General features: G+C 40.0%; 5 protein-coding genes and 1 pseudogene across 5 annotated transcripts; 2 read left to right on the top strand and 4 right to left on the bottom strand.

Annotated features, from left to right (window-relative positions):
- Positions 1–9,308: 9,308 nt before the first annotated feature.
- On the bottom strand, positions 9,309–10,940 carry LOC127758496 (probable glutathione S-transferase GSTF1). The gene is made up of 3 exons (XM_052283918.1): positions 10,731–10,940; positions 10,600–10,648; positions 9,309–9,956 (listed from the first exon to the last, which is right to left on the bottom strand). Exons 1-3 carry the CDS (start codon positions 10,878–10,880, stop codon positions 9,493–9,495), a joined length of 663 nt encoding a protein of 220 aa, XP_052139878.1. The 5' UTR covers positions 10,881–10,940; the 3' UTR covers positions 9,309–9,492.
- A 14,370-nt stretch (positions 10,941–25,310) lies between these two features.
- On the bottom strand, positions 25,311–28,853 carry LOC127772387 (uncharacterized). The gene is made up of 6 exons (XM_052298406.1): positions 28,406–28,853; positions 27,758–28,302; positions 26,753–27,603; positions 26,364–26,675; positions 26,169–26,268; positions 25,311–26,093 (listed from the first exon to the last, which is right to left on the bottom strand). Exons 1-6 carry the CDS (start codon positions 28,851–28,853, stop codon positions 25,311–25,313), a joined length of 3,039 nt encoding a protein of 1,012 aa, XP_052154366.1.
- An 11,065-nt stretch (positions 28,854–39,918) lies between these two features.
- On the bottom strand, positions 39,919–40,371 carry LOC127772520 (probable carboxylesterase 2). The gene has a single exon (XM_052298488.1). It carries the CDS (start codon positions 40,369–40,371, stop codon positions 39,919–39,921), a length of 453 nt encoding a protein of 150 aa, XP_052154448.1.
- Positions 40,372–44,823: 4,452 nt separating this feature from the next.
- On the bottom strand, positions 44,824–46,718 carry LOC127758512 (probable glutathione S-transferase GSTF1). Its single transcript, XM_052283919.1, has 3 exons — positions 46,441–46,718; positions 46,289–46,337; positions 44,824–45,459 (listed from the first exon to the last, which is right to left on the bottom strand). Exons 1-3 carry the CDS (start codon positions 46,588–46,590, stop codon positions 44,999–45,001), a joined length of 660 nt encoding a protein of 219 aa, XP_052139879.1. The 5' UTR covers positions 46,591–46,718; the 3' UTR covers positions 44,824–44,998.
- Positions 46,719–52,744: 6,026 nt separating this feature from the next.
- Positions 52,745–54,908, top strand: LOC127760021 (probable glutathione S-transferase GSTF1; annotated as a pseudogene).
- A 366-nt stretch (positions 54,909–55,274) lies between these two features.
- On the top strand, positions 55,275–58,045 carry LOC127768901 (probable glutathione S-transferase GSTF1). Its single transcript, XM_052294571.1, has 3 exons — positions 55,275–55,478; positions 56,299–56,347; positions 57,375–58,045. The coding sequence occupies exons 1-3, from the start codon at positions 55,329–55,331 to the stop codon at positions 57,824–57,826; spliced, it is 651 nt and encodes a 216-aa protein (XP_052150531.1). The 5' UTR covers positions 55,275–55,328; the 3' UTR covers positions 57,827–58,045.
- The last annotated feature ends 13,147 nt before the right edge of the window (positions 58,046–71,192 follow it).

The following is a 71,192-nucleotide window of genomic DNA, read 5'->3' on the forward strand; positions in this document are numbered from 1 at the left end:
AACAAGGGATAAACATAACATTTCATATATTGTTTCATTTGTTAAAGAGACGGAGGCTTACGATTTCTTAAAAATTCAGAGGTTAATGGCAACCTCTGATGTTTAATCTCACTAAATAATATACATCCATGTGTAAAATATTATGGACACTAGGATTAAAATTAAATATAACTCAGAAAAAATTATATCAACTTTTTTATGGACACAATACACAAGCATACGCTCATATAAACCCGTACACACTTACCTAATAAATGCACACACGTACATCCCTATCTTTATTAGCTCCTTTGAAGATTGATGGTACATCTTAAGATTAAAAAATCATAATAGATAATAGATGTCTCACTATCGACGATTATATATGTTATCTGCCCCAGAAATGCACCTGTACCATTTTAATACTTTCTGGTTACTCTGTTTTTTACCTCTAAATTTAATGAGTCGGGAGCTGTCGGTGGCTACTATTGTTCATGATTAATTCATGGTCTTCGGGCCCCTTTGATTTCAAGGAAAATAATAGGAATTTTGGAGGATTTCAATTCAGTAGGAAAATTTCCTATGAAGCCCTTTGAAACAAAGGATTGAATCCAATCCAATCCTTTAAAATTCCTATAGAATGGACAATCCAATAGAGATTTTGGAGGAAATTTAGCAAGAGCTTCAACCTCTTGGTAACTTTCCTTTGAATCTATTTCTCTCATCCAATTCCTACGTTTTTCCTGCGGTACAATCAAACGTTCATTCCTGCGTTTTGCAATCCTCTGTTTTGCACTTGAATTATTCCTATCAAAATCCAACGTTTTTCATATTCCTACGTTTTCTCAATCCTGCAATTCAAAGGGACCGGAAATGTTTCTGTCATCATGATTGCTAACACAGAGCCAACCAAATGACTGGCATATCCAACAGCCAAAAGAGATTTCTTCGGCTCAATCAAAAAATTTTATTACTACTTATATGCATTTCAAGAAAGGAGAGATTCCACCACGAGGCGTGCAAACTATTTTCGTAACTATTTTTACTATAAAATAAACTATCACATTTAAACATGGTTAAAAACAAAGAAATCTCATTGCATCATCTGTTTCAGAGTCCCGCGCAATCGGAAAGTACATCCTCCGCAATTACAAGACGAGCGAGGTCGATCTACTCCGTGAAGGTAACCTCAAGGAGGCAGCCATGGTGGATCTCTGCACCGAGGTGGAGACGCACCAATTTAATCCAGCACTATCGCCAATCATGTTCCAGTGCATCATCAACCCGGCCTTGCATGGCATCCCAACCAACCAGAAGATCGTCGATGAGACTGTGGAGAAGTTGAAGAAGGTGCTGGAGGTGTACGAGGCACATCTATCGGAGAACACATACCTCGCCGGATAATTCGTTAGCTTTGCCAATATTTCTGAGCATGTGCATTTGATACAATAAGATTCATAGAAGTCCAATTGCCTGACTGGAATAATTTGCTTGGCGGTTCAGCATGTTTGGTGTATCCATTTGCTCGTATTACAAATTTCTTCAGAACATATAGCTTGTCCAAATCCTAACTGAAAAATAAAGGACAATTTCCTCTTTTCTTGTGAACCTAAGCAACACCAAAGTGTAGGAATTACAATATATATTTCTCATCAATATTAAAATACTTCATCCGTTTCACAATGCAAGACTTTCTTTCTAGCATTGCCTACATAAATATAGATGTAATGAATCTAAACATATACATATATCAAGATTCATTAACATCTAAATGAATATGGGTAATGCTAGAAAATCTTACATTGTGAAACGGAGGGAATATGTTTTAGCTTGGCATGAGTTTTGTGAAAGCAAGTGTTATATAACCAATCCCAATAGCACATCAATAACCAAACACGAAAAAAACAATGACCCTCGGCCGGATGCCGCTGGTACAAATTATATTTAATGTTATGTTAACACCAAACAAACACACCATTTAATTATATTTAATGTTATATTTAATGGAACTAATTTGATGTTATACCTCCGCTCAAAATACAAAAAGGGTGATACATAGGCAAAATACTTTATATTGAAATGGAGATAGTACACTATTTCTCTATAAACTTGTCTAAATTTATAGAAGTTTGATAGAAATAAAGTCAAAGCGTTTTATAATATAAAATTAAGGGAATAGAAATAGGTCAGCAGTTACATTATATTTTAGCATCTATCCTATTTCTTAAATTTTGTTGCACTTACCGTAGAGTGCATGAAAATAATTTACTCATAGACGGATTAAATTAAGAAATTGTTAGTGTTATAGATAAGGCATACCCAATAGTCTTTGGTTAGGCTCGGGGGGTGGGGGGGCGGCACCATATACTAAGTTTTATGCGGAGTCATGTCTCATATACAGAAGGTATTCCGGATAAGGAAGGAGAGGCAGAGTTTTACATGGAAACTACAAGGACTACTCAGATCATATCCATACTTGTCTCTCTCGTTCTACTTAGACAAAGAGATATCTGTGGATATAAATACAAGACCCCCTAGGAGGAGAGGGGACACAGTCAGTCATAATAGACACCAATACACACTGCCAAACATCGACATCAGAAGATAAGCCTAGACATACCCAATCTGATACTACAGAGGCCGACAAGAGGGATCTAGCACTATCTCTAATCTCGCCAAGTTCATATTCCAGGAGGAAGACTACCCCATCGTCGACTACGCGTGGTGTTCCATACCGCCAAGTCGACGATGACTAGATAGGTTATCCTAAATTGTACTTGTGTGATTCTAATGAATAAGAGGAACACCGGCTTCGGCCAACAGGAGTAGAGCCATTACCTTACAAATAAGGGGCCCGAACCTATATAAAAATCCCTATCTCCCATCTTTTCTACCTCAATCTCGCGCATACCCCGGTACCAACAATCCTCATACTCTGCAAATACCGTAGTCGTCATCTACTTGGTCAACAGAAATACATAAATTTCTTAGAAAGTTTCAAATTGATTTGGTGCTCACCCAAGGAATATTGCATATCTGCAACAAAAAGGGTGAACTTTAGCTGTTTCAAACTTTCAATCACTATATTTTAGCTGTTTATAACTCACCAAAGCAATCACTATATTTTAGTTGATTATAGTGAACAATAATCCCGTATGCTATTTAGGAACTAACCAAGAGATAATTCTCACAAGATAAATCTAAATTACTCAGGAAGAATATTATATTGAAATTAGAGTATAAACAGAATAAAAGAACTGAGAGAAGATTACCGACAACTCCGGAATTCTTTCGACTTCTTCTACTCTACTCTCTTCCTATTCTATTACACAATATAGTATAATAGAGCCTCTTATAATTCAGCTCAAGCTTAGAAGTGTGTGTAGTGAGGGAGTGAGGTCTATTTATAGGGCAGTTATGACGGTTGTGAGAAGGGGAAATGTCCGAACTACCCCGCAACCGTCATCAGGGAGTGATCTGGAGCGTCCATGCCAAAACCTAGGATCAACGACGATCACCAGTGTTCGGCCGAACCCTGGGCTGGGCCCTCCTGGCCTGGCCTTCGGCGGATCTCCTCCCCTGGTCCTCCTCTATCTATTTCTCAGAGTTTTGGGCTGAGTCTTTGATATTTCGATGAAGTTTACAACCCATCCTTATATGGATACATGTTTCTCCTTACTTTAGTCTAGATTTCCTCCCATCTTCGGGGTTTAACACCTGCATACAAATATACACCAACACTTGTGGAAGATGTGAGATTTAATACCTCTCACTATGTTGGATGTTTTATTATCTAGACTTTATGCAGATGTTGGCGGTATAGAGTCGGCATTTAATAACCGCCAACACCCTTCCAAGGAAGCACTTAGATAGTCAGATATATTGCATGATATATTTGTTGTTTAATATGTGTTTATTTTAAGAACTTATTCATGGTAAGGGGTAAAGAATATTCTCGGTAGGTACAAAGTTGTCCAAATTTTATATTTGTCATTAGTTAGACCATATCCTACTCACCCCTTACATATTAATTTAACTTCAATTCATAATTATAAGTTCACCCAACTTGGCTATAAAGAGGACTTCCTTGGGCCCTAATGTTCACACAAGAAAATCTAAATTTAGCCAAATGCTTTTCTTCAATGTAATTATGTTTTCCGCTGCCATGCCTCTAATGGAAATCACTGTCCATCCAATGACCAATGAAGCCATCCATATTCTGGTGGTCCACATATAAGAGGTGCTCTTCTAGGTTGCTGAAAAAGGTGCGAGAGCTGTCTATGCTCTACAATGTCCCAGCCCATGTCATCTTGTACAACATAGATGATGAGGTGGAGACCAACATGTTGTAGCCTACAATTGACACTCCGGAGTCCTACAAGGACAAAAGAATGTTGGACTCTGAGAGACTCCTCCGGCTGAATACCAAAACTATCAGCTTTAGATCAATATGATAATGAATGATGCACCAGAAGAACTTGGATGATCTTGCTCCCAAGATAATTGACAATCTAGAATGGGTGTTGTGTATGTGCCATCGTGGAATTCACAACCGCGCCAATGTGCTTCTCTCAGGGGCTGCTCCGTAGAAGAAGTTATTGCATTGAGGAAGCTTATATATTGTTTGATCATTTCCTGTTTCTCCTAAATAATACCATTTTAATGTTTGTAAGTGCAGATGATATGCAGCCTTGATGGTAAGGATTGTGGTGTTTTTAAGTACAGTACATGTTGTTAGTAAACACTATTCAAAAGATTGTTGTTGTCTTTATGATTTGGCTCGAATTTTGTACCATTAGATCACTTCTTCTACTTGTCTAGTGAGCCAGCGGTAGTGCTACATAAGGGTCGGAGACAATGGGCTTAGTAGAAAGCAAAGGGTGTGAGTGACCCTATCATGGGAGGTGGAGGTGGCAGCATGGCTAGGAAACAATAGTGCCATAGGAATCGTGGGGTCAAAGCTAGGAGGTTAGTAGGAGATGTAGGTGACTGCGGTGAAGAGATTCAACATGTTATGACCTAAAGAAAGGATGGTGGATTCTAGTAGTGGTTGCATATGGTGACGGAGAAGCACACATGGGGTTCTTCTGGCCAAGATGAAGTGATGGAGAGGAAAAAGATGTGACAATCGAAGATCAAGATATTGGCATAGGGTGGTGTGACAGACTTAAAAATGGCCAAAATTTTTATACATTTTTGCTATGTGGATATCAAAAATTATTCTCGTATTTGATTCATGAAGGAAAATTAAAAGAACCAGCATTGATAATGCTTTCATGGAGCCAAAAAGGATAGTCAACAACCAACCTATCTCTTGCTCCCTCCAACCTGGAACCGACTTCCTCGACAGCTCCTTGGGCCCCCAAATGCTCCTCGAGGTGCTGAAGCACCAACCACTCTCGCCATCATGTCATGTTTTGTTGTCATCGCCCATGATCGTTGATCCTGCATATCGCCATTATCTGTGCCAGTGGTTAGAGCGTCAAAATGTGGTGACCTAAAGCTCGCTTGGCCAGATCCAACAACCTTTTGATCGAGATAGCCTGTCATCGTTCATCACAGTTGCCATTCTTGGGAAGGGAGAGGGAGTGACGTCATAGTGGATCCGGTAGCCCCAACCTCCTCATTAGTGGATCCAGTAGTCATGGAGACACCAGCATCATCACCATCGAATGTCCACTCTAGTTCTCAGGCTCATCTACCACTCTGCGCACGCCCGTACCACCATCACTTGTGCCAATTTACCATGCTCGGGGAGGCAGAGGAAGTGATTGTGGATCTAGCAGCCTTGGTAGTTGGTACTACCACCACCATCAGAGTTCCATGTATTCCTGCTCCTCAGCAATCTACCACACCTCTACTGTTTTGCCATAGCATCACTCCTCGACAGTCCCCCGCTCCATCAGATCAATTGAGCCATTAAGGGAGAGTGGTGGGGGAAGGAGGTAGGCTTCGCAGAGTGAGAGGGAGAGGGAGGGCAAGATAGGAAATTGTGAGGTTCAGGTGACAACAAGAAGGGGTAAGAGTTTAATGGAGTTCTTACACCATGATTTGCAAATATTGGCTCAATCTATTTGTTTAGCTGGTTCCGGTGGCATATCACTGTCAGTTTTTATTATAAATTGACAACGATATTTCAACTTCATTGTCTGTTAACGATGAATCATAGCATTGTTCTAAATATCACTTGCAATTCATAATAAATTCAATACGGGTGCTAACACGGATGGTTTTTGTTGTGAACCCGCAGCAGTAATGATACCTTACCCAAGGAACCACACAAATTTTCGGGGAAGCTAGGGTAGCAAAGTCACTAGAGCAAGCCGGACCCACGGCAGCCATCATTAGGGATGCACAATGGTTGTAAATAATGGTCTCTTAATATTGCTAATTAGGAATATTTGCTGATCATATGGAAGAGAGAAAGAGGAGAGATAAAACATCATTGTTATGGGTAACAACGGCTCGACAATGATTCTTAGCCTCCATAATATGGAAACATAGTTGCATGAGAAAGAAACATAGAAAGAATAGTAACAAAAAGAATATTTTTTTAGTTACTGGTTAGAACTTTTATCGTCTCACTGTTGTAAAGACTCGGTTTATATTGTCTAAGTGACCATAATTGTCTTTACTATTGAATGTGCCCTAAACCAAGGAGCAGACACTGCATGGCTGGACATGAGTAACCTTCACAAGATTATAACAGGAGAGACAGTTTTCATTGTAAGAATTGTTCTCAAATTTTTGGAAGACGCGATCTTATCAAGTATTGATCCAATACTTTGAGTTCTTATGATGACACAGATACACTAAACATGGTCAACCGTCAAGCAAATTGCACGGCCAAGCAATTCAGCGCTACCTTATCTATCTATTATCTATCTATCTATCTATTATATACTAAAAGTCCATTAAACTTCCTACAAACACTCTTAAGCTACCATGTGGCATCCTATAATCACTCTCGAGCTGCCATATGCCACTCTAATAAAATAGAAAAAAATCTGACTGTCGATTTTCTTTAAATTGGTGCACCCACTAATTTTGATCGTTAGATTTATCTTTGCATGAAAACATAATCTCCGTCTATCCAACGTACCAACGTGCGTACGATCCCTCTGCAGCTTACATACTGACCCCGTTTCCTTTTTTTTTCTCTTTTTTTTCATCCCCATAAAAATTGAAATAAAAAAAATTATGGGCCTAAAAAGCCCTTCAATCTACTAGATCTAGCTAGCGCTTCCTCTATCCTCTCCTAATAAATATTCCATTAAACATCATATAGAAATTTCTAACCATCCATATAGCACTCTTAAATTAGAGAAAATCTAAAAAGAAATAAAACATTCGACCATCGATTTACTTTATTTTAGGTTATTAGATATATCTTTTTCTTAAGAAAAGCATCCCAAACCTCCCTCCAAGCTCCCATGCATCGTTAAAGCCTATTAACCATCTTCATAAATGTTTCTAAACCACTCTGTGACACTTCTAAATTAGAAAAAAAAATCATAAAAGTTTAAGAACAAACCATCCAATCATTGGTTTCGCCTTAAATCGACGAACATATCATATAGGTTGTTATTAGACTTATATTTTAAGAAAAACTACCAAACCTCCTTTCCTCCCTCCACGCCCATACAATGTTAAAGACTTAAAGTATATTAAACATCCTATAAATATTTCTAAGCCACTACGGGTCTTTCTTAAGTTAAAAAAATCATACAAAATTATAAGAAAAAAAAACATCCGATTGTTGGTTTCGACTTAAACATCCAATACATTATTTTAGATCATTAAATAAATAATTGTTTTAAAGAAAAAAGCATTCCACCCTCCCTGTCCTCATGCGGTGTGTGTCGTTCGTTTTCTCTTCTTTTTCTATTTATGACAAGAGAAAAGATAATTGAAATTAAAATTATATTTATGGGAAAAACCACAAATGGACCTCCACATATCAGGTCTAGCTAGCTGTCCCACTGCCCCTTTTCTTCTCTTTCTCCTCTTGCTAGCACTTATAGGAACAATATAAATAAAATAATAATAACCTTTTAAGTCATACAACTTATGATATGCTTAAACTATTATATTTTTTAGTGAAGTCAATACTTCAATATCTATATTGACTATATTTAAATGCTAACAGAAAAAATAATATTCCGGACCCACATCCATTCTGAGGCCTCCACTAAATAAAAAAAAACTAAAATTCGTTACTAAAAATCAAAATATCCCATCTTAATTTTTAATAAAGCCGGTAGACCCATTACTTATATCCCATTAGACAACTAACAACTTTCTATCAACTTAATTAATTTCTCGGGCTATTTACCAATACAATTTCATTTTGATGCTTTTACCAATAAATGATCTTTTAGGAGACCAAATTATATATATATGATTTATGAAGTCACTAATAAATTAGAGAAAAATCATTGAATGATATCAATTTTTAGGTCATAATGCGTACCCCATCTAGCGTTAATTTGTTATAGACAACATTTTAAAAATTAAAATGTGCTCAGTTGAACATCATAATATTCGTACCAAGCATGTGGGTTGCACCAAGGAATCTTAGCAGTGAAACAACAATAAGGTGTCCTTACCAATATAGGGAGTCAATTCCATATGGAAAATTAAAGACTTGTGGATTTATTTCTTTTTGGTAAAACTTGCTATGCTAAATCGTAAATTCTTAACTTTTAGCGTAGAATAGTCTAGAAATGTGTATTTATTATTGTTAACAGTGGAATTTGAATTATATGACCTCTATTTTAATATTTCTTACTTATTTGAAGAGAGATAATTTAGAACATATGACTTTTACCCATGTTAGGTTGTAGGCTGAACCCACATATATTTTTAACCCAAATTGAAGAGATCAAATCATTTCAAAGATATTTCATAGAGTGGAATTCTCCAAAATTTTAAAAAATGGCTGGAAAAAGAATTCAAAATTTATGTAGTTTTTAAAAAATAATTGTTGGGTTTAAAAACCCATTCTAAATATAAATATTCAAATATTTTAGTAGGACTAATAGAATGACCATATCTAAAATTTCAAATAGAATCTAACAGAAAAATTGGACTTTTTGGTAGGGATAAGATATCCCTGTGGGGAGTCGAAATACTCAAATTTTTCTCATAGAAACTACATCTATTGTTTCGACATAATATTTTCTTATAAATTAAAAACTATACAGTTTCAAATAATTTTACTTTAGAATTTATGTGCTGCAAGGGTAATTAGAAGAAAATCATAACCAATGTTTCTAGCACATTAAATAAGTTCAATTATAATTTAGATATGGTAAAAGAATATTTTAATATAAAGTCACCCATACATGGACATTCGTAATTATATTAAATAAGGTGCACGTGCATGTGCGCGGGCTACCTTCCTAGTTGTATTAAAATGCACATCTTCCTAAACAGTAAGCACCCGACAGCAAGATGGATCATGCTCGACAAGAACAATCCCATCGCTGAACAATTAATTGAAGTTCCTACTTATGCCTTCAGGGGAAGAACCATGGCAGCGGTGACCTTCTTTATGGAGGGCCTCGCCGCGAGCCCATCCCACCATGCCTTCACATGAGGGTACTTGTCGAGTAGTGAAGCGTATGGCGTCGCCATGAAGTAGAAGGTGAAGGGGAAGTGGCTGAGGTCCACAAAGCTGAGGAAATTGCCAGCCAAATACGTATTCTGCGATAGACGGGCCTCATACACCTCCAGCACTTTCTTCAGCTTCTCCAGGCTATCATCGACCACCTTTTGGTTGGTCGGGACACCGTACATGGCCGGGTTGAAGAGGCATTCATACACGATCGACGAGATCACCGGATAGTACTGGTGTATCTCCACCTCGATCCCGATGTCCACCATGGCAGCCTCAGTCAGGTTGCCTTCCCGCAGTAGGTTGGCCTCGCTGGTCTTGTACTTGCGAAGGATGTACCTTCCTACCGCGCGGGACTCTGAAAAGGAAATGCATTTAGCCAGTTTTCTTTGCTTAAATCTGAATATTTTAGATGGTAAATCTGTGAAAAAAATTTATTTGTAATGTAAACATATGAAAATCTATTGTGCCGCAAATGAGCGATGTGATGCTATGTATTTGTAGTATTATATTATCGGTAGAAATGATCTGAATTATTTATTATTAAAGGTAAATTAATAATTTACTCATACAGTGACTAGGGGTAACTTTGAAATTTATATTTTTCTCTGTATAGGTTGGTCGGTGATCATCCATCTCACTATCGCGGATATCGCTCATATTCCATCAAGAAAAACAAAAGGAAAAAGAGCTCTGGATCCCCAGTCCTCCGGCTGGCATTTTTTTAAATATTTTTCCTTCACGTTTCTACTACTGATAGCTTTGATGCTAGTAAAACTTAGATTTGAACACTTCGATCAAATGAAATCAACGATTCAGATTACTTTATACTACCGATAGAGAGCATCGCAGTGGAACTCCCTGCAAAAAGCTCTGTTTAGTTGTAAAATCTCAATTGGCTGCCGAATATGCATGCCAGTCGATTGGTTTAGTTCTGTGTTCTCATGATGTCTTCCAAACTATTCACGACTCCTGACCAAGAGTACAGAAGAACTACAGACCGAAGAGAAGCAGATCCCCGTCCTGGAAAGCTGGCATTTGACCAAACGGCTGCGAGAGGAAAGCACAGAGATCAAGCTGGGAGCACAGGAAAACAAAAGCAGAGTAAGCAGAAGCGTTAGCGTGTGCTTACGTTGCGCTTGAGGTGTTCGGGGCTCTTATGCTCCATGGCCTTGAAGTCGATGTTGACGAGCTCGTACTCGACACCGACCTCCTCCAGGCACACCAGCACCCGCGCCACGTTCGTCGACATGGCCGGACCAAACACCTTCACCGGTGCCATCTTCGTGGAGCCTAGCTGCCCGCGAGCAATCAGAGGAATCTTGTGGAGTAGACTAGTGCGGCTGCGTGTGGTGCAGTGAGCACTACACGACTCCGTTTTTATTTATAACGCGGAAATTCCCTGGCGAAATACTAGCAGCCGGGTTAGCACGTGCTTGACATCGTGCTCGGAAATTTCCTATCAGGTGTTGTACTGGTACTACTGGTATCCGTTCTTGGCACGGTAGAGGAGGACGAGTTCTCATCGAAATCTAACGCTAGCTTAACGCTCAAGGATCGGAGAGCATAGATACAAGAAACGGGAGACTGAGCTCTATATGTCTAGTTCCTATGTTTCATATTATAAATTGTTTAGATTATTTTCTATGTAAATTTATTTTAGTTTGGTCAGGTTTATAGGAATTAGGAAGTTAGTCCGCGCGAATGCGCAGGCATCTTATTTATTATGTTTATATAAATAATGTTAAGAGAATTAAGTCATATCTCACTATACGCATATAAAAAATTGTATATTTTACCTCATAATAACAAAAATCTATGTTGTGAAATATATTGTAGACTTTAATACTTTAATATAAACGAAAAGAATGTTTCTTATATTAAAAAAATCACTTTTGTCCAAATTATGTAAACTCACCTATTGTCACTATTACTTATTATCATTGTCGCTAGATGCCATTTTAATAAATGAAACTGCATCTGTACCACCAAAATAAGCCTAATACATTATTAATACATAAAACATTTGTCTCCACTACATACCTAAATATTTATGTCAACACTTATTTCTAAATCTATAAATAAATATTCTTAAAATGATGCTTCTATTGGTTAATGGGATATCACCGTTAACAATTAGACATGAATGTCCTCTCTAATAGCTGGAGCTACCAACTTTTTATTTTTTTGTTGCCTTTAAACATGGGTTTCGAATCGATATACTCGTGCCTCTCAAGGCCAGCGTATAATGTACTTTTAATGCTTAATTCACTATCAACACCCTCAAAGACGATTGCATCAGTAAGTAGAAAGTTGAGCACTATTGTCAATGGTGGTCTCCACTGGGGCTACCTCAACTAAACCAAATGTATGCCCCTACTATACTTGTAAAAGCTCCTCAGTGCCCTTTAGAGAAAGCAAGAAAAGATAGATGTAATGAAAATAATTCTTCACATAAAAAATAGTTGTTTTTACGTTTTGTGTAGTTATAATTTGTTTATAGTATTAAATCAGTACTGCCCAAATTTTTATGGTATATATACAATATTCTCTTTTGAAATGAGAGAGGTTGATCATTAAAAAATGTATCGCTAAATAGATATATGACCGTAACAATCTTCAGAGTATCATATCATTACATCATTGTTCATATTTTGACAAAGATCTCTATTTTAGCGTCTAGTTTGTTTTCGTCACTTGTCGTTCATAATTGCATCAGACACCTTTACTAATTTTAAAATCTATTTATTTATCAAAATTATCTACAATAACTAATTTGTTGGAGTGCACTTACGGTCACGTCAGTAGGGTGTATATGGCATACATCTATCAACTATCACTTATGCCCGACATATTAGAATTACTTGACAAAAAAATATCATGAGTAGTTTAATGCACATGTTATATGATTGTTCTATTTTTTACCAAACCAATTTGGCAAAGGGAAAAACGTATGGATTAAGGGGTCCTATTATAGCAAAATCATTGCCTAGAAATACCATTGAAATAGTTTTGAAAAATCTGAAACAAAACATTTGAGAATCTTAGTCTCCATAAATTAAAATTAAATCATATATAACTGACAAAATATAATGTTGTTTCGCTTTCACAGATTTCAGTTAGTGTTATATATTTGCCAAGTGATATTTGACACCACAAAATATGATGTGAAATTATTCAAAGATTATGATGAAATTAATTATTATATGTCACCTAAATTATTTGAAAATTATTATAATATTAATTATTATATATTATCTCCATTTGTTGTAATGTATTTAGCATCATAATATAACTATGATAAGTCATCAACATTTGAATACAATGGATTATAATTTAAAATTAATTTAAAAATGGGTGTTTAAATACCTTTGATTTGATATTTATATGGATCTAGTTTAACTTGCATATTTCTAGAGTAATAAATTTGGTTTTATTGTATATAAAATCTTATCTTGAGGACTGTCTATATTTTTTGTCGATGGTTGTACGAACATACATATGTATTTTGTTTGGGTTTTATAGCTTGTTTAATGGTATGTAAGTATGTTACTTTGGTTTTTTTTAATCGAACATCCGGTAAACAGTTTCTCTCGTATAAAAAAAGAAAATAAAAGGAAGCGAGCTCATGTAATGGTATAAAATAATGGGTCCATTAATTTAAATGACCATGTTGTAGAGTAATAAATTTTATTTTTATAGTATATAAGATTCTATTTTAAAAAGGCCTCAATGGTTATATATTGTTGTACATATATTTTCCTTTAGAGTTTTAATCGTGTGCACATGATATATACCCTTTGTTTTTTCCTAGGTTAACAGTATATTAATGTTTGTTTATGTTTTTATAGTTTTTTTATCGTATTACCACGTTCTTTGTTATTTTTGTTTTTATATTTTTTTAATCATATGTACTATGTTCTTTATTTTTTCTCTTTGAATAAACAGTACCTAAATGATCTTTTTTTTGTCTTAAAACATGGTGGTTTAAGAGCGCTTGTAGAAGCACCAAATGACCATGTTTGTAGAGTAATAAATTTTATTTTTATAGTATATAAGATTCTATTTTAAAAAGGCCTCAATGGTTATATACTGTTGTACATATCTTTTTTTTCATTCAATGTACGTACATAAATATTTTTGGTAAACGGATTATCTCGGACATAGAAAGCATAATTTTTTAAAATAGATCTAATCGGATGGTGTAAAATAATGTGTCCACCGATTTAAATAAAAATCGATGGTGGGATTGAAGAATGCCACATAACGGCCTAGGAGCACAAAGATATTGGCGGGTAAAAAAATAGTTGTATGATTTAGATATCGTTGTTACTTAATTTTGTTAATATAAAATTTTACTTTAAAAAGGAATTGGTGGAATACAGGAGGGAATCGAAGGAAGAGAAGGTACGTAACTTATGCATATATAATATCTTAGTACGTAACTATACATATTTAACGTACTTATGACCTAATGCTCGGTGGGGCTGGATCGAGTTAGGAGGTGGATTTTTTGTTAAACATAAATCTAATGATTGTAAATAATGGACCCATCAAATTTAATGAAAATCAACGGCTATTTGTTACATATATATAACCAGTAACCTCACTCTCAGATCCGGTTGTTACAAGTACACCCAACAACAGTGTATGTCTTTTTTTTCATCTTATAGAATTTTCTTTTAAAATACTTAGCTGATTTACGATCTGATTACATTGTTCTATTCATTGCAATAAAGTCTGTATAACAAGATGTCACACGATTATATTTTTATGAAAAATTACAAATTAATTACTTTTATATAATATCTAAATTATTTATAAATTTCTTGTTAGGCATATAAAAGTAAATTCAACGAAGCCTTAAAGTAATTTACATATATTATAGAAGTAACTTAGAAAATAAAGCAACTTGTCACGACATTAAAAGTAAATCTATTGTTGGGGTAAAAACATAAGTCTATCTAGAAATTAAATTTAATCAACATATTATAGAACTAACATTTTTAAAGTAAATAGTTCATTGAATGTCTAAAAAGTAATTTAATTAAATATAAAAGTAATTTATATATATGATAAAAGTAACTTATATATATAATAAAAGTAATTTAGAACATAAATATTTTTTCGTCGTAATATAATCATGTAAGATCTTGTTATAAAGATTTAATTGCAATAAGCACACAGTGGTGTAACCGGATTGTAGATCGGATAAATAATTTAAGAAAAAATTTAATAAGGAAAAAAATACACGCACTGTTGGATGTGATAGTAATTCTCTCACGTATAACATATAAGTAACATTTCAAAACAAAACAAATATATTATTAAAATACATTCAGTTCTAGATTTAATGAATCTCTAAATGTTGCTAAATTTTTATATAAATTTGGTTAAACTTGAAATTTTGAAAATATAACAGTTAAAATGATTTATAATATGAAACTGAGGGGTCAAAGTTCTATACTTATGGCATCCTCAATGTTTAATGTAACTAGAGCAATTAGACGGGACTCACAATTTGATGTTCTTTTGTATATAGCATATGCTACATGTATATGGTATTTTCTTGATCTTAAGTTAGGACCCATTCATGAAAATAAAACTCTATTCAATATGAATGAAAAACACCATGCATGTTGCAAAAGGTATGAACTATTTTTTTATTTCTTCTGGTCTAGTCTTGAGCTTAAGGTTAAGGTTGGACATAGCAATATATTTCTTACTAAGGTTATGGTTGGACATAGCAGTATATTTCTTACCTTCTCTTCTCCCAACGCATAAAGTTAAAAACAAAATGACTACTTTATTTCTTAAGGTTACGTTGCATGCAACTTTATTTCTTAGCCGGAGATTTCGTTAGCTTGTCAGATACCATCCATTTAGCTTGTCAGATACCATCCATTCTTTGATGGTATATTACCTATTTATATTAGCCAAAGATTCCAAAAGAGAAAAGGAAGAGGAGATCGAGGAGAATATTTCCCCTCAATTGATTTGGCCGGAGAAGGAAAGTGGCGGCCGGATTTTGGAAGGAGGCGGCGGCTTGCGGCGCGGCTAGGAGCGGCCGGAGGTTGAAGACGAATGACAGGTGAGCCCCACCTGTCAGCGGCACCGAGAGAGGAGGGAGGGACGGCGGACTGGGCCGAACGAGCCAGATGCAAGCAGGCCGAGGAGAGGGAGAGAGAGACTTGGGCCGACTTTCGGCCCAAAGCCAAAAGGGAGATTTTAAAACCTTTTTCTATTTAAATTATTCATGAAATGATATTCCATTGATTAAAAATCCTTCCCTGGCTCAAATAAATCCCAGAAAAATCTAGGAACTATAGAAACAAGAGAAGTATTTAACAAAATTTTATCTAGCCCACTTTTATATTGAGATTTAACAAATTAAAATTAGATCTTCTCTTTTAGGCTTTTAAGATCATTTCTAATAATTCCTTTTAAACAACAATTTATAACTTAAGGATTTTTAAACAATTTATCGACAATGTTGTTGACTTGACCTTGCGGCTGCTGATGCTTCGGCTTCGGACACTCTCTTGCAAAGTGACCTGGCTTGTAACAGTTGAAACATACCTGCTGCTCCCTTCCACTACTGTTATTTTCTTGAGACTGATTCTGCTGAACTGGCACTGATTGAGTAGCTTGCCCGATGTTAACTTCATTGCTTTCATTAGTCTCTGATTTGATCTCACCACCAATGTTCAACTGTTGCGACTGTCCTTGACCTGCAGAAGAAGATTCACCAATTTGGAGTGGCTTGATACACTGCCTCTGGCTACTACCCTATGCCTCCTGGAAAATAGTCATTCTTCTCTTACGGTTGTCCATCCTGTTCTTCTTGTCTTCAAGTCGAATTGCTTTGTCAACCAGCTGCTGAAAATCAGCATAGTCATGAGAGATCAACGTAACTGACAGTTCATCCTTCAGGCCTTCCAAGAACTTCTCTTGCCTTTCCTCGTCAGTACGCACATCTTCTAGAACATAACTTGCTAGACGGTTGAACTCATGAAGATACTCTTTCACGGTACGATCCTTTTGCTTAAGTGTCTTGAACTCACGCTTCTTCAAAGCAACAACTCCTACAGGTATGTGTGTCTTCTTGAATCCTTCGGTAAACTCTTCCCAAGTGATTGGTTGTCCTTCTGCTCTGTTCATCCGGAAATGATCCCACCATTCCGAAGCAGGTCCTTGCAACTGATGTGAAGCGAACACGACTTTCTCCTGACCTGTGCACTGGAGCAATTCCAACTTCTTCTCGATAGTGTGCAGCCAATCACCTGCTTCCACTGGGTTGGTAGTGCTAGAAAAGGTAGGTGGCCTCACACGAACAAAATCAGCTAACTTGTTCTACGGCGGTGGAGCATTATTGTTCCCTTTGGTTGAGCTGGTTCTGCATCTGCTGCATCATCATGTTCATTAACTGAGTCTGTTGAGCCAGAACTTGAGCCAAAGTTGGGTTCCCTTCACTGTTAATGTTTCCACTTCCACCAGCGCGAGTGTTCACCATCTGTTGCAGATTAGAGAAGATAGAAGGAGAGGAGTTACGCTAAAGACAAGACCTTAACCAGGTTAACACTGATCTGATGTGTGTAGACCATTATATTGTTCAAGTTGATTAAGCAAGCAACCTAGTATAGTTACACACTCATCATTGAACCACACCAATGACGAGAATGCAACCATACCTACACACAAGCAAGCAACAAACGTTCTACCCTACTAACTATTCTTCAAAGTCAATTTGACGGTTTAGGATCTAAGGTAGGATCCAAACTTCACTCCATCTTGACAACTTGGCGCTTTGGTTCTTCCTCGATCCACTTGACTTGATCTCCATAAGTAGACCACATAGACGTCTTCAAGTTTCAACAACTAGTTTCAGAACTACTCAAGTTGAACGAGAGAGGGGAGTAGACAATGAAACAATTTGCAAAGAATTCTAGATAAGAAAGAAAGGAGAAATTTTCACAAATCATGTTTTCGGAAAATCAATCCTTAAGGTTTGACCATTTGGCTTATCCTACAGTCGAGATGGCTCTGATACCAACTTGTCACTCCCGGAAATTCACAAGTAATTTCCAAACTAGTTTGTGCATTAAATCCTCGTCCAGGAATCAGCCAAGGTACACAAACCGACAATTTAATATACAGATTCATCAAATTAACTAAAACGATAAATACTTACTTAAGAGGCACTTAGTCCTCACCATGAAGAAAACTGCAGCGGAAAATAAAATCTAGCGAAGCTCCGGCTCCACTCCCACAGGCAGCTCAACTGGGGTATAAACCAAACGTCTTCAACTGAGGTTTGGTTGATTATTGCAAGGTGAGCATATGACATACTCAACAAGCTACACAGCAAATATGCAAGTGCACAAGGATACCAAAAGGATAGCATAATAGAGGGCTCATTTGCAAAAGCAGCATTTAACAAACATTTGAGAATTGTAAAACAGTAGAGTACTTAATCATCAATATTAATCAACATTGAACAGCACACCCATGCTGCACAGGCCCAACCATCCTGAACAACCATACCCGGCTGCACAGATCTATCTCCAAACTAGGAATGTACCATTCCAAACCAGGAGCTAAATTAATTACCATCAATTATCACATTATTATTAATGAGTAGTGTGGGACTACTCACGAAAGACATTGTTAGACCCGCCCATAACCGCGGGCACGGCTATTCGAATAGTTTTACTCTGGCCAGAGGTGTACCACTGTACCCACAAGACACAGCCCCACAACATGTCACCATGCGCCTCAATACCACCACGGTACCTCGGAAAGGAGCTGTGACAGTACCCCTCGCACAACACAATCCACCACAGCGCACCGTTCCTGAATCATAATCACCCCCTTATAAACAAGTCATGGACTCCCCAGCGACCCCCGTGGGCTTATCTCCGCCACTTCTCAGTCTGGTGCCCCGCAATGAACCATGCTATACAAAAGGTAAAGCCGTTGCCCATGCTAGCTTGTGGTTGGCACGGTTAATGTTTCACAACCGAAACTCGTGAACCGGTCCTTAATTGTCATGAGCATGGCCATCAAAACATGTGCTCACAACCCACTATTATCAAGTTTTAGTTGGCACATTAATTAATTAACCAATCACGATTAACCATCGTGAGCTACCATTAAATATCCATCATTAAGTAATAGTGAAACATTAGTTATCCCAATCGTGTGCTCATGTTTCTAAGCATGGCTAAGCAATTATATCTAATACATCTAGCTGAACCAATATATAAAGCTCAACTAGTCAAATTATAATAACCCAAGGTATCAAGGAATAGAGTAATCAATGCAAACTGGCCATAACAAAGGAATAAGTTCACACCACCCGGTGACATTCGAAAATAAATGCGCAGTTGAAATAAATAGAGAATTTAAATATAGGATAAACATGCTCAAAGGAATTGTGTTTGGAATCTGTGTGACTTGCCTTGCAATAACGGGTCTTCAATTAATCTTCTTGAACACTTCCGACGCACTCGCGAACCTTCAAAACGACGGAAACGACAAGCTAAAACGCAAAACGAGGAAAAAGACTAAGAAACTCCAAATAAACAATACATATAAAGTAAACAAACATGTAGATCATGATTTTAGATGAATTATGAGACTTGAACGGCCTCATTCTGACTTCATATGAATTAATTACGAATTTTACAAGATTTAATCTAATTAAAGCCCATTTTAAAAGAATTAAATAAATTTAATTCAATTTATGGATAATTTTAATATGTAGATCTTTATTTTATATAACTTTTGCAACTTGAACCACATTAAACTGAGTTACAATGAATTAGTTATGAATTTTTAAAGATTAAATCGGATTAAAGCATTTATATGGATTTTAATTGAATTATGACGCAATAAAGAATTATTTTTGATAGGAAAAAGGGATTATTGCGTCATCGAAGACGGTCCACGGTAAACCGGGTTCACAGAGATGGTCTACGAAACCAACAGCCGAGATCTAATCCAAGCCAAACAGACGGCCAAGATCGATCCGGTCCACCATGGTCTACCGCTGACAAGGTGCTAACGTCAACGATGACGTCATCGCCGGCGGCGGCTCCGGCACCCCATGCTCGACGGCGAACGGCGGTGAGGCGGCGCAAACGGAGGGCACCAACGCGAAGAGGGCGACGCGGCGAACTCACCGAGCACTAGGACGACGGCAAACGACAACGGATGACGACGACGGCGAGGTCGAAGCGGCGGCGGTCTTCGGGTCGGCGGTGACGGCGGTGCTCCAGCGGGAAACGGCGGCAACGGAGGAGTGGACGAGGTGCTGCTCCTCCTCGCGATCCCGATGAAAGCGATGACGACCGAAGGCGGCGGTTGCAACGGCGGCGCGGCGCGGCTGGACCGACGGCAACGACGGCGGCGGCTAGGGCTACGTGGAGGCGGCGCTACACGCGACGGCGGGCTAAGGCAAAGGTGGCGGCGAAAAGAGGAGGTCCCGAGGATCCTTTTATAAGGGCTAGGAGGCGGCGACGGAGGCCCACGGCGACCAGCGGCGAGATGGAAAGTCTATGGTTAGAGGAGAGAGAAGATCCGAATTGAGCTCAAATCCGTCGGTTTCCAAACGAGATTAGCCAAAGATTCCAAAAGAGAAAAGGAAGAGGAGATCGAGGAGATTATTTCCCCTCAATTGATTTGGCTGGAGAAGGAAAGTGGCGGCCGGATTTTGGAAGGAGGCGGCAGCTTGCGGAATAACTAAAAGGGAGATTTTAAAACCTTTTTCTATTTAAATTATTCATGAAATGATATTCCATTGATTAAAAATACTTCCCTAGCTCAAATAAACCCCAGAAAAATCTAGGAACTATAGAAACAAGACAAGTATTTAACAAAATTTTATCTAGCCCACTTTTATATTGAGATTTAACAAATTAAAATTAGATCTTCTCTTTTAGGCTTTTAAGATCATTTCTAATAATTCCTTTTAAACAACAATTTATAACTTAAGGATTTTTAAACAAGAAAAGCACTTAACATAATTGTAATTAGATCATTAATTGATTAACTAATTACTGAACTGTTCTTTGTATCATTTAGGAATTGAGCTCTGAAAAACCGAGAAAATTTCAGAGAGTATAATTAATCATGGAGAATTTAATAAAAATTAAATCCAGCGATGCTTTATACTTAGGAAATTTTATTTCCCACATTTAACTTCACTTGTAAATTAATGAACATTTAATATAAATTCTATTAATAATTTATTAAATAATTTATAAATCCTGAAACGGAAAATCAGGCTGTGACATTATGGCATCCTCAATGTTTAATGTAACTAGAGCAATTAGACGGGACTCACAATTTGATGTTCTTTTGTATATAGCATATGCTACATGTATATGGTATTTTCTTGATCTTAAGTTAGGACCCATTCATGAAAATAAAACTCTATTCAATATGAATGAAAAGCACCATGCATGTTGCAAAAGGTATGAACTATTTTTTTATTTCTTCTGGTCTAGTCTTGAGCTTAAGGTTAAGGTTGGACATAGCAATATATTTCTTACTAAGGTTATGGTTGGACATAGCAGTATATTTCTTACCTTCTCTTCTCCCAACGCATAAAGTTAAAACAAAATGACTACTTTATTTCTTAAGGTTACGTTGCATGCAACTTTATTTCTTAGCCGGAGATTTCGTTAGCTTGTCAGATACCATCCATTTAGCTTGTCAGATACCATCCATTCTTCGATGGTATATTACCTATTTACTTGTGCCCATGCTTCTGTGCTTGATGACTGTCCTCATGTTAAGGGATTGATTAGTTCACGAAAAGAAAATTTTTAGGTGTCACATTGGATATATATTTGACCGGATGTCGGAAGGGGTTTTCGGACACGAATGAAAATACTAATTTCATAACTCGCCTAGAGACCGCGAGACGAATCTTTTGATGAGCTTAATTAAGCCGTCATTAGTACATGTGGGTTACTGTAGCACTTATGGCTAATCATGGACTAATTAGGCTCAAAAGATTTGCCTCACGATTTCCATGCAAACTGTACAATGAATTTTTATTTTTATCTATATTTAATGTTCCATGCATGTGTCTAAAAATTCAATGTGATGTTTTTGAAAAAAAAATTGGGAACTAAACCAGACCTAAAGCTAAAGCTTGGATCACTGCCATCACGAACATATGATACGAGTTCGTGCACTCACCACGTGAACTCACGTGACAACGGTATATATATTTCTGCCAATTTATTATAAACATGTATATTTTTGTAAAACCGGTGAAAAACAAGTATATTTTCGAAAAAAAACATTGAGGCCAAGCGTGAAGAAAGTGACAGAGCTTATGAAGATGCCGTTTGTTGCTTGATTAAACCAGAAACTATACATTGGGGCATTCAAAAACTCAAATTCAGCATGATGTGAAATCGGTGTAGTACTACGTTGCAGCATCTATATTCATCTCAAAAAGCTTGTTATCCCTCCATCTCAAAATATAACAACTTTTAGCCCTCAGAATTTGTCTTAAAATATAACAACTTCTCCACTAACATTTTCTTCCTTACCAATCACAACACTCCACTGTTCACTTTTCCCACCTATCTCTACTACTCATCCAATCACAACCCTCCACCACTCACTTCTACCTACTTACTTAATAATCACTACAAGAAAAGAAGGAATTCTCAAGAGCCAATCCCCGTTGGGACTGATGCTGTTCTCGTTGGGAATGTTATTTTCAAGGGGATACTCTTGTAATTGGTGCCTTGGGATTAATGGCCTAGCTAATACTATCATTTGCTAGGACCCCGTTGAGAATAGCTTCTGCAAGAGCTAAATTCAAGAGCTTTCCTTGGAAATAATCCGTCTTGGTTGTTGCATAGAACACTGACAATCTCAAGGGTTGCTCCTTGCAAATACCTTTTCAATTCAGTTTATTAAAAAATCTAATTATTTTTATATTATTAGTTAATTCTCCTATACAAAAAAAATACCCTTGGGATTGTTTTGATTATCATTTTTTTATTAATTCTAATTAACCAGGAATGATATTTTTAATTATTGTTCTTTTTATGCAATACGTAGCAAATAACATCTGCATTGGATACTGCATCACATGATGCAACAATTATATTTGCTCTGACAGAAAAGCGTCAAAGGATTTTTAATGATCAATATAAACAGTAGACAATATATTTGCATTTAATCTAAGACAGGTCTGTAGACAATAACACATAAATAAAATAGTCTCAGAAGGTAAATTAATCAAACTGATTAATCTAGCAACTATAATAGGTCTGATAACATGATCCTGGATTCCTGATCTCTAAATGCTTGCAATTCGACATTAGCACATCCTAGAAATGCCAGAGGTCATCATTCTCACAAGTTCTTCCACAATGACCAGCTTGTGGCGCCTCTTCAGTAGTGTTCATCCCATTCTGAAATAAAATTATAGAATAAGCTACAAAGTTACTGAAAAACTATAAGGGTAGGTCTAAGTTTGAACTTATGAATGATACATAGCAGTCCATTTCTAAATTGAACTCACTAACTGGTATCGCAACTAAAGCCATACCATTGGCAGAACATTTTTAAATTGATCTATTGTTGTCCAAGAACCAAATTTTTCATAATGTTTGTTCAAGAGAATAAATAATAAGGATGTACAGTAGTAAAAAGATTGAAGTCAGTATATACCATGAGAAGTGCATGAAGGAACTCAGGGACAACAGAAGAAGATGGTCCATTTGCATCCTGTGATTTGAAAAATAATACCAGTTAGTATGTTCTTTCTAGGTAACAAAAATAGCTTTAATTTATACTTACATGAGAATGAGTTTCTGCCTTATCCTTATCCACTGTCTGCTCTAGCCTTTCTATCCTTGATGCTAGTTCTTGATGAGCATTGTTCACAGCATTAGTGACTGCCTGCTGAACAATGTCTTGCACTTGCTGCTGTGTGTATAGTGGCTGTGTCTCCATGCTACCAGATGGTGCACTTGCTGAATTACCAACATGGTTTCTATCTATAATTCCTGGAAGACCATAATACCTTCCACGTTTTCTACCTTTAGTGAGCTGCACCCAAACATGTTGTTTGTCGACTTGATTGTTTTCTCCTTCCTTGACACGATCATTATACACCACCTAATTAAGATATGTAGTGGCACCATTGCATGGTTTTAGATGATTTCACTTTTTTTGATTGCCAAACTTGAAACTAGAAACTAGAATAAGCAGAACACATACCACTAACTGTTCAGCTTTCTTGTTGGCATACTGTCCCTTGCCCTTTGCATGTCGATGTGTGCGTTCAAAGACATCAATATCATCAACATCCGTCCCTGCATTCTCAATTATCTATCCAAAAGTACATATCATAGTGAGAAGTCAAAGTAGTATAAATCATAATAGGAAAATCATTTAACTTTGGTACCATGGCTTGTTTATGCATAGCAACACTTCGTGAACCACAAGTATGATGAACACCACCTCCTTCCATCCGATTTTTGCTGTTTTGAGCTGACACCTTTACATTTTCATCAGACCACAAGTCACACAACATATCCCACCACTTTTGCTCAATCCAATAAGGAGGGAATGCCTTCCAAAGTTGAGGATCATCAACATCAAAATCATCATGAGAAGGGGCATCTCCATCCTGTTGTAACTCAGTCGCACGTATATTTTCGATATGCTTCTCCAAAGAACGTTTTGCTTCAGATTTCTCATGTGACAAAGCTTGGCTAAAACGTTCAACAGCTTTGCGATAAAATAATCTAGCACAATCCTCTTCTCTACCATCAGCAAACTTAAAACGCAGCTGTAAAAGGATAAGGTAGGACGTCAATCCATTAAAAGAACCTAAATATTCTATGTGAATGCTAACACTGTAACTCACCAAAAATTCCTTCAGAATAGTTATCCTTGTATGAGCAGGAAAGTTGTGATAATGAGCAATGACAACTGCTTCATCCTCAGGCACCTGTTTGCCATGTTTATCCAAAGGTCTATATGTGCCAGGGTAGTGAGCTTTTATAAGACATGTGATGGTAGATGAAACATTCTTCTTCGTAGGATTTGTAATCCAAGCACTAGAAACAACATGCCATTTACCAAGTTAGGTAATATTAGTGTAAAACAATGAAAGTGACAAAAAAATATGTTCAGCCATCATAATATTGGATTTATAGGAACTATGCATCTGTATTTCCTAAAATTTAACATGGAGTTTACAACAAGATTTTCAATTATTAACAACAATGATATACATATTATATGGAGTGTGTGTTTGTGTGTGTGATAGACAGTGTGTTTTAATATAAGCAGAAATTTAGAGTGTCAACTTACTCTTTATTGAGTGGAGTTATCACTGCCCTATCTTTCTCTGGAACTGGTGCCATCAAAACATTTGGACCACGACCACCCTTACTTTCTTTTGTTGAAGTAACCAAAGAATCTGAAGGTTCATCTTGTGTTGAATCCTCAAAATGGACTTCAACTTCAGGATCCGGATAATGTCGATGGCGTCTTGACATAGTACTTAACTAGTAAAAACAAGGGTTATTTTGCAAGCAAATGTAGTCATTAAAGAATAGATAACATAGTAAATTTGTAATAATGCCACTGCTCATGAGAAAATGAAATAATAATATCACACACACACACACACACACACACACACATATATATATATATCAATTGTTTAGTCACTAGAATCACTATCATTGTCTGAGTCATTATCTGATTCTATTGGCCCTTCATCTTCACTGCTGCAATCACTGTCCATGGCAACATAACTCTCTATGATCTCATGGCTATTTGGTCTATTTAAAAAATCCATATCTTCTGGATCAACTTGCTCAACAATATTTGATTCATGAAGCAAGCTTTCATCACCAAGCTCCTGTGAAATGTCAGCTCCAAGCTGCTCTCCCTCTTGATAATATTCAGAAACTACAGGAGGAAGCGAATCATCAACTTCATCGTCCACTGCAGGAACGGGTAAAGTACCGATTGGATTTGTCTTGAATGCAACCCACCAATCTTTTCTTTCACGTGGTGGCGATGGATATGGTGTATAATATACTTGGTCCACTTGGTATGCAAGCACAAAAGGCTCATATTGTTCCAATCTTGATGTATGGTTAACTTCAACTAGGCCTAGTGCTTTGTCATACTTCACTCCTTTCTTAGGATCAAACCAGTCACACTTAAATAGAGCCACCTTTAGATCACTATCACTGACATATTCCAACTCTATTATCTCCTGAATAGTGCCATAGTAGTCAGGCCCTTGGTTATCAAACCAATTTGCTGACACACAAACTCCACTATTTGTCGTTGTCCTCGATGATTTCTTTTGTTCATATGGTTGTGTACGAAAACGAAACCCCTGAACATCACATCCCTTATAACACTTAACCATGTATCGGGGCCCAATGGAAAGAGCCCTTACTTGTTCTTCAACTGTTTCATCTTTTCCAGCCTGTAGAATCAATTTTCATGAATCATGCATTAAAATAAATAATAATCCATCAGATATTACATCATGTATTCTTACCAACTCACGAAGCCAGGTTGGAAAATCTTTCTCATGCATCTCTTGTAATTGAGTTGTAGTGATGTTCCTGTTTTGTTGTTTCATCTCCCTATCAAATTTCCTGACATTTATTGCAATAACATAAATGTAATATGTCATATTCACAAAAATAGAGCCCAAGTAATAAAATAGGAAAACAGAATAATATATACTTACAAGACATATTTGTCAACTTCTGCACAATTGAGTAATGCATGTACCCTAGCAGCCTGCCATTCTTCTCTTGATAAGCTACGTGATGTGCTCTTTCCAAGAGTGCGATATGGGATAGAGAATATAGACAGCCAGTCAGTAGGTGCTCTGAAACCACCATCATCATGTCTAGGGACGCGAGTGTGCTTTGTTCGCACATGATCAGCAAAGTACATAGAAATAAAATTAGAGACCTCCTGTACTCTATACCCCTCTACAATTGAACCTTCGACACGTGCTTTGTTTCGAACCTTCTTGCGAGCCTCATGTAACTCCCTATGAATTGAGCAGAAAACATAATTATGAAATTAATATACAAATTCACACTTTAGTACTTAACCAAAGAAACATACCTTTCAAATACATACATCCAGCAGTAAGCTACAGGCCCTCCAATTAAAGCTTCATAAGCTAGATGCACCACCAAGTGTTCCATACAATCAAAAAATCCAAGAGGAAAAATCTGTTCAAGTTTACACACAATGACTGGCACTTCCTTTTGTAGGTGCTTCATTTGTTCTATATCCACCTCTTTTGCACATAGTTGCCTAAAGAAGTAGCTCAGTTCTGCTAAACACTTCCAGATGTGCTTGGGGAGGAAATCACGAAATGCCACAGGTAGCAACCTTTCCATGAAGACATGGCAATCATGACTCTTCATTCCTATGATCTTGCCTCGATTAATATCAACACCCCGTGCTAAATTTGATGCATAACCATCAGGGAATTTAAGATTCTTAACCCATTGCAGTACCAATTTCTTCTGTGCCTTATCTAGACTATAACAAGCTTTTGGTTTCACCCATCGACCTATAGATTTTTGTTGCATATGAAGTTCTTTGCGATTGCATATATTGGCTAAATCAAATCGAGCCTTGACATTATCTTTAGTCCTCTTTGGGATATCCATCAAAGTATTCCATATATTGTCAAACACATTCTTTTCAATGTGCACCACATCAAGGTTGTGCCATACTAACAACTCACGCCAATAAGGCAACTCCCAAAAGATAGATCTTTTTACCCAATTATGCTCCTTTCCAAAACCCTCAATCTCTTGATTTCCTGCCTTGGTACCAAATGTAATTTGAGGGAGAGATTTAACACAGTCATACACTTCTGAAGAAGATCGATGAATAGGTGGGCCATCTTTCTCCTCCTTATTCTGGATGAACTTGTCTTTTGCACGTCTAAAAGGGTGTCCCTTTGGTAGGAAACGCCTATGACAATCAAACCAACATGGCTTGCCTCCAACTTTTAGCCAAAATGACTTTTGTGTCTTCCATGCAAATTGGACAAGCTAATTTCCCGTGTGTGCTCCAGCCGCACAACATCCCATATGCAGGAAAGTCACTTACTGTCCCCATAAGGGCAGCTCGCATGACAAAGTTCTGGTTTTTTGAGCGATCATATGTCACAACTCCTTCTGTCCAAAGTTGCAAAAGTTCATCAATTAGTGGACGGAAGAATACATCTATGTTCTTTCCAGGGTGCGTAGGCCCTGGTATAACCATGGTAAGGAAAATATTATGTGCCTTCATGCATAATGCTGGGGGCAAGTTATATGGGACAACAAAAACAGGCCAACAGGAGTAAGGGGTTGCAGTTTGATTAAATGGCGTGAATCCATCAGTTGACAACCCTAAACGCACATTTCGAGGCTCCTTTGCAAAATTAGGGTACTTTGAATCAATATGCTTCCATGCTTCACTCTCTGCTGGGTGAGTTAACTTTTTCTTTCTGCTTTCATTGTTGCACCTCTCTGATTCAAGCCCATCCTTGTGGTATGTCATGTGTGTTGCAGTGCCTCGTGACATGTAGAGCCTCTGTAGGCGTGGAATGATTGGGAGGTAGCGAAGCACCTTCTGTGGAGTGCCCTTCTTATTCTCAGGGAGTTCTAACCCTTCAATATAACGAGGCTCATTACATGTTATACATTTCCTTTTGTTAGCATGCTCCTTATAGGCAATCATTCTTACAAACATTAATCTTTTGGATAGGCATACCTAAAGCTTCGACGACTTTCTTGCATTTGTAAAAACTCCCTGGCAAATTTGCATCTGGAGGCAACATTTCTTTCATAACCTTGACCAGCTCATCAAAGCAAGCTACAGACATATTATGGTCTGATTTTATTGTCAACAACCGAGAGACTGCAGATAATTGAGAGTGTTTTCCACACTTCTCCCACAATGGCTTGTCTGCTGCATCTAACATATCAAAAAATGAAGCTGCTTCAGCATTTGGAGGCTCTTCAATATTTTGACAAAAATTAGGCCCTGCAGCATCCAACACCATCTCATCTATATGATCTGACTCTCCATAGGCATTACCTCCTTCATTCATCTCATTGTCAATACTGCCTTCTGGTGTCTCACTGGTATCAGCTCCACTTTCACCATGTCTACTCCACACATGGTAATTTTCAGTAAATCCTTTATTGCAAAGGTGCATTTGAACTATTCTTTTGTCATGCAGCTGTCCATTCTTGCACTTCGTACAAGGGCATCTAACCCTTTTCTCTGCCTGACCTTGTAACTTTGATACAGCGTGTGACATAAACCTCTTAACTCCTTTCAAATACTCATCTGAAATGTATCCATTCACTACCCTTTTATACATCCAACTACGGTCCTCAGCCATTAATCTCACACTAAACAAGCTATTCTGACATGCAAATAATGGCTAGCCCCATACTTGAAATTATATGGTAAGGATGCATATTTTGAAAGATTATGTAAAGGAAGTTTATCAAAATAAGAAGAGGAAAGATTAGATGTAGACTAATAGCAAATCTTCTTCTAAATACAAAAAATAATTGCTCCCAGATAAATCATTATTAGTGATAACTTGAACATATTAAGTAGTACATATTTCTCTATAATTTGTTTACTCTGTCTACACTTCAATACACCAAAAGAATAAACAACATGTGTCTTAGCTTGTTTAATTTACTGAATTTTTGCACACATGCCAATGGTTTGCTATCAGATTGCACAATTATTAACACTCAAATTCCATCGTACTTTCAGGAGACCTGAATTTTCTAACCACTTAAAGCAATCCTGAGATTGCACAATTATTAACATTCAAATTCCACCGTACTTTCAGGAGACCTGAATTTTCTAACCACTTAAAGCAATCCTGAGATCAGTACCAATCATAAATTAAACTATGTTAATAATTCCTACCTGTATATTCTAATCCGAAGAACTGATGATAGAATATATATCTACTAGAGATACTCGTAATTTTTGGGCAATAAAAATATCTAGTAGCGAGCAACTAAAGAATTAGAAACACAACCATCGTCAGGAACTTGAGTCATACATGTGCAAGTTAGAGAGCAAATTTTAGTGTGTATTACTTAAACCATAAACAAATTAATCCAATATCCAACATCCTGGAGCAAGGAGAGTAGAAGAAACCAAAAGGATGATGAACATTCTTTCAAAATCATTAGTTGAGATGCTCCTGGGATACAATCACAAAAGATGAAAATCACAGGACATGACAAAATTCTCACAGGGGAATTCCATCGAGCAGCTGGTAGGCACACATTAATCAAGATGTTACCTGAGGAGGAAGGATCGGGGCATGGCAGAGCGGCACACTCCGACGAGGTAGGAGTGCTGGGCCTGGGCGTCAGGCACCGGGCTACAGGAGGTGCCGCACCTGAAGGCTCGGAGTGCGACGGGGGTGCCGACCTGCGTCGAGGCAAGCGCGCGGCAGGGGATTGTTAGCGATCACGCGAGGAAGAAAACAAATGAAGAAAATTGGGTGCTACAAACTCACGGAGGGGCAAATAAATTTCTCCAATCAGATGAGGAAATCACAATTAGACCGGCAAACATGGGGAGTGGGAGAGATGGGATAATGGGGGTCGACGATTTTGGGGGGAATGCCAGAAAATCGTGGGAAGGAAAAAGATGGATTGGGACTTGGGGGTTTTTTTCGTGAGAGCTAGAGAGCCCTTCTTTTTCTTTTTTTTTTGAGTTGACGGGGTTTTTCTAGAGGGCTGGCAGGTTTTTTTTTTAAGTACGGGAAAACTTCCTTTTTTTCAGGGAGTGGGATGTGGCTGGGTCAAAACAAACTCCAGATATTCCCTCATTAAAAAACTAACTCAGGATAAAATATTGCATCAAAAATTTATACATGGTAATATTATTTATAAAATATATGAAATCTCGTGTTTTCTATTATACAAAAATTATGTAATTATTTTCAAAGTTACATGACCATAAGAGTAAAATATACCGTCTTTAAATATAGATTTTGCATCCTTTATTTCTAGATAATCAATTTAGAATTTTTTTAATTTTTTCAATTTTTGTAACGATCGTTGCTACGGGAGTAGAGCCACCAGTAATGACATAAGTGTGGTAGGCGTGTACAATAATACCTTCGACTAAGTGGCGGTTATGAAGCTTGACGACAAAGATAGAACAGTGGCAACGCTACTCAACCTATCAACCATGGAGACAGTGTATATAAGACCTCGGCAACGACAACAGTGGTTATAATAATGTATTGATTAGAGGGTTGGCGTGATAACGACAATAAGTAGTAGCTACTAGAGTGTTAGGTAGTAGTGACAAGCATGCTAGCATGGGAAAATATCCCTCTAGTGTAGAGGTGCCAATGTACTGATAAATTTTTATACAACAGATACAACAGATACAACGGTGGGCGCCTTCTCTCGTTTGCATGACACTTGTTAGATATGGCTAAAAAAATATATCATGGCGTTACACCATTTTATTAATGTAATATTTAAATAAAACCTATACTAAAATATAACCTTAGATGTGACTCGGTAACTCTACTATTAAAATATTCGTGTTATTAAAAGATCATGATAATTAATTTATGTTTTTCTATTAATGGAAGACAAACAGTTATGCATGTCACACGCACATGCCCTGTTTTTATCATTTGCAGGCCCTTTCCGAATAGTTCATTTATATTTTTTTTATAGTACTGGTAATGAGGTCGCGTGGTCGACATTTTATATTAACACGTTTCATACAATTTTTATCGGTTAGCTATACTTTAATTAGCAAACTAAAACTTAGTAAATGTAAAAGAAGTTTTTGACAGTACAGGCACAATTTCATTTGCAATTCTTTAATTTTATTTTTTATTTAGCTATTTATAGAGTTTTTTTACAGAAATCAATTAAATATATTTTTATTTTTAGATAATGTTTAATCTATTTATAAATAAAAACAAGCTCACAAGATCCATGCATGGCTAGCGTAATACTAGCAATTAACTAACTGTACAATTTATATTATGTAATTTATATTACAAAGGGATGCTTTATTTCATACAATCCCAAGGACCATCGCATATGCCTTGGGGATGACGACATTCTACAAGGGTACGTTCATGACCCTTGCAAAAAAACATTATTAGCAAGGAACTAGAGTGATGGTAGCAGATAAGGATCTTCTGCAAGGCTATACTATTGCAAGGGGAAATACTCTTGCCAATAATTACATTTCTTGTAGTGAATCATGTTCAACCCTAAAACTTTTTATATTCTGCAAGGAAGGGAGTACATTGTTTGCTGGAGAGGCGGAGTGCTAATAGTAGAACAATGATTTCATGTAGGCCCTTGGCCAATCTTGAATATTATGTCATATTTCTTGATATAAAATTTCAAAAATAATTAATTAATCGCATGTTGGATAGTCATAGTTATGACAAATCGCAAGCTGTAGTGTTTCATGAAACCTCAAGTTGTAGTCCACACGAGTTATGTATTTTAAATTATTAAAATCAATATAATATTCATTAATTGATGAAAAAAATATTAAATGATCATAGAATTATTAAATGATGAGGTATATTAAATTTATTCAAAACTGAGCACAATTTGGTATTGTTAATTTTAAATCTCAAAATACTAATTCTTCAAAAAATTGATTGAGACTACATTCCAATGCATTTATTAATTAGTTATTATTTTTTGTTATTTTCAACTTTAAGAATTATCACATCATCAAATAAACAATAATCCAATATCTAAACTATGTAAATTTTATATTAATTAATTTCGTATTTTAAATTATTGAATAATTCCAACTTTTAGAATTATCACATAATCCGAAAGCTATAATTGAGAATCGAGCACAACTCTATATTTCTTAATTCTGAATTATTTAAATTATTAAACAACAAAAACTGTAATTGAGAGGCCATACTGAATACAACGATGTATTTATTAATTCTGAATTTGAAAACGTAACAATGGATTTGAGAGAGGACTTTATATGAGTTTACCTTTTTTATACTAGCAATTTCATGCTATTTTTATCTCACCTGGTTAACATTGACGCTCCTATGAGAGCCACTAAATGGGTGACCTATGGAGTGACATCATCGAAATCTTATTATCTAAAGCTGGCGGTTATCGCCGCAAGCTGATTGGTTCGTTTTACCCCTATTTAGTTTTACGCCACGTGTCCATGAAGCATTCGGCAAACGATCGAGTGTCTCGCGCATGTATTGTTGTCTTCATGCGGCAGAAAACAAAAATAACAGCAGCTTCTTGATGTCGTCTCACCTCTCGTCCATGCTATCTTGGCCAAACACTCTCATTAATCTCTCATCCCAGTTCTATAAAAAAAAAAAATCAATCATCCCAGCTGGCCTAGCCACATTGGCCCGTGCGCCTTTGCTGGCCGAGTCAGCTATGGCTAACCTGTGAGCCGAACCCATGCATGTGAGTATTGTAGCATATGACAGGCTTGGAATAAAAAATAAATAAATAAATCAAACCATATTGGTCTAATATACAATTATATGTGGCATTCAATTAGTATTAGTTTTATAGTTAATAATAATATAATTTGCATGAATATTGATGATCAAATTTTGGTGTCAATGCCATTTTAAAAGCTAACACATCATATATTTCTCAAAAAGAGAAAGTATGGTATAGTCTGCAACAGAATAAAGAAAAAAATGCACACACTTTGATTGGGTTATAATATTCATATATTACTTAAAAATAAAACAACAAATAATAAAATTTGTGTATAAAAAAGATAAGTATAAACAAATATTAAAAACTGACAAATATAGTAGTTCTACTAATATCAATATTTACATACTATTATAGGAATGTTGGTGTGAAATGTCCCAATAAGAACATGGAAAATAGTTCAGAGAGTGGTTGCCCTATAATAGTCACACATCATATTTACACGATATACAAAAGAATTCATATAACATATTACCTACATTATACTTAGTAATTTGGCTCTATATTTTGTATATGGAGTGCATATATAGTATTAAGCTATCTATCTAAAATACTGTGTCTAGCATATATGTCTACCAATTAATAGACGCACGTATCCTCTCTCCTCTCACTCACCTCCACATCAAAAAATATACTATGTGGCATTCTCTCCTACATGGTGATCGTACCATTATTCATGCCCTTAGTGCTAAGTGTGATTGGTTAAAACTGGAAACATGTAACTTAACCATGTTAATATCCTATATTATAGAAAAGGTTAAACAATTTATTAACAAAAGGTAAAACAATCGATAGCAAGAAATAAAAAATATTTTATTTTAATTTTACTAATTCTAACAGCTTATATACAAAATTTTAAAATTACAAACGTGAGACTAAATTCACCGTTTGTTTGTGTATACTGTCATGCTATAATTCTCCGTAGGAATTATACAAACATAAAACCAAAACCAAGTACATATTGAATGATATTTTTTAATATATGATATTTACATAGATTTTATTAGTATTAAAGTAATTACTCTAAAAAGTATACATGTGCCCGAGGGGAAAAAATCACATGATAAATTATCCAGCGCGCCAATAGGCGCGCCGATTTTCTAGTGAATACTACTACTGTCCTTCAGTTGGGCACAAGAAAAAGTTTACTTCTCGTTTTCGATATCAACGGTGTGTTTCATAAATTGTGTACTGCTTGCAGGCCAGGAAGGACCTCGTACCAAGTACACTACAGTCATACTCCTAAGGCCTTGTTTAGTTCCTAAAAACTTTTTCCAAAAACATAATATCGAATCTTTGGGCATATATATGAAGCATTAAATATATATATTAGATTATGCTAGAAACTTGAAAAAAATACTTTGCATTTTTGAACAACTTTCAGGACTGAAAATCAATTTTAATAAAAGTGAGGTTATTTGTTTGGGGGAAGCAAAAAAACAAAGAGGAGTACAGTAAGATCTTCACTTGCAATATAGGTAATTTGCCTATAAAGTATTTGCGTATACCGATTAATAAAAAATGAATCATGAATAAAGACTGGAAACAGACTGAGGAGAAAATGGAAAAAAGGGTAGGATGTTGGCAGGGGAATTTGCAATATATAGGAGGAAGAGTAACTTTGATAAACTCTTGTTTGAGCAGTACACCTCTATACATGTTGTCTTTTTACAGAATTTCCAAAGGAGTGAAAGAAAAAATTGATTTTATAAGAAGAAGGTTTCTTTGGCAAGAAGACCAAAGGATTAGGAAATACCATTTGGTACAATGGCCAGTAGTTTGCTCTCCAAAAGAGCAAGGGGGTTTGAGAATTAGAGACTTAGACATTATGAACAAAGCTTTGTTGGGTAAATGGCTTTGGAACCTGGAGAAAACTGATTGTATGTGGCAAAAGCTTTTAAAAAGAAAATACCTATCAAAGAAAATCTTGGCAGCCCAGAAAATCAAAAAGGGGGCTTTACATTTCTAGCAAGGGATTATGGAAATTAAAGATGTTTTCTTTAGTTATTGCTGGAAAAAAAACCAGGAAATGGGACAAATACTCTGTTTTGGGAGGATAACAGGATGGGGGGAGCCTCTGGCACAAAAATTCCCTTACCTATACAGAGTCACACATACACATTATATAACTCTGGCAGAGGTTAAACAAAAAGGTTGGGGTAGCATAATTTTAGAAGGAACCTATTGGGAGACAATTTGAGGGATTGGAATTACATTAAAAGTTGCTGTGATCAAGTAAGACTCCAAAGATGAAACTGTTTGGGGACTAACCAAAAATGGGATCTTCAGTGTAAAATCCTTTTATACTGCTATGAAAATGCAAGAGGCTGCTTCTATGATGGGGGTGATACACAAGAAGATTTGGCAGATAAAAGTTCCTATGAAGATCAGGATCTTCCTTTGGCTTTTGCTGAAAGATAGTGTTCTAACCAAAGACAATTTGAAGAAAAGGGGTTGGAAAAAAGGAAATGAAACATGTCAGTTCTGTGATAAAAAATAGTCAATTCAACACTTATTTTTTTATTGCCCCATGACAAGGCTTACTTGGAATGTGGCGGCATGTACTTTTGGTTTGCAACCTGTGAAAAACATTCAATATGCTTTTGGTTGGGGGTTTGGATCCAGAAATGGGATAAAGTAACAAAATACTTAATGTTGGTGGGGATAGCAGCTGTGCGGTGGTCTGTTTGGAAGACAAGAAATAAAGCTTGTTTTGAGCGGTTGTTGCCATAGGACCCCACTGAAATTTTATATCAAGCGTGCTCATGGATGCATGATTGGGTTATTCTGCAGAGACGGGTGGGAAATCGAGAAAAGCTGCGATGGGGAATCTAATTGCTAAAGCAGGTCACAAATGAGGTGTTCAATTCAAGACATGGATGGCGCGCCAGCTTCAGAAGGATTACAAGCAGCTGAGCGGATTAGAAGAGAGGAGAGAAATATCCAACTTTTGAACAAGAAGGACACATTTGTTAGCCTGTTTAGGAGAGTCATCTGTTAAATATCTGTTGTCGCTTTTATAAACTCTAAACGCAATTGTGTTTTCTTTTTTTCTCTTATACTGTAAACTGTGATATTTCTCTTAATGGATAAAAAGAAAAACTAATTGCACAGTTTGCATGTGAATCATGAGACGAATCTTTTGAGCCTAATTAGGCCATGATTAGCCATAAGTGCTATAGTAACTCACATATGCTAATGACGGATTAATTAGGCTCAAAAGATTTGTCTCGCGGTTTCTAGGCGAGTTATAAAATCTGCAGGACAATATTTTTTATCACAAATGTGAGCATCTACAAACAATTGAGTTTTTTATGAGAAAGTTAAAGAGGATTTTAGTTCTAAAACTTTACTGACATATTTCTTGATATTTGATTCTGAGTAAAATTTAGCTAAACACATATTTTTTGGTCATGGTTATTGGACATCACAAGTCATAGTGTTTCACGAAATCTCATCGAGTCTAAATTTCAATTCACCAGGAATCAACTGGCACATCCAAACGAGCTACATATTTGAAATGATTATCAATTTGGTATTATTAATTCTGATTGTAGAATTATTTTTTTACAAGAAACTACAGGAGAGGCTCCTACGACTGTGATTGTAGAATTATTGAATGATGAAAATATTATATTTGAGAATTCAAATTTCTATTGTTAATTCAAATTTCTATTATTTATTTGAGAATTCAAATTTCTATTATTACAGACCACAACTTGCTATTATTAATTCAAATTTCGAAGAAACTAGGTATTCATAAGAATACAATTGATTGACTATTTATTTGTTATATTTGTTGTTATTAATTTCAAATTTTGGATTTACCAAATAATGAAATAAATTAGATTATTTTGTTAGGGAAATAAACTATAATTCAATCCCGAAACAAAGTGCAATTTGATATTTATTTTTTTGAAATTTGAAATAATTAAATCACCAAGAAAACTAATTAATATTTTATTAGAACAAGTATGAGTTGGAATTTAATAACTCCAGATTCTAGAATTATTACATTATGTACAAACTTTAATTGAGACTCTAGATCAAGTACAACTCTATATTATAATTATATATTATTAAATCATAAACAAACTTATATCTTAGAGTGACAACCAAATAGAACGAGGCCATTTATTAATTTAGAATTTAAAAATTAATTTTCACATTAATTTAGAAACTAAAAATTAATATTTATTTAAGGCTCCTAGAACAGCAACTTAAATAAATAGCTCTCCCATGAAAGTGACATCATGGGAATGTTTTCTGTCATTCAGCTTATTTCTTGTTTAGGCCCTGTTTAGTTCCAAAATAAAAACTTTCACGCTGTCACATCGAATGTTTGTACACATGTATGAAGTATTAAATGTAGGGAAAAAACCAATTATACAGATTGCGTGTAAATTGTGAGATGAATCTTTTAAGCATAATTGCGTTATGATTTGACAATATAGTGCTACAGTAAATATTTGCTAATAACGGATTAATTAGTCTTAATAAATTCGTCTCGTAATTTTTCTGACGAAATCTATAATTTGTTTTGTTATTAGACTACGTTTAATACTTTAAATGTCTGTCCGTATATCTGATATGACAACCAACCCTAAAAATTTTCCACAACTAAACAAGGCCTTAGGCCATATTTAGATGCTGTAAAAATTTGGCCAAATTTTTTTTTTGACGTATACGGATACATTTGAAGTATTAAACGTAGACTAATAACAAAACAAATTACAGATTCTGACTGTAATCTGCGTGACGAATCTTTTGAGCCTAATTAATTCGTTATTAGCACATGTGGGTTACTATAGAACTTATGGCTAATCATGATGTAATTATGCTCAAAAGATTTGTCTCGTGATTTACAGTCAGACTGTGCAATTAGTTTTTCTTTTTGTCCACATTCGATGCTTCATACATGTGTGCAAACATTTGATGTGATGGAAAAATAGGAAGTTTGAAGAAAAAAGTTAGAATCAAACACAGCCTTAGTTTGGCACGTTTAGCTATGAGTAAATTGCGCCAGCGGTAAAAAACTTGGCAGGTGGGTGCGATTTAGTGTAAAAACTTGTAAAATAAGCAAACTGGTACATAAACTTAATAATCATGTGCATTTTGATAAAAACACGGTTACATACCTATGGTTCATCGTATTTTATTGGTTGTATTTGTAAAACATGACTGCTAGATTAATTGTTGGCAATGAGTATGTTTTACAGTGCTCATCACCGAATTTGTATGATCAGATGGATCGCTCGGAAATTTTGTTAGTTGGCATGCACTTAGTTTTGATAATCATTATTTTTCTAATTTTAAATAATAGGTTATTTTAGTATTATAACCAAGCAAATGCAATACATCTAAAACCTTATTCGGAACTCAAGATGACCTAACTGGCTGCTTTTACTTTACATAGCTGAAAAAGTATGGTGTGGAAGAGAGATATTTTAACCAAAATGCACGCACTAACCAAGTTGTTACATCTATATAATCATTTTTTAAATTCTTGCACTAGATCGCACCCACTTACCAAGTTTGTGTACTGTAGACGCAATTTACTCTTTAGCTATCAACAGTGCGTTTCATAGATGTGTGTCCTGCTCGCGGCCCGCTGGGACGTTTGTACCACGTCCACTGCTAGCTGTCATTGATCCTAATAAAATTTCTCCCACTTGTCAGCAACAAGTGCATCCAAACATACAGTTTATTCTAGAAATCACAAATTAATAAGAGCATCTACAAACAATTGTATACTGATAAACTTATTGGAATTTTAATTCTAAAATTCTAAAATCGGGGCGTTACAAATAAATTCACGGCATAAATTTTTAGGACAAACAGACTATAATTTTAAAAATGAATGCTCTATAAACATATTTTCAAATATTAACCTATTTGCCAGGGTAAGATTGCCATGCTGGTAACCAATAATGCCGTATATCGTTTGTTAAAAGAAAAAAATAATGGCATGAAAGGATTTCACCATAGTGGACAATGCAAACACTTTTACTCCATGTACCATGGTGCTACAGTCATTTTGGTGGGAAAATAGGGTAGATAAGAACCGGTCTAAAATTTTCACAAGACCAAGTTCACCAAGTTCTGGTATTTTTCTAAAGGCAAATTTTGCTACAGGACATCCTGACTTCGCGGTTTTAGCTGTGGGACACCGCGCGAAGTGACTTTTGGGGGAAGAAACTCTCAAAAGTTGGATATTTGCTGGTGGACACCGCACCCATTAAAATAATAATTTCCAGGTGGGGAGGAGAGAGAAATCACGTGAAATATCAAAAATACCCTTGGGCCCACATGTCAGCTCTCCTATCTCTCCTCTCTCTCCCCTCTTCCCGGCTAAGATGGCGACATGCTGAGGTGCGAGCTCGCCATGGACGCCGGGCTCTTGGCCACCTCCGTGCCAGAGCCGGTGGCGTCGCCGACCTGTGGCTGTGCCATGTCACTCTCATTCTCCTCCAACAACCGCATCATCATCTCCATCGTGAATGCGCCCTGTCACTCTCATTCTCCTCCAAAGATTTCTAATGCTTGCAGGCTTGCAGCTCAAAATTTTCTCATATGAAGATGTTGGAAATTTGTGCATTCCATTAACACATACTGTGTCAGCAACCATAAAAATCACTCATTGTCTCATTTATTCAATCACAACTTGGCAGAGTTCATCAAATCAAAGTAGGAAAATTTTTCGCACACCCAACAGCAAACAATGGCGCGTGGCCACGAACTCGGAGATCACACGCCGGCGGCGTTAACGAAGGCGACCATCCTGTTGAGCAACTCCTTGGCCTTGCCGCCGTCGGGGTCGAACAGGTGGAAGACGTGGCCCTCCCCGGCCGTCTCCAGCACCTCCACCAACGCGTCGCCCTTCGCCGCGGCCACCGCAGCGGCGTACGCGTGGGCGCGCCACCTAAGGAAGTCCCCCACCGCGGCGCACACCATGACCCTGTCGCACGCCATCCGCCCCAGCGCCGGCGCGCCGGGCACCATGGGGTTCATTCGCGGGTCGTCCATGCCGGTGGTGCAGGGGCACACGTACATCCACAGTCCTGTGCCCATGGCGCACCCCTCGGGGTCGGGGTACTCCTCTCCGACGGCCTCCGAGCCCCAGATCTGGCACTGGAACAACGTCATGTCCCGGCCTAGCCAGAAGGAGGGGATAGAGAAGAGAGATGGGAGAGCTGACATGTAGGTCCAGGGGTATTTTTGACGTTTCACGCGATTTCTCTCTCATCTCCAATCAAAAATTATTATTTTAATCGGTACGGTGTCCACCAGCAAATATCAAACTTTTGAGAGTGTCTTCCCCCAAAACTCACTTTGCACGGTGTCCTACAGCTAAAACCGCGAAGTCACAATGTCCTGTAGCAAAATTTCCCTTTTCTAAAGCACTTGGAATGGTGTGGTGTGATGAAGGTAGGGTGCTACAGTAATTTAATTAGATTAATGGGAGAGATACTTTTGATTGGAATCATGCTATACGTACGACCTATCCATCCAACCGGCGTACCACTGAAACGGCAGAGCAACACATTGCGAGATGGCGTGATGATTCGTACTGCATGCTGCTGACGCTGCGTACATCGACATTGTAGTCATCTAAGAGTCGGATGTTGGGCCGTGTGTGTAGCATTTTCCTTTTGATTGTAAGCACTGGTATCAAATAAATGTCACTCCAAGAAAGATTGGAAAATAAATTTTGGTAGGTTCTATTTGTGTAGAAGGAAAAAAAATCTAAATTACTCCTAAACTATCGCGATGGTCTGAATTGCACAACTAAACAACAAAATAGGATATTTGATATCCCAAACTCTCTAAACCGAACGAGTAAACCCCTAACTCAATGTGAAGCGGTTGTGTGGCGTATACGTGCTAACCTAGTCAACACTAAAAAGTTAAAAATAATAAAGGACCCACATATAATATAGGCATTCTTCCCTATCCTGCTCTCTCCACCCTACCCTGGCTAAATCACCCATCCACCGCCGCCGCGTCCTAAATCCGCACAGCAAGCATGCCGACTGTCGCCACCATCGGCCACCTCCCAGCAGCGCCTCCTCCCAGATTGTGACATCCTAGCCAAATTAGGATGAGGCCTATGTAGCCTACGAGAGCTGTGTGTATATGTTTAGTACCACCTTACTAGTTTAGCAAAACTGGAACCAATTTATAAAGGTTTGTCCCTCCAACCATACCATTCCCGGGTTAACCCTCTTACACGAAGCAAGGATGAAAGTGTAAGTGGAATGGTATTTGTAAGTGGGGATGCCCGTCTAATTGGTTGGCTACGCGGTTCTAGACGAAGGGCCATTACAAATGGTAAGTGAGGCACATGACATGGCATATGGGGGCCGGTACTAGACGTACAGACATGCGCTAAGAGGGGTGTGTTCCTGTACATTTGCCTATATGCCTGTGTGGCTATGTGGGTGAGTTGGACTGACGGGGACGTCGGGTCCTTTGAGAGGGGTGTATGTGACATCCTGACTCAATTAGGATGAGCCATGTGTGGCCCATGACAGCTACGTGTACATGTTTAGTACCACCTTACTAGTTTAGCAAGAGTGGACCATTTGCCTATATGCCTATGTGGGTGAGTTGGACTGACGGGGACGCCGGATCCTTGGGGGGGAGGGGGTATGTGACATCCTGGACCAATTAGGACGAGAGTTGTGTGTACATGTTTAGTACCACCTTGCTATAGCAAGAGTGGAACCAACTTACAAGGGCTTGTCTCTCCAACCATACCACTTTCACTTGCAAGGGCTTGTCCCTCCAACCATACCACTCCCGGGTTAACCCTCTTACATTAAGCGGGGACGAAAGTATAAGTGGAGTGGTATGTGGAAGTGAGCCTGCACATCGGATGGGCTAGTGTAAGTGGAGTGGTATGTGGAAGTGGGCCTGCCCATCGGATGGGCTAGCTACACAGTTCTGGAGGGAGTGTTGTTACACAGACGTGCTCCCTAGTTCTGGCTTCGGCTGCGACCTCCTCCTTATCAATCACATTGCCTCCTCACCCCTTCCCCTTCCTCCTCTCCCCCTTCGGCAGTCATGTCCCAAGTGACGACCTCCTCACAGATGAGCCCGCTCACTGTTGTCCTCCATGAACTAACACAAGGAGCGTGCCGCACGCTGATTTGGTCCTAGGGCCATGGCGCGCCGCGCCGGCAAATGGAAAACTCTAATGAATGTTCGGGAGTTAGGGAATAATTTGGACCCCTTCACCTTCCTCCTCCTCCTTGTCAATCCCATTACCTCCTCACCCCTTCCCCTTCCTCCTCTCCCCCTTCGGCAGTCATGTCCCGAGTGACGACCTCCTCGCAGATGAGCCCGCTCACTGTTGTCCTCCATGAGCTAACACGAGGAGCATGCCGCACACTGATTTGGTCCTAGGGCCATGGCGTGCCGTGCCGGCAAATGGAAAACTCTAACGAATGTTTAGGAGTTAGGGAATAATTTGGGAAAAATCGGGAACTGCAACCTATAGGTCGACAGGGAAGACATGGCTGTATGAGTGCATGTCGCGGGAGACTGATGACATGGTGGCGTGGTTTTTGTGTGTTAACGTCAAAATTTGGTAAGCCCCGAAGTCATCATCGGCCTAAAGTCAGTATCGGTTTCGAGTCCTGGAATTGGCTGATGGAAATTATCAACTTCTATTAGTTGGATTCTTGATGGATTCGTTTAAGAAAATTAATCAATTAAAGAAAGTTTATCTAGAAGAGAGTTGAAGGAGGATGCGGCATGACAATTTATCTATTAATTAGTTAGAGTTAAATAGTTTCTTTTATTTTTAAGAAAGTGTGTTTAATGCCCGATCTGGACTTGTGTTTCTCCTTTTATCTTTAGGAAAGTTTGAGTTTTATCCAATAAGGACTAGTATCTACACATAGGTATAAATATGTATACTCGAGCCCTTGTAATTTATCTCACGGATCAATACAACTAATCTCGGCGCATTGCCACCCTCTTTTTCGGTATTTTTCTTATTATCGGCAGAACTTGGCACCTGACACGGGGCTGCATCGGCTTTGATCTCCGGCGAAGGGGTAAACCCTACGTTCTGTTGGCCCTAGTGAATGTATCGGCTATATCGGTGTTGTTCAAGACTGCATCGGTTCGACCTCTTGGATTGCTCTGGTTCGGTTAAGATATTTGCCTACCTGATAGTTCAATTTTATCTTTAATAGCATTGTGTTTAGAGACGTATCGGTTTAGTTGAGACTGTCTCGGTTAGGTCTAATCTTCTGACTTAGCCGATATATCTCAACAATCACAATGATACTTTAGATAGATTAGTTATATCCATCATATTAGACAGATTTATTGGCTCATTGAGTGCTTCATTATTATATACAATCTCATGTTGTATTGGTTAGGTCTGACATACTAGATAGTTGTTGATAATCCCTAAGTCTTGCTAAGCCCATAGGTTCATGCTAATGTTTTATCGGAGGGTTAGCCGATCTTATTTGATATGTTAAATTTCCCTTTGATTGTTTTACTCTCTTGGTTAAATTTAATACATGACGACCACCCTGGAAAACAATCAAAGGCTCGATTGTTTACACCTTATACTTCCTTCATACTAAGTGTTGCATCAATTGGGTTTGACCTACTAAGTCGTACTTGGAATTGTAAGAACTAACTTGCTGTTTGGTTGCTGATAAGGGTAGCATCGGGGTTTCAGCCGATGAGTTATCTAAATGTCGCATTGGCTTGTAAGGATTATATACAAGTTTATTTTAGCCGATTAGTTCATTACTTCAATATATTATCGTCGGTTGATTGGATTGTTTGTTCAGATTTTTTTCTTGTTTATCTAAGTGTCAGAATATACATTTGACATATAACCGATTATTCAAAACCCTATTGACATCGGCTAAGTGTCACTACATCGGCTTGTTAGCTGATGGGTTATTTGATCGTCAATATATCTATCTTGTCAGTTACATGATCAAATTGACTGACACGCCCACATCTCATCAAAGATTAGGAACTACACAGCAGCAGCAGAAGATCTCCCAAACCTTTGTATTGTTTTTTTTTTCATCAACACTGTGCCAAGGAGGAGGATGAGGCCTTGCCGATGAGCTCAACAGGCTGGCCGTCAACGCGTACTTAAGGTAGGGGAGGGAAGAGAAAAGAATAAAAGGAATTGAGTAACAATGACTCTTTAACATGTGGGTCCTCCGAATTTTTTCTTTTTTTATGCTGGCTGAACTACCACGCTGGAACAAAACCAATCCAGATCGAGATATGGAGGTTATTTGTCTAGTTTAAAAAGTTTGAGGTTTTACATATCCGGTTTTGTAGTTTATAGGGTGTAATTCGAACAGCCGCGAGTCTTGGGGCAATCCAGATTTTTTTTCTTTTTAAAATATCAAATTTTAAAAAGGTTTAAGTAAAACAGAACTCCATGACTCCATGTGTTTGATGGTCTACTGCAACAAGTGGTGCCGCACTTATTACCAATTAATGTAGCTCGGTTTCTTGCTACTCCGAGGTTCACGACTTGTTCAAGTTTTCGTTAAAACTTGCTTTTGTAAAAAGAAAAAAACATTTTTATACTTTATTCACTTCATCAAAACAAACCTCTTTAGTTTGCCGATTGGGATTTAGACAAGAAACCGAACATGCTGAACCGCCAAGCAAATTGCACAGTCATGCAATTCGGCTGCTGTCTTATTTAATCAAATTGCACATGCGCGAAAACATTAAGAAAGCCACAGCAAGATTCAGGGTAATCATCAAGAAGAGAACTATCCGATTGGCCATCCACCGAATTCAGGATTTCAGGTCGTCCTCACGCCTACGCCCCCTGAGGAGCCATGACCGCGGCGAGCTTCTTGACGGACGGCCTCGCCATGAGCCTCTCCCACCATGCCTTCACATGAGGGTACGAGTCGAACAGCGACGCGTACGGTGTCCCCATGAAGTAGAAGGTGTAGGGGAAGTGGTTCAGGTCGGCGAAGCTGACGAAGTCACCTGCGAGGTACGTGCTCTGTGACAGTCGTGCCTCGTACACCTCCAGCACCTTCTTCAGCTTCTCCGCGCTCTCGTCCACGACCTTTTGGTTAGTTGGGATCCCACGCTTGGCTGGGTTGATGATGCACTCGTACACAATCGGTGAAATCGCCGAGTTGTACTGGTGTGTCTCCACCTCGGTCCAGACATCCACCATGGCTGCCTCCCTCAAGTTGCCTTCCCGGAGTAGGTCAGCTTCCCTCGTCTTGTACTTGCGTAGGATGTACTTTCCAATAGCGCGGGACTCTGAAACGGATATGACGTAAGTCAGATTTCTGAGCCCTCGCTACTACGGTGCTCTATAATTATCGTTGATCTGATTTGATCAAAATATTTGAATCTATTTATAATACCACCTTGTTAGTTAGTGGTAGTAGAAAAGTAAAGAGGCATTATGTTAAAAAAAGATATGAAAGGTTATAATCATCACTTAGCAGTGACTAAATTATATATATTTTTGTTTTTTATGAATATGAGCGATACCAACTTAATCGATGACCACATATTGATCTAGCCGGAAAAAAACATAAACGATAAATTTACCCTAATCACTTTATTAGTAAATTACTAGTTTACTATTAATACGGTTCAGATTATTTCTACCAGTAGTATATCACTACAAATAGAGAGCATCGGAGTATCGCTTAACGGTGTATTATTGTGCAGTAAAACATGTTTAGTTTGGTTAGTTCTGTGTTAACATCATGATGACAAAAACATTTCAGCGGGAAGTAGCTAGTCATGACCAAGAGTAGCCACCGACACTCCGACAACTCCAGATCCATCTCATTAGATTTATTAGAGTTACAAAACACGCTTTTTAGTTATTTTCAATCTTACTAATTTTTAATAGGATAATGTTATTTATATTGGTCCAACATAGGCAATATGCAGAGTGATGTCTTTAGATGATATGAACAAGATAGGGCTGTTCTGAGGGCCATATTTGTAGACGTGTGTCGTATGCTTCGTCGATGTAACCGGAAAAAAAAATGTTCCAAGTAAAACCTGGTACGGCTCTTAAGAGTTGAGAGCGAGAATTAACCGAAGCTAAGCTAAGATCAGGCTTACTTACCAAAGAGGTACAGATCCCCGTCCTGGAAAGCTGGGATTTGCCCGAACGGCTACATCAAATCAGGCGTCGTCACCACCAAATCAGGATTCAGGAGCATATAAAATCATGTCGTAGAGGGCAGAAGAGCAGAGGCATCACGTGTGTACACGTACGTTGCGTTTGAGGTGTTCGGGGCTCTTGTGCTCCATGACCGTGAAGTCGACGTTGACGACCTCGTACTCGGCGCCGACCTCCTCCAGGCACAACAGCACCCTCGCCACGTTCGTCGATTGCGCCGGCCCAAACACCTTCACCGGCGTCATCTTCTCAGCTATCCGAGCTCACGGCCACTGGTCGGCTGCGCGAGTGAGCGTGCGCAAACAAGGAGGAGTCTTTAATTGGAGCTTAGCTGGTGTGTGTTGTACGTGCCTGGTGGTAGCTTTAGCATGCGGTGCGCGAGGCCGGCTTTTATAAGCTAGCGGTGGTTTCTTGAGAGAAAAAATTGCAGTGGTTGGTGTGGTGCGTAGGCATTCGACCCTGTTGGGCGCAAAGATAGCTTTGCGACCAATTCTTGTGGCGCAAAGAAGAGCATAAAGCCAAACGAAAGAGCACTAGTGTTACCACTGGACTGGAGCACTAGTGTGTGGTGTTTACCATGTTGGGCACAACACACACGTGCTGTTCGTGTGGTGCACAGAGAAGAGCTGGAGAGATCGAGTTCTGGATGGCTCGTCTAGCTAGCTAGCTAGGTGAAAGAGCCAGTACGTAAAAGGCGGTAATAATGAGTAGTGCCTTCTAACGAACAACATTAACCTTCTGGAGGATTCTGAAGGTGAAAAGAAAAGGTGCTGGTGGTTGGCTGCAGTCTTGCAGACGTCAGTTCAGGATTCGGAAGGTGAAGGTGTTGGTGGTTGCCGGTTGGTTGCAGACGTCGGCTCCACCCGAATACAGTACCGAATGTGATCCATTCCATTACTGCGAATCCGTGACTGGAACGGCGAATAAAGGTGATCTTCATTCGCTGGGGAAGGGAAGAAGAATCCAGTCCAGTCCAGGATGGAGCTGCTTGCGTACGCACGGTACATTTCGCTGTAAAACGCCCTTCAACCACAGAAGGAATAGTTCACCTGTGCTCCCTTAACTTACCTTATCGATGAATCCGATTTTCGTCCTTCAACCGAAAACCAGATACAACAGTACCTTTATTGCTAAAACCGGTGCAATATAAGTCCCATAACGGTTTGGACGATGGTTTTAGCTGACGTGACGCCTACGTAGCTAAATTGACTCGGTCTTCATCTGACGTGGCAATTTGATTTGGAAAATAATAAAAATTGTGACCCCACATGTCTGTTACACCAAAAGAATGAATTAGAAAATGGTGGGACCCAAATAGCCCCACGTATCATTCTCACCCCTCCTCTTTTTCCTCCTCTCTCCCTATCTCCTCTCTCTCCATCTCTCTCCCTTTCCTCTCTCTAGGCGCCACAGCATCTCGGGGAGATCCAGTGGAGGCGGCGGGCGATGGCAGCGACGACGACATGGAGGGTAGGGCGTCGGCGGTTGGAGCGCTTGGGACGGGCTCCACACGGGCATCACCCACCCAGAGAAGCTGCTCTTTGTCTTCGCCCGCAGCGTTGGCGCAGACCCTGCGCGGGGGCTTGTGGAGGAGTTCGGGGCCACGGCGCCGCCCAACTCCGACGAACTAGAGCTCGCGAGGGCGAGGTGGCTGAAGCTGCACGACTGTAAGTGCAGCTCCCGGCACTGCGCCCACGGGAACTCCAGCTCGTCAGAGACGGGCGGTGCCACGACCTTGAACTCCTCCACGAGCCCATGCGCAGGGTCTGCGCCAGTGCCTGGATGAAGACAAGGAGCAGCTTCTCGAGGCAGGCGGCATCCTGCGCACAGAGCCCCTCCACCAATGCTCCCACCGCGGACACCCTGCCCTTGTCCTGCGTAACCGCTGCCGTCGCGTCGTTGGCCGTTGCCGCTGGACCTTTCTGTGATGTCATGGCGCCTGGAGTGAGGAGAGGGGAGAGAGAGGGAGAGAGGGGAGATGGGAAGAGAGGAGGAAGAATTAAGAGGAGGGGTGAGTATGACATGCTCCCCCCACATGGGCCCCACCATTTTTAATTCATTCTTTGGGTGCAACTGACATGTGGGGTCACGATTTTTATTATTTTCTAAATCAAATTGCCACGTCAATTCCACGTTAGATGAGGACCGAGTCAATATAGCTACGTAGGCGCCACGTCAGCTAAAACGGTCATCCAAACTACCATGGGACCTATATTTCATCGGTTTTGATAGTTGAGAGACCTGTTGTATCTGGTTTTCTGGTTGAAGGACGAAAATCGAATCGTTGACAAGTTAAGGGACCTGAGATAAACTTATTCCACCACAGAAAAGATGACGAGAGATTAGCTGGGCCTAGGATGCTGCCTGCCATGCGCTGTTGCTCCTGCGGTGTGTGTTAGACGGGCTCTCTCATGGGCCGAAAGCAGATAAGTTAGCCTGGCCTAATACAGCAGTAGCTCATCGATGAGCCTTATGCTCTCGCTATTTACTTCTTCCCCGACAAAAATCGGTTTGGAAATTTCCGAACGTACCACTCCATAAAACTAATATAATAATAATATTCTTACTGATATTACGGTATCCAAAATTTAGTTTTTCTAATTTCTATGTATTGAAGTTGACACTAAATAATATCCATAAATATAAAAATTTCTCAACTGTTTTCAACCGTTTATGTAAAGTCATAGAAAAATATCGTTTCCGGTTATTTCTGGCCGTTTTCACTCCTGTCCATAGGGGCCACAGCACTTTCTGCTGATCAGGGAAGCAATTTTGGAGCTTGTTCATTAGCTTTGTTTGTTTGCTTCGTTGCATGAGAAATTTGTAATGTCAGACAAGTTACGTTTTCCGTAAGATGATTTATCCCCATTTCACCCTTTCTTTCTTTCTTTCTTTCTTTCTTTCTTTCTTTCTTTTTAAAACACAATACAAACATAGACGCCCACAATACGCGTACACTCACCTATATGAACACACACGCACATCCTACCTCTATGAACACCCCCGAAAGACTGGAGACGTCACATACCACTGAAAGAATAATTAACCGTAAATAGAAGCACCCCATGTCAAATTTAGGATTTGAACCTGGATGAGTTGATTTCACCACAAGAAACATTAATCGGTTGAACCACGCTCACTTCCGCCATTTCGTCCTTTCTGAAAGACACGTCAGAGCAAGCAGATTATATTTCGGAAAAAAGATCGTCGGAAAGTGTTTTATTTACTCAATATCTCAAGAGTGTCAACCAAACAATCATAAAAAAGTTTTAAATGAAATCAACATCATAGTTGTTTCATGTTGCATTAAAAATGAACTCCTATCCTTCCCCATCCTTGCTTCGATGCTGCCGGAGCGAGCCGTCGGCAAGCCACGTGGCGAGCTAGGAGGGAGGCGGCGGGGCAACACCTAAGGTGCGAGGAAAGGGGTTGTAGTGAAGGTGGACATTGGTGAGGTGCAGGAGGTCCCACGGTGGTTGGCGAGGAGCGGCATAGCGCTTTGAGGCGGTGATCGGCGAGGCACGACGCATAGGCGATGGTCCTGTGGTGATCGACGATGAGCTGCGCAGTGCATGGAGGCGGCCATTGTCGAGGCGGCATGGCTAGATCTGGCGTTCCCTCGCCTGGACCCAGTGTCTCCTGGTCTCATTTCCCTGTCTGGTCGAAGCAGAGCCATCATTGAGGAGGTGGGGTGGAGTTCACCAGGACGGAGCGGAGGTGGTTGGCCTAGCATTTGGGAGCGGCCGGCAAGGAGGCTAGCTGGAGCTCGTTGTAGTAGATGGAGGTACAGGGCTAGCTGCAGCGACAGGGCTCCAGGGTGGCGTTGATGGCTACCGAATTGGTAGCTTACCGATGGTGGCAACATGTAAGTTTCCCGATGGAGAATGGCACTAGTGCCTACCTGATCGTGGGATTCCCGACATCACGGCGAAGTTGGAGGCGGTAGCGGACTTGGTGACGACGGCAGTCGGTGGTGGTATTGGGTAGAGACTTCGGTTAGTCCTCCATCCCTCCCTCTATCATCGAAAAACGAGGGTTGATAGCGGTGGGGGCTAGCCCTCCCCCATGTTGGTGGGCCAGTTCGTATGCATGGTGACTGTGGTGAATGATTGGTTCGGCGATGGCAGATAAAGTCGGCGATGGTGGAGGCTCTCAGCGGCGGTGTCCTAGGGACAGCGACACTAGGCGAGCTCCAGCACCCGGATCTGACTATGGCCAAGTCAGGATTGCAGAAAGGTGGTTGTAGGTGACATGGATGATTGACAATGTGATGGTCATCGACTCGCCTAATGCAGATGAAGACAAGAACAACAGAGGCTCTCAACAGTAGCTGCCAAGCGAGCGTTGGCGCCAATATATGAGTGTGGGTAGGTGTGGATGGTGGTGGAGCATCTCTGGCAAGCTCATGGCAGTAAAGGCAGGTGCATGTCGTGCTGAACAGCTCTGTGTGATGCTCTAGGAACGGCTGGGAGTTTGAAAGTTTGCGGAAAATGATGGTGGTGCAACATAGCGGATTCGCGGCGCACTAGGTAGTTTCAACTCTCCCCATCCTCCCTCTCATGCTGTGACAAAAGGAGTAAGTCATCTTTGATGGTTGAAGCTAAGTCTTCAAGTAGCTTTTTTTTTCTTGTTTTCTTCTTTGTTTCTTCTATGCGGGGTTTAGAGTCTAAATAACTCGTATAAGATTTGAATGTGTATATAGTTCATGGATATAGAGACCAAATTTAAGAAAATCCATTATCTTAAAAAATGTTGCATTAAAAATATGAAGGTTTGAATTGGAAATACATACTTCCTTCATTTTAGGTTATAAGTTGTTTTGACTTTGGTCAAAGTCAAACTGTTTTAAGTTTGACTAAGTTTATAGACAAATATAATAATATTTATAATATTAAATTAGTGTCATCAAATCAATATTGAATATATTTTGATAATGGGTTGAAAATATTACTACTTTTTTCTATAAATTTTCAAACTTAAAACAGTTTGGCTTTGACCAAAGTCAAAACATCTTATAACTTGAAACGGAGGGAGTAGGTAAAATACTTCTCATACTATTTAAAGTTTGATTTGTTCCTTTTTTCCGTCAATATATAGATCAACTTTAAAATATGCAGTCCCATCGTTTCATCTAAAACTGGTTAAAATCCGTAACGTTTGTTAATGATAAAAAAAACAATTTATATGGAAAAAATTTATATACTTCATCCGTCCCTAAATATTTGACGCCGTTGACTTTTTTAAGCATTTTTGACTATTCGTCTTATTAAAAACTTTTGTGAAATATGTAAAACTATATGTATACATATAAGTATATTTAACAATTAATAAAATAATAGGAAAAGAATTAATAATTACTTAATTTTTTTTTAATAAGATGAACGGTCAAACATTTTTAAACATTTTTAAGAAAGTGAACGGCGTTAAATATCTAGGGACGGAGGGAGTATGTTTTCAGCAACTTAAAAACTATGTAAAAAAATAAAATAAGATGAAAGTTATAAAAATCAACTTTGAGATTATGATTTAAATTTTAAATTTTGGATGTGACTGATAAGCTAATAGGGAAATCTGAGCTAAATATCCCTGTAATTTCAGGGTAAACGAGGAGGAATGTCCTAGAGGTGTACATATCTAGCTCAACTAAACTTTTTTTTAAAAGAAAATCAAGTTAAGAAAGGCACTTGAAGGTGCCCAAAAATTACCGTTTTCCTTTTGTACTGAAGAATGTAGAACTCAATGAACATTGGTCAACAACGAATGTACGGTCTGCCTAGTGGCGGAAGCTAGTATCCTTGAAGTGTCCCAGACTTTCCAGGAAATAACTCGGTAGAAATAAATTCAGACTACTAAGGCCGTATTTAGATTTAGATTTTTTCTTCAAACTGTCCATCACATCAAATGTTTGGACACATACATGAAGCATTAAATGTGGATGAAAAAAAACCAATTACACAGTTTGCATGTAAATCGCGAGACGAATCTTTTGAGCCTAATTACACCATGATTTGACAATATGGTGCTACAGTAAACATTTGTTAATGACAGATTAATTAGGTTTAATATATTCGTCTCGCAGTTTACAGGCGGAATCTGTAATTTGTTTTGTTATTAGTCTACAGGCCTGTTTACTTTGATGAAAAAAAACCTTACCAAATTTTGGAAGGATTTCTTATATAGTTAACAAAATTTAGCACCAAACTAAATGTAACCATTTTTTTTACAACTTTATCAAAATTTGGTAAGATTGAAAATGACATTAAAGTTAACAGGCCCTATATTTAATACTTTAAATATATGTCCGTATATTTAGTCTTGTATTCTTGTCGCCTGCTTCTGATTGTTGATTTGCAGGCAGCTCACCTGGTCGACTTCCACACCGCATCATATTCTCTAGCTCCATGCCTTCATCTTGTTCAGGTTCCTACTGATAATAATTAACAAGGATATACCGATCATATCGATGGCGCCTGTGAAGGTGTTTGGACCGGCGAAGTCGACCGCCGTGGCTCGGGTGCTGGTGTGCCTGGAGGAGGTCGGCGCTGAGTACGAGCAGGTCGGCGTACACATCCCCGCCGGCGAGCAGAAGAGCCCGGCGCATCTCGCCCGCAACGTACGTAACGCGATCTTCCCTCTTGACTCTCGTGCAAATTCAAAACTTCTATGTAGCTGAGAAAGAGTCAGAACCAATCTCAGAAGTAGTACTACTTCATGTAGCAAGATTAGGATATGTACAATGGTCGTTAATAGTGGTCTCTTAGCGTTGCTAATTAGAAATACTTGTTGACATGAAGGAAGGAGAAAGAGGAGAGACAAAACATCGTTGTTAGGGCATGTACAAATGTAGAGTCGGATATGAGTTCTACGTTATTTAGAGACTAGCATCCTACAACAGTTAAAGACAATATGGTCTCTAATCATTAATGTATCAAAATATTTTTTCTTACTTTTATTTCCTTTCTTTCACCACCATGCAACAAAATTTGCTCTAGTAATTGCTAAGAGTCGACTCTGAGCCGTTGTCATGCATAACAACCATACTCCTTTCTCTTTCCTCCATGTTACCAAATTTACTTGCATGGCAATAGAGAAAGAACACTAATAAATACCGTTGTACATGCCCTTATGCATGACAACGGCTTAACAACGACTCTTAGTCATTATAATATAGAAATATGGTTGCATGAGGATAAAAATATGGAAAGAATATTAATAAAAGGAATATTTTTTGAGTTAATGATTAGAGCCTTTGTCGTCTCAACTATTATAAAGACATGGTCTCTAAATATCTTGTATTGTTTAAGAGACCATACCTGTCTCTAACATTGAACATGCACTTAGAGCTAAGCTAGATTTGCCCTCGTATGAGTCGATCTTTATTTGTTTTCTTTCTATCTGCTTTCAGCCATTCGGTCAAGTTCCAGCTTTCCAAGATGGCGATCTTATCCTTTTTGGTAAGATATCTCTAGGGGAAAAGTTGTACATACTCTAGAACTGAATAGAACACTACTTAATATAAAGAATCTAAACATGCTTTTTTGTCATGATTCGTTGTAATATATGGTGTTCTATACAATCCTACTGTTTGAGATATTTGTGTGTATGCATTTCTTATTCTGTTTTTGCCGTTTATCTCTCCCAGTCTATTCCGATTCTGTTTCTATAAGTCGGTTGAGATATTGTGGAGAGGTAGAGGCTATATGTACACATGTTGCGCGATGAATCTTTTTATCGCGTTGAGCTATCCCTGCTTTCACCTACATTGATATATTATAGGATGGAGAGAGTAAATGTTATAACTTTGATGAAATAATCAAAAGTTCAAAACATAAGCATAATTGTAGGGTATTTTGGTAAGTTTTAGTCTAGACTTTGGTACTTTCCAATACCTAAGTCAATGAGAAATATCAAAATTTGTATTAAAAAATATGATAACCTTTTAAGAGATAGGGAGAATACGAAAAATGAGATACTTAGGGTATCTACTTATATAATCCACTCATATATTTTTACGCCTCGTAACAATACAAATGAATGTGAATACGTAAATTTAACTAAGCTGTTGTCTTCTCTGCCATCGTTACCAAGTTGTCACTTTCTTTTGTCGATTGACAGAGTCTCGTGCAATTGCAAAATATATACTCCACTTCGCAAAAGCGCATCAGACTTGCTGAAGGAAAGCAACCTCTCGCAGTCTGCAATGGTCGATGTGTGGCTCGAAGTTGAGTCCCAAACTTTCGACACTGCCATGTCAGCAATCACTTTCCAATGCTTAACAATACCCACTTTCATGGGCGGAATTGCTGACGACAAAATCGTGGAGGAGAATTTGGGGAAACTGAAGAAAGCCCTTGAGGTTTACGAGGCACGCTCGTGCAGGTTCAGGTACTTGGCCGGTGATTTCATCAGCCTGGCAGATCTCAGCCATTTTCCTATGGCGCACTACTTGTTAGCTACTCCTCATGCATCAGTGCTCGATGCATACCCACATGTGAAGTCTTGGATCAATGATTTGATGAAGAGGCCGGCTGTGAAGAGGGTGAGAGAGCTTATGGAGGCATGATGAGAAAAAAGAGATATCCATCAATTAATCATCAGTCTGTAGGTATGAAATGTTTGTCATTTCTGGTGGGGCTGTTAGTTAATTATAATGGCTTAATCCAGAGAAAGGAAGGAACGACATTCATTATCTTAATTAAAACAAAAAAATGTCACGCCTCCATGTGTCCACGTAGCTTATTATGCAGCTTTGAGTTGAGAGACTTAATTCCAAGTTGTTTCATGATTTGATCAGATTATTTAAAAAAAAAATCTCTGCTGTTGAGATATGCATCTCCGGATCTCCCCATGAGTTGACCACTACAGTGCTCTGATCAACTCGCTATAAAAGCGACCAACCCCTTCGCCTTCGCCTCAAGTCACACAACGCCATCAATCACCATCTACACCTCTAGAGAGCTAATTAAGCTAAGGAAAGAGAAAAATGGCGCCGGCGAAGGTGTACGGGCCGGCGATGTCGACGAACGTGATGCGCATCCTGGTGTGCCTGGAGGAGGTCGGCGCCGAGTACGAGGTCGTGCCCGTCGACATGTCCACCGGCGAGCACAAGCGCCCGCCTCATATCTCCCGTAACGTAAGTACAAACGTCGCGCGCGTGCGTCTTCTCTTGCTCTTGTGTAATCGATCGCTTATTACCGGAGTTGCAATTGCACACGATGGTAGCTTAGTACTAGGTACTAGCTAAGATAGTATTCAAAGAGAGTAGGAATAGCTAGGCAGCTAGTGACGTTTTGGGTTTACAATAAGGTAATTTTTTTCTTAGCCAAGTTTGTATGATAGCGTAAAAAAATCATTAACATTAAATTAGGTTTATTAAATTAACTATTATATATACCTTTTACTATATGAGCATCTTATATTAAAAATGTTGCTATATTTTTTTTTTATAAAACTGGTCAATAAATTTGACTTAAATAAAACCAGAACATATAACAGACGCTCGCATTGAAGTTTTGGCATGCTCATCATTAGTTACGAAGAGTAGCTATATTTTTAGCATCATATTAAAAAAATATTCAAAACGTTTTTATATGATAAATAATTACCTACTCTTACATTATAATTACGATGTAAATTTTCAATCTTAAACTGCAATTATATTATACGATTTAATATTTACATTTGGATTTTTCCTAATACACAACATATAAGATAATTAGGATTAAAACTAATTTATTATCTACGTACAAAATTAGAGGACATAGGACAGATAGAAGCATATGCTTACATATAGAAGAGAGCGGGAAAAAATAAATCAAATCAAGTTAAAAAAACGTGGCACCATATTTTTAATAAAACCGTTAATTATTACTAGTTTCGACGCCATCGGTGTTATCTTTAGGTTCTGTTAATGTTAATCACGTCTTTTGTATCTCTCTCTCTATGTGTTGCAGCCCTTTGGGCAGGTTCCAGCGTTCGAGGATGGCGACCTGACTCTGTTCGGTGAGATAGCATCGTATACTGCCCACTTGCTTTGTGATGTGACATTGGATCGATCAACACAAACTATTATTGTGTGTGTATAATAAACTATAAATAATTTTAACTTTTTTCTAGTCAAACTTATTGAAGATTGACCAAATTTATTAAAGAAGATTAATAATATTTTCAGCACAAAATAAATATATTTTATATTATATTTAATGAAATACCGTACCTGTTATCAAATTTTTCTATAAACTAAAACAAATATAAAATAAAATTAACTAGAAAAATGTTAAATCGACTTATAAAATAAAACGGAGGGTACCATTTTGCTTGCATCATTGCTATTTTCTTGGAAGATATTTTAGATAACTGTTCCAGTGTTCCATTATAGACTTTAGTAATTTAAAAACGAGAATACAATAGCAAGAAAGTCAAACACTCTGATTCCTTTCGGAGTAGTAATATATTGTTCTCGCTAAGCACATGTTCCGAATTCACTAGGTGATGCTTGACCTTCAACCACTGCAATACTCTTGCTTCCTACTTCTATCACCAAGAGTAGAATAAATTAAAGTATATTTTGGACACTAATTTTTATTACATTCGTTTTTAAACAACTGACAGTGAACACTGTTTATTTTAAACTTGACCATTCATTTGTTTTTGAAATATTTATAAACACTAAACGGAATGCCATGTAATTAAAATCTACAGTGTCCTAAGGATAAAAACGAATTTTTGGTTCATTTAATCTGACCATTTAAAGTTTCAATAGTATATTTGATACATACCACAGTACAATATATAATTACCACAGTGATACACACGCCAATTTTCATATAACTGTCAATATCTCACCTTCTTTTACCTTCCACTAAATCGAATATGATAATAACTGAGCTCAAACTTAATCACTATAGTTCAATCTGGTGTAAACCTCATATGCCATTGGTGTCAACGGTCGCCACAATTATTTGACTTGTCATTTTCATCTTATATCCATTGTTCTTCCACCGATATGACAAGCTGCATTTTAACACAGAGTCCCGCGCAATTTCAAAGTACATACTTCGCAAACATGGATCTGACCTACTAAGGGAGAGCAACCTCTCTGAGTCTGCAATGGTGGATGTTTGGCTGGAAGTCGAGTCGAGCCATTTCGACGGCGCGATGTCGCCGATCATCTTCCAGTGCTTCATCGTCCCCATGTTCATGGGTGGAGCAACTGACATGGGAGTGGTCAATGAGAGCTTAGAGAAGCTGAAGAAAGCCCTTGAAGTCTACGAGGCGCAGTTGTCCAAATCCAAGTACTTAGCCGGGGATTTCATTAGCTTGGCAGATATCAGCCATTTCCCGACGGTTTATTACCTGCTGGCATCTGCCCATGCTTCTGTGCTCGAAGCCTATCCGCGTGTGAAGGCTTGGATCGATGATGTGATGCAGAGGCCGAGCGTGAAGAAGGTGACAGAGGCTCTGAAGATGCCGTCTGCTTAATAAAAACTGAAGCTATACAGTTTGTAGTAATGAACTCAATTTCAGCGTTGCGTGACATCGGTGTGTGGATCAGAGGATATGATGCAGCAGTTTGCATCATCTGTATGACTATATTCGTCTAGAAAAAACGTGTTGTTTGTTCATTAATAAGCAGTGTAGCGCCTATATTTATGAGATGCACATTATCTTCAATAAATTTATATGGTATTGAACTTTTCACTACAGCTTATGATGAGATAAATATCTGTCTAAAACTGACAAATATAAACATGCATCTATATTGATAGGATTATTTTTCTATGCCTCCTTTGTGGAGCTACAGGTAATGAAAAGTTATAGTACCTATACAAAAGAGTAATCGAGTAAAAAGAAACCTTTCATTGAAAATATTAGATCATTTTTGCCATGCAAGCAAGTCCTCTTGGACCACTCCAACACTATACATGATTAATATGAGTCGATAATTGTTCAATCCAGGTTTTATCACTTAATTAGCTGACCTACTTCCTCCTTTCACAATGTAAGACTTTCTAGCATTACCCACATTCATTTAGATGTTAATGAATCTAGACATATGTATGTGTTTATATTTATTAACATCTATATGTATGTGGGCAATGCTAGAAAGTCTTACATTGTGAAACGGAGGGAGTATGAAGTAACATCATGGAAAAACAACTTCTTGTATCAAGCCAACAGCTATGGACGGTGAAGCAATTCGATCGCCATGGCACTGGTGAGGGTGTTTGGCTCCGCGACACCAAGCAACACATGGCGGGAATTCGCCACAAAGCACCTAACAGCTGCCTAGAACTGATTTTTGGAGCACACTCTAATGGACAGTTTTTAACACCAGAAAAACTGTTAGCGGAGAACACATTTTAACTACATATATAGTATCGCACAAATATTCAATCAAGACAAATATAATACCCATTTTCTTCACATTTAAATGTACCGCATAATACAGCACACAAATGCAATACGCATTTTTTTCGCACAAGAAAAACGATGCTATCCACAACAGCAGCGCTCAAGTACTCAGGAATCAGGACTGAGCATGGGAGTACCATTTCTTTTCGGCTGAGCGAAGGTCTTCACTTAGAGTTTACAAGTCAGAATCATACATCCAAGGGAGATGGACCCAAGAAATAACTCTTTGTTTCTATGCTTATGGTTGGGATGCACCCTCAGCTATGCTCGAAGACTCGAAGTTGCATAACAAGTTATCGTGTATTTTCGGCACCATATGTCGGGAATATCCAGGCTTTTTCATCTCTTTCTAGCATGAACAGATAATGCCACATTTAGTTACTATCTAGGTTTAGAGGGACGCCCAGGGGACCTTAACACACCACTCCTTCATCTTTCAGGGTTTGTCCAGTCATTAGATAGGTACCTCGCTTTGACATTAAGTTAACTTGATAGACTTCAAACTAGAGTTGCCACACTCGATAGGCGGGTAGAACCATTAGGTCATTAAGGGTATTATGATAATGCCTTTATTTATGGGAGCACCATTATGCAACCCCTCACCGAAACACTGGCACCTCCTATGGGTAAATCGTAGGGCACACATGGGAGTGGGATATCATCATAACAATCGCACTATGGCTGACCCGACATTTGTTGGTAATCCAGCATTACATGGACTGTCATATTTTATGAAAGGAATGGTCGACACTACCGTCTAACCATGGCGACCCCTACTACTGTGGTGCCCAATCCTCCAGCTGGGTTTTCTGAAGGCACTTAGATCTTGTAATAGGGATCCTCGAATAAATGTAACCCTCCTATAGTGCTATGTAATATTATCTAAATCTGAACCTTCTGGTAGTCAAATTTTGTAACACCATGTCCTGTACGTGGTTCTATGTGACTACCATCCATCTTTATGTATGCAAACCTATGATAAATCAATGTGAAGTTATGTAAACTTTTGTGATTGCTCTTCCATTTTGAATTGATATGCTTGTTGTGCAGAACTTATTATTCTGTAAAGTTGAAATTTTACTCCTTTAAAACCTGCACAATAGAAACATAAATCTAGTACTCTATTCGGCTATCTCAAGTTTTGTCATATCTTGCTTAGCTTGCTCATGTACTCATTTGTACTTTGAGTGCAGGATGACGAATACTCGATCCATGTCCGGGAAACCGGAGGTCGGTGCTCCGAAACAATCCCTTCTAATTTAACCTGAGCTGGCACTCAGCCATTAGGTCATGCTAGAGGAAGTTGTCAAATCGCAGAAGGTGATCAATGTGATGATAAGCTTTCTTTACCACATATCTTAGCCACCCAGAACCGGCTATTTGAAAGGATGAAAGCAAATGCCTAGAATGTGGGTGCTGCTATGGTCAATCATGCAAAACAAGGACAATCCAAGCTCACCGACGTTCAATGCACTCACCCTCCACATCTCTTCTCTGCTACTGATCCACTGGCTCTGTGGCAGTGAATCCAAGCTTGACCTCTGCCGATGCAATAATGTGGAGAAAGCCTCCTATGCTTCCTATTACCTTCAGGGTGCAGCCTCAGCTTGGTGGGAGTCATACAAGACTCTTATTCCTCCCGATGAGCTTATCGGCTGGGTTGTTTACAAAGGAGGGATTTAGATCTGCTCATATACATGCCAGTCTCATGGAAATGCAGAAGAAAGAGTTTCTCAACTTGTAGCAAGGGAATATGTCCTTTATGGAATTTCTAGATTGCTTGAACTATCTAGGGCACTAAGCAACTTTAGAGATGCCCACTGAAGCTAGGAAATTTGAGCTATGCCGCGACCGACTTAATCTGGAACTCAAGCATGCTCTCTCTGCTCATAAAATTTCTAGCATGAAGACTCTGGCTGACAAGGCTCTTCGTGTGGAAGCCAGTGAAAAGGAAGTGCTTGAGGATCGCAAACGGAAGTGGGTAGCCAGAAAAGCCGCAAGTAGCAGCAGCTCTACCCGATGCGCCTTTCGCAGCCCACGATGGTCCGCTATGTGGCTTCGCAGCCACCGACGCCACAGTTTGCTGTTTCCCATCATTTAGCTCCGACAGCAGTTCAATTATATTCCTGTGGTGCCTCATCGCAAGGAAATCAGAATCGTGTAGCTAACATAAATGCTACAACGTACTGCGGGAAACTTGGTCATTATTCCAATAACTATCCATTTCCGAAGACCGAACGATTAGTGCCACGTCTTTAGGGAACAAAACCGCAGCCACATGGTCCCGTACAGGGTCATGGTGGGCAGCAAGGTGGACGTATTGCAGCCAAGCCATCTCAACCTATTGGATGGGGCCGACTCAATCATGTGGCCGTTGAGGAGACTATGGACACATCTGACGTCGTGCTGTGTACTTTTCATGTGCACTCTGCTCCTACTCTTGTTCTTTTCAACTCTAGGGCATCACATTCTTTCATATCTACCAGATTAGTGAACCAACAAAATCTGAAAGTCAACCTATTAAAGAATGCCATGTTAGTACAATCTCCCGTTGCAACCATTAAAACCAATCTAGTATGTAATGATGTTGAAATTCTAATAGAGGGGTGAAGTTCAAAGCCAACCTCATTCAGTTAAACTATCCTAGCTTAGATGTCATCTTGGGTATGAATTGGTTGTCCAAACAAGGAACCATAGATTGTACTAAAAATATTATGTCATTAGTAAAAACTGATGGTCGACATATCACATTCACATCTGATTGTGCTACTACTTCTCAGCAACCATCACTTCATTCTCTATCAACATCGAGCTCAAATCAGTACCCATAGTAAAAGAGTATCCATGTGTGTTCCCTGATGAACTACCAGGAATGCCACTTGACCGTGACATCGAGTTTGTGATTGATTTAATTCCTGGGACAGCACCTATAGCTAAAAGACCATACTGTATATCCTCTAAAGATTTGGTGGAACTTAAAAGGAAAATTAATGAACAATTAGCTTAAGGATTTATTCGTCCTAGCTCCTCTCCGTAGGGATGAACGTTGTTGTTCGCTCCAAAGAAAGACGGTACCATGCGAATGTGTGTGGATTATTGTCCTCTAAATGAAATCACTATAAAAAGAATCCACTTCCAAGAATCGATGATCTTTTCGACCAATTGACCGGTGCTCGTATCTTCTCCGAAATTGATCTGTGATTAGGATTTTCAACTGAAAATCGAACCGGAGGACATTCCAAAAACTTTGTTTACCTCTCGCTACGGTTTATTTGAGTATACCGTAATTTCCTTTGGATTGACCAATGCTCGTGCTACTTTCATGAATATGATGAATACAATTTTCATGGAGCATCTTGTCAAATTTGGGTTGGTATTCATCGATGACATCCTTATTTACTCTAAAAATGAGTAAGAGCATGCCCAACATCTGCGTTTGGTGTTAGACAAACTCCGTGAACATCAACTCAATGCAAAATACTCCAAATGTGAATTTTCGTTGAAAGAAGTTTCTTTCCTTGGCCATGTTCTTTCCAAAGGAGGGATCGCACTCAACCGAGGTAATGTACTGTTGTCGAAACGACAACCGCATACGTCGAAAGATGTGGTTACTCAACAGTGGTTGGAAAGTAGTAAAGTGTATTAAATTGAGAATTTTTCTTGGGATCCCCCTTTTACATGGCCCTAGGGGTCTATTTATAGCCCTATTACAGGTTCCCCTATTAGGGTTTAGGTTTAATAGGGGAATTTACATGGTTGCCCTTATGAAAGGGACATTTACATGGGTATATAGTGTAATTGAGGTACATGGGCCTCTAATGGGCCGACTGGCGAACGCTGGCCCAGTGGCCCCCGGGCTTGATTGGCTGAGACGGCCTCTTGGGCCTCCTTGAAGTTTGGCTTGCTATGGCGAAGTCATCCGCCTTCGCCATACCTTCTTCGCCATATAGTCTTCGCCCAAAATGCCTTCAACCTTGTGGGATACCAGCGCGATTCTTCGCCTTCGCCATCTTTGCTTCATAGTTTTCGCCATGGGGGCTTCGCCCCGACAGACTCGACGTCTTGGGCTTGAACCCTCCATTGGCTGCATGGTTTCGGCAGGACCGGTCGAAGAGTCTCATGACATACCGCCAACAAGCCCCTCACAGGCAAGGGTGAGATAGGAGCTTCGGCCGAGACCGTGCAAACCATGTGGTATGGTATGAGGCACCCCCTTTCGACCGACGCTCCTGCCGAAACCTATTATGGATTCCTGCAGAGAAAACGTGCATTGTGTGTACGTGTATTTTTATGGTTAGTAACGTTTTGTAAGTTTCGCCTCTTGTGAGCGGCGAAACCGTTTTTATTATTTTTTCTTGGGCCAAAATGAACAGTGATGGGCTTTCCCTTTGTGGGCTTATCACTGTGCGGCTCGATCGATGGGAATTTCCCGTTTCGCCTACCCTTGTGACACGTGGTGGCTTATGATTGGGTGGGGAGGCGAACCGTCGCTTGGGTGGGCTATATATTCCCCCCTCCCCTTTTTCACTGCCGTACTCTCATTATTTTCACTGCGAGCGCTCTCTCCTTCTCCGTTTTTTCCTTTCACGGCGCCCCTTGATTTCCTAGATCTTTCGGTTGTTCTCCCTTTTCGCCACCGCGCACACCTTTCACCATGGCACCTCGCAAGCCGAACCCCGCTTCTGTCGCGAACCCCGCTTCCGCGACAGGCCTTGATCCCGGCCGGATCGACGACGACACCACCGCATTTCTAGGGGCTTCACTTGTGGACGACGATGAGCTGACGAAGCTTGTCAGCGCCGGCCTTCTGGTGGAGGGGCAGGCCTTCCCCTCGGGAAAGGCCGTGGTGCCGAAACCCGGCGACAACTGGACGGTGGTTTTTGCCGTATTTTTTGGGGCGGGCCTTCGGTTTTCATGCAACGTTTTGTTGCTGGAGATCCTTCACCTCTTCCAGGTGGAGCTTCCCCAGCTGAGCCTGTCGGCACTTGTCCGAGTCGCCATCTTCGACCGGGCATGCCGGACCGCCGGGTTCGAACCGAGCGCCGAGCTTTTCGACGCCGTGTTCTATGCCACCGTGAACTCGAAGACGGTTGTCACCCCGGCCGGGACGAAGAAAACGGCGTTCGGAAGCGTGAACTTTAATGTTTGCTCTGAGCGCTCCGATCTACGACCGGTGAACGCCGCCATGTCGAATTGGGATCGCCATTGGATGGCGAAGTGGTTCTACCACTCCATCCCCTTCGAGACTGGCTCCGACGCGGCGAAGGCCCTCCGTTAGCTGCGCAGGGCGATTTCGCCAAACATGAAGCCCAATGTCACGTCCTGATAAATTCATCCCGAAATAAAAATCATTCTCTAAAAGGAATAATAGAATTAATTAAAATTCGAAAAGAAATTGGCAAACACTAAAATACGTACAAGAAAAATTCGAATGTGGCCCGGAGAATTTTTGTTAAATTCTCCTTGGTCTTAAAGGAGCCCTCAAGTTTCACTTGAATTTTCAGAGCACCGGAAGTAATTATTAAGCAACAACAACTATTAAGAAAGTTTATTAAAAAGAAAACCTAAAAATAATCCCCTCCTCCTTTGGGCCGAGCCCAGCCCAAAGTCTCCCTCTCGTCCCTCTCTTTCCCTCCTTCCCCGGGCCTCTCCTCCTCCTCCCGGCCCACCTCTTCCCTCCCCTCCCACCTGGGCCGCCTCCTGGCCCAATGCCGAGCCGCGCCACCCATATATCCAAGACTATTGCAAATCGACTAAAGGTAGTGCTACCGGATATCATCTCTATAGAGTAATCTGCTTTTGTACCTGGCCCGTCTAATCTCTGATAATATTTTGGTGGCTTATGAATGCTTGCATTACTTGAAAACCAATAGGACAAAGAAAAATTCTTTTTGCGCTTTGAAGCTTGAGATGACAAAGGCCTATGATCGCGTCGAATGGAATTTTTTGGAAGCAATGATGAGGAAGTTGGGCTTTCATGATCAGTGGGTAAGAACTATAATGAAATGTGTTACTTCAGTTTCCTATTCAATTATTTTAACGGGGAGCATTTGGATTTTTTCCGAACCCTCTCACGGTATTAGACAAGGTGATCCCATATCATCTTATCTCTTCTTGTTATGTGCTGAAGCTTTAACTTGTTGTCTGAAGAAAGAGGAAGCAAACAAGAGATTGCAAGGTGTTCAAATAACTACCACAGCTCCAATTATAAGCCACCTTTTGTTTGCTGATGATAGCTTGTTACTATTCAAAGCTACTAGTGTTTGTGCAGATGCAGTGAGTAGAGTTTTAACTAACTATTGTGCAGCTTCCGGACAACTGGTCAACTTTTCTAAGTCCTGCATTTTCTTCAGCAAGAAGTGTGATATGGCCATCCGTGAGGACATCAAACGAAAGGTTGGGATGACTAATGAATCTATAACAGATCGCTATTTGGGTTTGCCAACGGATGTGGGTAGAGCCAAGGAAGGAAAATTTAAATACTTGAAGGACAGAGTGTGGAAAAGAGTGCAGGGATGGATGGAGAAAACACTTTCAGTTGGAGGTAAAGAAGTCCTTATTAAATCAATAGTTCAAGCCATCCCAACTTATTCAATGAGTTGTTTCCGTTTACCCATGGGCCTTTGCAACCATATAAATTCTTTAATCCAGAAATTTTGGTGGGGAAGTAAACAAGGTTCAAGGAAAACCAATTGGGTAGCATGGGACAAGATGACTGTGCCTAAGTTTCTTGGTGGAATGGGATTTAGGGACATAAATATTTTCAATCTAGTATTGCTTGCCAAGCAAGGGTGGAGAATCTTGCAGTATCCTAATTCACTAGCAGTAAGAGTTTTGAAAGCTGTCTATTTTTCAAATGGTGACTTCCTGAATGCTGAATGCTGGTTTGGGAAGTAGGCCATCACATACTTGGCGTGCTATTATTGAAGGTCGTGAAATTCTTAAACTAGGAATTATTCGAAGGATTGGAAGTGGAAAAGATACTTTTATCTGGGATGATAATTGGATTCCAAGAGATTGGATGCTTCGACCAATCAGGGCCGAAGAATCTCACCCACCGGTGAAGGTCAGTGAACTTATTGATGCTTCCTCCGGAAAATGGAGACATGACTTACTGGACAAGTTCTTTCTAGACATGGACAAGGAAGTTATCTTAAATATTCCACTAGGCTCAACAAGACAACCTGATTCTTGGGCGTGGCATTATGAGAGGTCTGGAATCTTCTCTGTGAAATCTGCTTATCGAATGCTGGTTCAAACAAAATTGCAAAGAGAGAATTGGTTAGACAACAAAGCTAGTGTCTCCGATTTCAGTGCCATTGCTAAGTCTTGGAAATCTTTATGGGGGAATCAACGTTCCTTCCAAACTGAAGATTTTTGCCTGGAGACTGTCACAAAATTCCATTCCAACAGAAAACTTGCAAAAACAGCGAAACATGAGTACAACAGATATATGTAAAATATGTGGTGCAGCACAGGATACTTGGGATCATGCAATTCTCCAATGCACCATGGCCAAGTGCGTGTGGGCTCTAGTGGATAATGGTATAACAGACCTTATTGCAATCACAAATATTAAAGACCCCAGAGAATGGTTGTTTCATATGCAAGAAAATCTAACACCTGAGCTTATGGTAAAATTGATTGTTATATGCTGGGCAATTTGGCATTCTCGATGCAAAGCTTTGTATGATGATTTTTATCAAAGCCCTTTAACAATCTGGGGCTTTATTGAATCATATCTGGCTGATTTGGAAATCATTAATAATCCGATGCATGTACAGGTTATGAGACCTCTAGTTTGTACTAAAACAACCAGTTGGATACCACCTCCTGAAGGTTGCATGAAGATTAATGATGATGCAGCTGTTTCTCGATCAAGCAACAAAGGAGCTCTTGGAGCTATTTGTCGTGACACATCTGGTAAATTTGTGGCAGCTAGTGCTATGGTTTGGGAAGGGATGTCTGATCCAACTACACTAGAAGCTCTTGCTTGTAATGAAGGACTTGCTATCGCCATGGACTGCAACATCCTAAAGGTCTGTATTGCTTCAGACTGTCAAGAAGTTATCAGAGGTATTGCGACAATACCAAAATGCAGATATTTGGCAGTCCTTAATGACATCAACATAAGAAGCCATCACTTTGTTAGAGCAGAATTTCGTCATGAAAGTCAGGATCTAAATGTAGATGCTCATAACTTGGCTAAGTTTGCATGTACATTGAGTGAGGGGCGTCATGTGTGGCTGCTAAACCCTCCAGGTTTTATTGCGATGCATGTAAATCTGACTTCTCATGAATGAAATTACCTACTTTCTTCTCAAAAAAAAAAAGCCACCCGAGCCGCGTGCGCACGCGCATTGCACGCGTGCTGACCGCGCGCCCGCGTGGGGCCCACGTGCCGGTCGTCGTCTCCTTCCTCCAGCCGCCCGGCCTCCTCACTGTCTCTCTTGAACCCTAGCTCGTTCCCTCCTCCAAATCCACCCCATTCAAGCCGGCTCTTTCCAAATTAATTGGGGGGTTTTAATCCCCATTGATTCCTCTTTGATTTTCCCCCGTTTTCCCCCTTGATTCGTGCCCCCAATCGCCCGGAACGGCCGCGCCATTCCCGGCCACCTTCCATGGCCGCCGGCCGCCATTTCCGCCTCCGTTCCGCCTTCTCCCGTGGTTGGCTCCCTCCCCCATCCTATAAAATAGAACACCCTCGCTCCGTTCTATCGTTTTAGCCCCTTCCCGAGCTCCCCCGTGGCCGCACCACCTCTCCCCGCCTCCTCCTTCTCTTTCCTCGGTGCCGGCCACTCTCCAGCCGCCCCTACCACCTCGCCCGTGCGCCGGCCAGCCGCGCCGTCTCCTCCCTCGGTGTCGCAGCTGCTTCCCCTCCACCGGCGTCGCCTCCGTTTCGCGCGGAGACCACCGGAGGCGCGTCCCCGCCGACAACCGGTGGCATTGCCGCCACCCATTGCCTCTAGCCGCCCCAGTTGCCGCGACAGAGCATCGTCTCCTTCCCCGGCCACTCCTAGGTTTCGCCGGAACACCGCCGTGTCACCGCCAACCCCTCCACCCGCCTCGCCGAAGTCCTTCGGCCGCCCGTTCCTCCTCGCTTGTTTACCGGTCAGCCGCGGCATCACCACCTCCGGCATCGCAGCGGCAAGGTCGCCCTCGGCCTCGCCTCCCCTTCGGCCGAACCCGCCGGCGTTCGTCATCGCCTCCTCGCCGGTTCCCATCGTCGTCCTCTCATCGTTCCCGGTCTTCGTGGCGTTCGTCCCTCCGTCAAGCCGTTCTCGTTCGTCGTCCTCACTCCGTCAAGTGCCGCAGCCCCGTCGTCGTCTTCGTCCTCGCCTCCGCGTCATCAAGCGTTGCGCCGGCCGCGTCTCGCCTTTGTCCAAGGATCGCCGCCAGAGTCGTTCCCTCGCTGTTCGCCTCCGTCGTCCCCGAGCCGTCTCCGCCGCGCCCGTTCGCCGTCGTCGTTCCCACGCCTCGTTGCGTGGTGGTAAGGATCCGTCCTCTCGCTCCTCGCCCTTTCGGTGTCGCCCGTGCCCGTTGTGCGGTTGTCAACCCCGGTACCCGTGTACCGGTGTCGATAGTCGTTCACTTGTGCGTGTCGATAGTCGATGTCGCTCGTGTTTTCAGCGACGACGAGTATTTGGACGAAACCCTGACTTCGCCTGTTGGTCGAAGTTTAAGTCTTTCGACCGCCCCCGTTGACGTAGTTGACGCTGGCGGAGCGGGGTGTAGTGCTGCCGCCGGGACCTCGGCTTCCACTGACCGGGTCGTCAAGGCCGCGGCTGGGGTTTTCGGAAGCCCTATGCATCAGCCGGTTGCTTCGCCGCTTGTCATACCAAAGGGGAAGGGGGCTGCCGTCGAAACATCTGCCTCGGAGTATTCTCTTGCGGCGCCCCACTTCGCCCCTGGTGATTTTAAACTCGGGCAGAGCTTATCCCCTTCGTCGAGGGGGTAAGTAATCTTGTCTCGCCGGCTGGCAACCCGAGCTTGTTCACCGAACTGAACGAGTTCGATGAAGGTTGTTCTGCCATCAAAAGTTTGGCAGTTCGTGTATGTTGTTCGTTTTTCTTTCCTTTCTCTTGTTTTTCTTTTTTTTTAAAACAATCTCATAACTGACGTTCATTCTCTTCGCCCCCTCTATTTTTGTACCCAGATTCTTGCGGCTCATTGTTCGATGGAGCGAACCATGCGGGCCCGTCTTGACGGATTCAAGAACCGTCTTCGGGCCAAGGATGACGAACTGGGCCGCAAGAGCTTGGAGATGGAGGGCCTCGCTAACACCCTCAAAGAGACGAAGGCCGAAAACAAATGACTCCAAGCCGAGCTGGAGAAGGAGAGGGAGGTGAATGCTGAGATTGAGCGCCTCAAGGCTGAACTTAAAAAGGAGCACATTCTGCTACTCTGACTGATTATTACAATCTCACCAAGCCGAAGATGGAGGCTCTTCGCCTAGAGGTCAGCAAAGCTGAGGCGAGCGCCGAGAAGGAGTCACAGCGGTTCGTGCGGGAGATGGCGAAAGCCACCGAGTCCGCGAAGATGGCGTGCCAAACACTTCGCCTTGCCCTTTCCGACATGGGGGCGAGGGTGCGAGGAGTCCCTGGCGAAGATGCCTCCACCTTCGACTTCTCGGAGTGGACCTAGCAGGCTGGTGGTGCGGTCTCGGACTGCGCCACTGCGTACGGCGATTGTTGTGCACGCGTGTCGGCGGCCTTCACCATGGGCTTTCTGCAACCATTCGGCTACGAGCACGTCGCCGAGTTCCCTAACTATGCGAAGGGGGACTGGGAGGTCAGTGCACAGGACATTTCGCCCGCGCTTCACGCCTGGCGGAAACAGTTATGGCAGAAGGACGGCCGATCCACTGCCAAGGTGCGTCTTCTTGAGCAACTAGCGAAGGCAGAGGCGGCGGACCAGGGCGAAGGGGAGGATGCAGCGGCCGGAGGGGGTGGAGGCGATGCCCAAGATCACCCGGAGGTGTGAGGCCCTCCGTCCTCTCTTTAGATTTTGTAGTTTTCTTTGGCGTTTGCCGCGGAGGGCGAACAATGTAAATTTGGCCGATGGCCCTCTCCCCTTCTTATTGTAGCCGAAAACGGCCTTTTGGATATGTGGAATGAATGACCCAAGTTTAGCCAGTTATTATGGTCGATGCCTTTGGCATATATGCTTGCGTCATTTTCGCATTATTTTTGCATACTAGAGAGTGTTTACTCTTTTCGCCGACTTTTACGTTTCTTGCAGAGCCTTAACTTTGCACTTCGCCTTTTGCCCTTTCCGCACTGTTTTAGCAGGGTGTTCACCGAAAATTGTGCGTTCGGCCCCCCTTTGGGAATTGGCGAAGCAAGAACAAGAAGTTCGTGGCAGTGAAGGGTTTGCCGAAGGTGCGATGTCCGTTTCGGCCTGTTTATCGTGATATGATAATAAACGGCAACAATTACAAGGTTTTGAAGGTTGCCGGCTGGATGCGGGCGCACCCTGGGCGAACCCTAGAAGACTACGACCATGTTCATACAGAAGGTCTTGAGGACATGGTTCGTTTTTGGCGAAACCATCAGATGACCGATCGTCAGGAGGCGATCTCCTAGCGTCGTTATAGTCTAGTCTGTGTTTCGCCCCCATCCCCTGTTAGGGTCGTGTATAATATTAGTAGTGATGACGAACCCAATTTGCCAAACCATTCCTTAGGGAGTGAGGATTGTTGTGGGGGCAAAGGTGTAATTTATCTGTAAGCTAGGATGTAAAGCCGTTGCTTTCTTTGCTTGTACCATGTTGTAAGACTTGTATTCTTCGATTATTTTTTCGAAGTTAATAAAGATGTGCTTTATTTCCTTTTCACTATTTTTCGCATTGTCACTTTTCGTGCTTTCGTTAGGTCGGAATGTGTCGGCCCCTTTGCGTATATTAGCGAAATAGGTCTACTGACTTTTCAGCTTTCGACTTCCGTTTTTGATCTGTAGTATTCTGCGCTGAAAGGTGCGCTTGTGTTTTCATATTGATCGAGTGTAACGGTGTTCGGTTAGCTGTTTCCCGAAACAAGCTGTTGCGGTTTCAACGTTCGGCGAGCGATGCTTCAGCCGATTCGTTTCGCCCCCCTGGCATTTTCGCTGATCAGGCGTTTGCCTTGGGGTTTTTCCACAAATTATCATTCACACAAAAAAGGCGAAAAACATAAATATTTTATACTGGTTCAGGCCTCCAGAGTGGATAATAGCCCTACATCCAGTTTTTTTTTCTTTTTTCATTTTCCTCTCTTTTTGCATTTTTGTGCCGAAGGGCTTACATAGTGCCGAAAGGCTTACATAACAGTATGTACATTTTTACAAGTTAGCGATTTGGGTGCCACCCGCTCTACACATAGAAACGCTTAAGGGAAGCCACGTTCCAGGAATGATTGAACTCTTCGCCTTCCAGCATCGCTAGGCGAAAGGAGCCT

This window comes from Oryza glaberrima, chromosome 1, assembly GCF_000147395.1.
Source record: "Oryza glaberrima chromosome 1, OglaRS2, whole genome shotgun sequence".
NCBI classification, from domain to species: Eukaryota; Viridiplantae; Streptophyta; class Magnoliopsida; order Poales; family Poaceae; genus Oryza; species Oryza glaberrima.

Excerpts from the sequence above, each read along its gene's own strand:
- LOC127758496 (XM_052283918.1), bottom strand. The coding sequence starts at position 10,880 with ATGGCACCGGTGAAGGTGTTTGGTCCGGCCATGTCGACGAACGTGGCG. Across the intron at positions 10,649-10,730 it reads CCGAACACCTCAAGCGCAAC|CCGTTTGGTCAAATGCCAGC; the intron begins GTAAGCACACGC and ends TTCCTCTCGCAG. Across the intron at positions 9,957-10,599 it reads CGGGGATCTGCTTCTCTTCG|AGTCCCGCGCGGTAGGAAGG; the intron begins GTCTGTAGTTCT and ends TTTCCTTTTCAG.
- LOC127772387 (XM_052298406.1), bottom strand. The coding sequence starts at position 28,853 with ATGCACCTTTGCAATAAAGGATTTACTGAAAATTACCATGTGTGGAGT. Across the intron at positions 26,269-26,363 it reads GAAGTTGACAAATATGTCTT|GAAATTTGATAGGGAGATGA; the intron begins GTAAGTATATAT and ends AATAAATGTCAG. Across the intron at positions 26,094-26,168 it reads CAACCTGGCTTCGTGAGTTG|GCTGGAAAAGATGAAACAGT; the intron begins GTAAGAATACAT and ends TTGATTCTACAG.
- LOC127768901 (XM_052294571.1), top strand. The coding sequence starts at position 55,329 with ATGGCGCCGGCGAAGGTGTACGGGCCGGCGATGTCGACGAACGTGATG. Across the intron at positions 55,479-56,298 it reads CGCCTCATATCTCCCGTAAC|CCCTTTGGGCAGGTTCCAGC; the intron begins GTAAGTACAAAC and ends TATGTGTTGCAG. Across the intron at positions 56,348-57,374 it reads TGGCGACCTGACTCTGTTCG|AGTCCCGCGCAATTTCAAAG; the intron begins GTGAGATAGCAT and ends ATTTTAACACAG.
- LOC127772520 (XM_052298488.1), bottom strand. The coding sequence starts at position 40,371 with ATGTCAGCTCTCCCATCTCTCTTCTCTATCCCCTCCTTCTGGCTAGGC.
- LOC127758512 (XM_052283919.1), bottom strand. The coding sequence starts at position 46,590 with ATGACGCCGGTGAAGGTGTTTGGGCCGGCGCAATCGACGAACGTGGCG. Across the intron at positions 46,338-46,440 it reads CCGAACACCTCAAACGCAAC|CCGTTCGGGCAAATCCCAGC; the intron begins GTACGTGTACAC and ends GATTTGATGTAG. Across the intron at positions 45,460-46,288 it reads CGGGGATCTGTACCTCTTTG|AGTCCCGCGCTATTGGAAAG; the intron begins GTAAGTAAGCCT and ends TATCCGTTTCAG.